Below are 72,089 nucleotides of genomic sequence, written 5' to 3'. Positions count from 1 at the left end.
TCTGAGCCTGCTGTTATTAGCCCTTACAAGGGCTGAAAGAAACTTCTATCCCTATTCTGTATAGTGCTGTGTGTAGAGCGTACACAGCAATATCGGAGACAGGAGCTGCACCTGCGGTGACTGACACCCAGGCGCAGAAGGCAGATAATGGCGTCCAGACAGGCAGATGCCCGTATTTATAATGCAGGGACATGTGACATGGACATCCTATCACACATGCCGTTGCTTCTCTGGCTAAAAGTCCACTTAGCTGTGTTTGTGTCTGGGATTGGCTGACATGCTGGCCCGCCCCACTACACGCGCACTTAGAGAAGGAAGACAAGGAAAAAAAAAAATGGCGATCGCCATTATCCCAGCAGCAGTGATCTGAACGCACTGTCCCCGCACACTATACGCTGAAATTTCATAACAGTGTGAGTCACAGAGTGACTTACACTATTACAGCGAAAAGCCAGCTAGTAATTAGCTTGGCTTTTTGCTGCTAGAACTGTTCTTGAACGTAACTAGAACTATCAAGCTTTTAGCAAAAAGCTCGAGTTCTAGTTCGATCTAGAACAGCCCCCAAAATCTCTCGAGCCGCGAACTGGAGAACCACGAACCGCGAACCGCGCTCAACTCTACTCATTGACTGAAACATTGAGAACTTTTCAATCTAACAGGATACTAAAAGTAAGTAGCAAATTTTTTTAGGTTGTTTTATTTTTTCCTTTAATAAATAATTTAAGTTATTGACAGTTCTATGTAGAGGATATGCTGTACATTTGCCAAGTTTATATTTAAATATGTCTTCAGAAAAAAATAGCAAAAAAACCCCTGATCTGTTGAATAAATGCCAGTTGCATGCAAGAGAATACCATCTATGTGTATGTTTTGACAGATCTGTTAAACATACTAGTATAAAGATATTAGTATCTGACACGTGTCACAACTAGAAAACTTGTATTTTTTATATAGAGGTGTTATGCAATGTCGGTGACATAAAATCATTCTAAATTTGTTTTTCTTATTACCATGAACTGGTTAAAAATTAATGTTTCTAATACATTATGTTTATGTGTTAATTTTTCAAGTAGAGCCAAATAAACTATTTTTTATTTTATGCATTAGTAATTATAAGCTTTATATTAATTACACAATTATGGTACAGTGTAGCTCTTGAGCCTATATTTTAGGGTATTATTATTAAAAAGAATGCATAGAAGACACCATAACTGATTGATTAGAATATTTTTTTGCATGCCTTAAACAATGTAAAGACTCAACGTTCAATCAAGATACTCAATTGAAGCCATAGAAGGGACAAACGCATGAATTAAATAGCAATTTTTATTGATCATAACTTTTTTAAAAAAATACAATAAAATAGAAAACATTGCTTCAACAATTTAAGAGGATATCTGAACACAGGGGACACAGGCATAAAGCAGAATACACTAGTATGCAACAACAGGGATTCCTAAATTGCCACCATCACTACTGTATTGTAACCAAGTAGAGCATATGACAGAATAATTTAAATATATCAAAAGTAAAAAAACACTACATATTACTGCTCATGTTAGATTAATGGGACTCATGCCAAAACGGCAAAGTGCATTAGTCACCTTTTTAAACCTGCAGATTAAGCACAACCGCAGAGGTAGTAATAAGAAGAGTATAGGTATAAACCATAATGGCTATGCCTCGCAATTACCTTGGTGCACAAAGCCTGCACAGCCCGTGCCTCCTCACCCCAACACAAGTTTTGCCCTTGCTTCGTCAATCTGCAGGTGTAAAAAGGTGACTAATGCACTTTGCCGTTTTGGCAGGTGTCCCATTAATCTAATATACGCAGTAATATATAGTTGTTTATTACTTTTGATTCATTTAAATTATTCTGTCATATGCTCTACCTGGTTGCAAAATACTAGTGATGGCGGCAATTTAGGAATCCCTGTTGTTGCATACTAGTGTATTCTGCTTTATGCCTGTGTCATCTGTGTTGAGATATCTGTCAGGGCCGGGAGGACTGGTGGGCCCAGGAGGTGGATCCACTGGACCATGCACCCCACCGGAGGGCAGGGTACACGGCAGCCGGAGCACTGGCGTGGCAGGGACAGGTATAACCAGGTCACCAGGGTCACGGAGTTCTTTAGGACAATACAGGAAACAGGCACAGGTACCAGGTAGCAAAGACAAACAGTACTCCCGGTAACAGGACACAGCACAAGGGGACCTGAGCACCTCGCTCAAAAGACAAGCTTCAGGACACGTTGATCAGGCGCCGCCCACATGGAAAGGCCAGTCTTATATACCCAGCACAGCCTCATGTCATTTCCTGCTGCAGGTGTGCTGGGCCTATAAGACCAGGAGAGTGGGCGCGGCCTGGTCCTATACAGAACCATGTGGCTAAGACTCAGAGTCAGACTCATAAGACCAGGAGCAGGACACAGGAGAGCACGAGCAGGAGCGGCAGCCATGACCGGTGGACACGTGGACTGGATCAGTGGTTAAGGAGCAGTGCAATGACTGTGAGGCCGGATCAGTGGGTACGAAGCGGTGCCGGGATGGTGCGACCGGATCAGCGGGTAAGGAGCAGTGCTGAGGCATCGGGAGCGTGACAGTACCCCCCCCTGTATGCCCCCCGCCGCCGTGCACAGTACCCCAGGGGCACCCCGGATCGAGTCACCGGACCAGGAACCAAGGCAAAGGCGGGGAAGGACCGCTGACCCCGTGCCGCCTTCTTGGCCGCATGACGCTTAGCCGACGATCTACCAGCTACCAGTAGTGGCAACGGGAAGCGGAGGACAGACAGAAGTAGGACCGGGGTCGTGGACGACCGGATCGGGCGTTTCGGACCGGGTACAGGACATTGTCTCATCCTCAGTAGCCGGGGACATCGAAATCTCAAAAGCCAGGGACGGTGGAACGACGCTAGACTGCGTCGTCTCTTCAGGACCCGGTGGTACCAAAGGCTCAAGTACCAGGAGCTGTGGTACAACACTGGACTGCGTCGTTTCGTCTTCTTCTTGCGACATGACAGGGTCAGGTGCCAGGGGCTGAGGAACGGGCTGTAGACAGTTATGGCACGGGGGACTCCAGCGAGTGATTGCGCCAGAGCGCCAACTGATGTCAGGGTCATGGAGTTGTAGCCAGGGCAGACCCAGCAGGAGCTCAGGAGTCATTCTTGGGATGACATAGAAGGCAATGGTCTCAGTATGCAAAGTGCCAACCTGGAGTCTCACGGGTTCAGTGGTATACCGGACAGGTTCGTATTATTATTATTATTATTATTTATTTATAGAGCACCATTAATTCCATGGTGCTGTACATGAGAAGGGGGTTACATACAAAATACGTATACAAGTTACAGTAGACAGACTAGTACAGAGGGAAGAGGGCCCTACCCTTGCGGGCTTACATTCTATAGGATTATGGGGAGGAGACAATAGGTGGGGTGTAGGTCAGGCGGCGGCTCCGCACGGTGGTCGGGCGGCAGCTCCGCACAGTGGTCGGGCGGCAGCTCCGCACGGTGGTCGGGCGGCAGCTCCGCACGGTGGTCGGGCGGCAGCTCCGCACGGTGGTCGGGCGGCAGCGAGTTCATTGTAGATTGTAGGCATTTCTGAACAGATGAGTTTTCAGGTTCCGTTTGAAGTTTGCAAGGGTAGGGGATAGTCTGACGTGTTGAGGCAGCGAGTTCCAGGAGACTGGGGATGCTCGGGAGAAGTCTTGGAGTCGGTTGCGTGAGGAGCGAATGAGAGAGGAGGAGAGGAGGAGATCTTGGGAGGACCGGAGGTGACGTGTTGGAGTGTAGTGGGAGAGTAGTTCGGAGATGTACGGAGGGGAAAGATTATGCACAGCTTTGTAGGTCAGTGTTAGAAGTTTGAATTGGATACGGTGGAAGATTGGAAGCCAGTGGAGGGACATGCAGAGGGGAGAAGCGGGGTGGTATTGAGGAGAGAGGTGGATAAGTCGGGCAGCAGAGTTAAGGATGGACTGGAGAGGGGTGAGCGTGTTGGCAGGGAGGCCACAGAGGAGGATGTTACAGTAGTCGAGGCGGGAGATTATGAGGGCATGCACTAGCATTTTAGTAGATTGCAAATTGAGGAAAGGGCGGATTCTGGAAATATTTTTGAGTTGAAGACGGCAGGAGGTGGTGAGGGACTGGATGTGTGGTATGAAGGATAAGGCAGAGTCAAAGGTCACTCCGAGGCAGAGAACTTTGGGTACTGGCGAGAGCGTGGTGTTATTTATTGTAATAGATAGATCAGGTGGAGAGTGTAGGTGAGACGGAGGAAAGATGATTAGTTCAGTTTTGGCCACATTGAGCTTTAGGAAGCGAGAGGAGAAGAAGGAGGATATAGCAGATAGACATTTCGGGATTTTGGACAGCAGAGATGTGGCATCTGGGCCAGAGAGGTAGATCTGGGTGTCGTCGGCATATAGGTGGTATTGGAAGCCATGGGACTTTATGAGTTGTCCTAGGCCAAATGTGTAGATAGAGAAAAGTAGGGGTCCTAGGACAGAGCCTTGAGGGACGCCAACAGAGAGATGGTGGGATGAAGAGGTTGTGTGAGAGTGGGAGACACTGAAAGTGCGATTTGAGAGGTATGAAGAGATCCAAGAGAGGGCAAGATCTCTGACACCAAGGGAAGAGAGGGTCTGTAATAGGAGGGAGTGGTCAACGGTATCGAAGGCTGAGGACAGGTCTAGGAGTAGGAGTATAGAGAAGTGTTTGTTCGCTTTGGCAGTAAGCAAGTCATTTGTGATTTTAGTCAGGGCAGTTTCGGTAGAGTGATGTGGACGGAAGCCGGACTGTAGGTTGTCAAAGAGAGCGTTAGAGGAGAGGTGGGAGGAAAGTTCAGCATGGACATGCTGTTCCAGGAGTTTTGAGGCAAGTGGGAGTAGTGATATGGGGCGATAGCTGGTAGTAGAGGTTGGATCGAGGGAAGGTTTCTTTAGGATAGGTGTGACTGTTGCATGTTTAAAGGCAGAGGGGAAGGTTCCAGTCGTTAAAGATAGGTTGAAGAGGTGGGTTAAGGCTGGAGTAAGGATGGTGGTGAGGTTGGGAAGGAGGTGGGATGGCATGGGGTCAAGTGCGCAGGTAGTGAGGTGCGCTTTTGAGAGAAGACGTGCAAGCTCTCCTTCGGTGATGGTGGGGAGGAAGTTTATGGGAGAGGGGCAGTGGTCAGCTACATGAAGGGGTTGTGGTGGCTGAGCAGAGAAGACTTGCCTTATTAGGTCGATTTTTTCTTGGAAATAGGTGGCAAAGTCTTCTGCAGAAATGAGGGAGGTTGGAGGGGGCAGTGGTGGGCGAAGGAGGGAGTTGAAAGTGTTGAATAACTGTTTGGGGTTGTGTGTTAGAGAGGATATGAGGTTTCTGAAGTAATCGTGTTTAGCGGAGGTGAGGACTGAGCGAAATGTGTGAATTGCATTTTTGAATGTGGTGAAGTCTTCCTGGGAGTGCGTTTTCTTCCACCGCCGCTCTGCAGCCCTAGACCTTTGCCGAAGTTTTTTAGTGAGGCTGTTGTGCCAGGGCTGTCTATTGATTCGTCTCACTCTGCCATGCACAAGGGGAGCGACTGAATCAATAGCTGATGTGAGGGTGGTGTTGTAGAAAGTGGTGGCGCTGTCTGTGTCGTGGAGGGACGATATGGAGGACAGTGGGAGGATAGAGTCGGCGAGGGTGTGCATGTTGAGGTGTGCAAGGTTTCTGCGGGGATGTGCTAGGTGCTGGACAGGGGGGGTAGGTGAGGAGGACAGGGCTGAAAAGGTCAGAAGATGGTGGTCAGATAGGGGGAGGGGGGAAGTTGTGAAGTCAGAAAGGGGATAGTGGTTTACCATCCACTGAGGCGAACCAGAGGGGCTTGGCAAGCGGGATCACCGGTACCTGGTATCGGTTCACTGCAGACTGGTGTATGAAATTACCCGCTGCCCCAGAATCAATGTGGGCCTCTGCTGTGAACCTGATCTTCTCCATCGTCACCTGGACAGTCTGCGTAACTGGAATGGAGGGGATTCCGGTGCCAAGGGTGGCGGTTCCCACCATCCCTTGGACTCGGGGTCTTCCTGGTCTCTCAGGGCATGAGCGGAGCAGATGTGAACCGCTTCCACAATAGAAACACAGGCCCTGGGCGAGTCGCTCTGCACGGCGTTGCTCAGCTTGGCTCAGTCGGTCAATTTGCATTGGTTCAGGAGTAGAATCGCAGAATGGCAGTGGCGGTAGACCTCTGCGGAACGGAGATGTGACGGATTTGTCGCTTTTCCCGGGATACTTCCTTGGTTCGCTCTTGGAAACGGAGGTCAATCCGGGTGGCTAGGGATATCAGAGCGTCCAAAGTACGGGGAACGTCACGACCGGCTAATTCGTCCTTAATGCGGCCCGACAGGCCCTCCCAAAAGGCTGCCGTCAATGCCTCGTTGTTCCAGCCTAGCTCGGAGGCAAGCGTGCGGAACTGGATGGCGTACTGGCCCACCGTCAGGGTTCCTTGGCGTAGCCGGAGGAGCGAGGAGGTAACCACGGTGGTGCGTCCCGGTTCATCAAAGGTATCACGGAAGGCCTGCAGGAATTCCAGGAGGTCGGTGGCCACTGGGTCCTCATTCTCCCACAAAGGATTCATCCAGGCCAATGCTTCACCTTCCAGATGGGACATTAGAAAGGCCACCTTAGCTTGGTCTGAAACAAACAAATGGGGAAGCAACTTGAAATGCAGGGAGCACTGGTTCAAGAAGCCTCTGCAGGTCTTGGGATCCCCCGCATAGCGAGGCGGAGCAGCGAGGCAGAGTTGCGACGCCAAGGGGACAACAGGTTCGGTCTTAGACGCTGACTGCTGCGTCGACGGAGACGAGGCGGCGGTCTGTAGCGTGTACAACCGGTGGTCCACAGACGTCAGGAACTTCAGTATGCGGTGTAAGGTGTCACGCTGTTGCACCAGTTCCTGGCGTAGTTCAGCCAGTTCAGACGTTTGTGCTCCAGCGGGATCCATGGCCTGATCAATCTGTCAGGGCCGGGAGGACTGGTGGGCCTAGGAGGTGGATCCACTGGACCATGCACCCCACCGGAGGGCAGGGTACACGGCAGCCGGAGCACTGGCGTGGCAGGGACAGGTATAACCAGGTCACCAGGGTCACGGAGTTCTTTAGGACAATACAGGAAACAGGCACAGGTACCAGGTAGCAAAGACAAACAGTACTCCCGGTAACAGGACACAGCACAAGGGGACCTGAGCACCTCGCTCAAAAGACAAGCTTCAGGACACGTTGATCAGGCGCCGCCCACATGGAAAGGCCAGTCTTATATACCCAGCACAGCCTCATGTCATTTCCTGCTGCAGGTGTGCTGGGCCTATAAGACCAGGAGAGTGGGCGCGGCCTGGTCCTATACAGAACCATGTGGCTAAGACTCAGAGTCAGACTCATAAGACCAGGAGCAGGACACAGGAGAGCACGAGCAGGAGCGGCAGCCATGACCGGTGGACACGTGGACTGGATCAGTGGTTAAGGAGCAGTGCAATGACGGTGAGGCCGGATCAGTGGGTACGAAGCGGTGCCGGGATGGTGCGACCGGATCAGCGGGTAAGGAGCGGTGCTGAGGCATCGGGAGCGTGACAATATCATCCTAAACTATCGAAGCACTGTTTGCTATTTTAAAGTACTTTTTAAAAAAAATTATGATTAATAATAATTGCTATTTTATTCATGCTTTTGTCACTTCTATGGCTTCAATCGAATACTTTTGATTGAACGTTGCATCTTTACATCTTTACTTTTTTTTACTGTTATGCCTTAAACAATGTACAAACACAGAGATTAAGTGTAATTTTCTGCAAGGGATTGGCTAGTCATAATTTCTGGAACTATAGGGGAAGTGGTGAATGCAGATTTATTCATCAAAATTTTTAATAGAGGGGCATTTTGTTCCTGCAGGTTAAGAGGTCACAAGGCCTTCAAGATGTCTAGCAGATCGAGAGGAGCAGCTAGTATGAAATTTGAATTTGCCAACTTTCCCAAAAATTGTAATAAATTTATGTGAGTCTCAACTTTGGAAAGCTTATAATTGCTTGAAAATTGCACATATGGGAGAGGAGACGTGGAAAAGACGCCCACTGACTATAACAGCTTACATTTTATAGGCAAAAGGGAGAGAACCTTGCTCATCAGCTTACAGTCTACAGTAAAAAGAGTATCCCATTGATCATAAGAAGCTACATTCTACAGAAAAGAGAGAGCGACAGAACCCTGTTGATCATAACAGCTTAGACTCTAGAGGAGAGAGACTTATCCAATGATTCAGGAGAAAGAAAATGACTTTCAAGTATAACTGTTCTCTGCTGGGAATTGCTGATATAAGATGGATCAGTTATTAACCAACACTGTACCAAGTGTGGTAATTAGAGATGAGTGAACCGGTCGCGGTTCGGCTCGAGGTCGGTTCGCCGAACGGAGGTCTCGTTCGAGTTCGGTTCGTCGAACATTCGACGAACCGAACTCGAACCAATAGGCTATAATGGGAGGCAATCACAAACACATAAAAATGCATGATAAATGTACACAAACAGTTAGTAAACATTGCCATAACACTTACCGGTCCCCGTGATCCCTCCTGCACTCTGTCTCCTGCAGCTATTCCATCCGATGATCGCTGAATCCTCCCGGTGACCGGCACTGCCAGCAGTGATGCAGGTCCTATCGTGACGTCAAAATAGCCATATGACCAGTCACGTGGCTATTATCTCATTGGCTACAGACTGGTCACATGACTATGACGCGTCATGTAGGACCTGTCATTGCACTCTCCGGTACACGGTGCACATATGTGTATCGCCGTGTACCGGCGACATGCTATAGCACACGGTCGACTCCCCGTTCCGTTAGGGACCGGCTGACACAGCCGGTCATTAACGGAGATCACCGTTGCCATAGCAACGCAGTTAGCGGTGACGTCACCGCTAACCGCGGCTCCGAGAGCACCGTTGCTATGGTAACGTGTCTGTCAGTGTTACCGCTGTTACCGCTGACAGCCAGCAGCACTGATCTCTCACGGAGTGAAGGCTGCACGCTGCTTCCCGATTGTAGTGAGGATTGTAGTGAGGATGAGGTGCCCCAGCTCATCAAGTGATGAGCTGGGGCACCTCATCCTCACTACAATCCTCACTACAATCCTGAAGTGCAGTTTCTTCAAATTCATTTAAAGGCACTTGGAACACTGAAATTGCTGCTTATAATTTAAGCCTCTATTAAAAACCTTTTTGCTTATGGATTGAAAAACTCTCCAGGTATCTGAAAAATCATATTGCAGTGATAGTTTCAATTGGCATTAAATATCATATGCCTTGAAGCATCACTTAATACACTATACTAGATTTAATAATTGCTCTACTACCGGCCGGGGTACTGCAACCAGACACCTGGTATCTGTTTGCTGCACTATCAATTACTTATTCTTTATTTTTACTTTTATTTTTATTTCTACCATATGTGGTTTATTCTTCTTTCTTTTTCCTTGTTCTATTGTGTGAATTGTTTTGAATAAATTTGTGTCTAAAACAAGGATAGCAATAAAAAGTATAAAATATTAATAAAAAAACCTCTTATCAGCGCTGGTTTATTGGGGATTTATTGGGCTGACAGGGGGTAATAAAGATGGAGTCTCTAATGTGTCTGTGTATTTATTTCTATTAAAGTATTTTTTCTCTGTGTGGTGTCTTTTTTTTTAACCCTTTATTGGAGATTCTTAATGGCCGGGTCAAATGTGCCTGACATTAAGAATCTCTGGCTTAATACTGGCTAGTAAAACAAAGCCAGTATTAACTCATGATTACCCAACAAGCCACCCGGCTCCAGGGCTGTTGGAAGAGTTGGATACAGCGCCAGATGATGGCGCTTCTATGAGAGTGCCATTTTCTGGGACGGCTGTGGACTGAAATTCGCAGCAGAGGCACCCAGAAACCTCGGGCTAACCTGTGCCGCGGATTCCAATCCCCAGCTGCCTAGTTGTACCTGGCTGGACACAAAAATGGGGCGAAGCCCACGTCATTTGTTTTTTAATTATTTCATGAAATAAGTGAAATATTTTAAAAAAAACGGGCTTCCCTATATTTTTGGTTCCCAGCCGGGTACAAATAGGCAACTGGGGGTTGGAGGCAGGCCGTGGCTGCCTGCTGTACCTGGCTAGCATACAAAAATATGGCGAAGCCCACGTCATTTTTTTGGTGGGCAAAAAACTTCTGCATACAGTCCTGGATGGAGTATGCTGAGCCTTGTAGTTCTGCAGCTGCTGTATGCTCTTCTCCATACAGACAGACAGCAGCTGCAGAACTACAAGGATCAGAAAATTATGTGGGCTTCGCCATATTTTTGTATGCTAGCCAGGTACAGCAGGCAGGTACGGCTGCCCCCAACCCCCAGTTGCCTATTTGTACCCGGCTGGGAACCAAAAATAAAGGGAAGCCCTTTTTTTATTATTTCATGAATTTCATGAAATAATTAGAAAACAAATGACGTAGGCTTCGCCCCATTTTTGTGTCCAGCCAGGTACAACTAGGCAGCTGGGGATTGGAATCCGCAGCACAGGTTGGCCTGAGCTTTCTGGGCCCCACTGCTGCGAATTGCAGTCTGCAGCCGCCTCAAAAAATGGCACTTTCATAGAAGCGCCATCTTCTGGCACTGTATCCAACTCTTCCAGCACCTGCCTGCTATACCTGGCTAGCATACAAAAATATGGCGAAGCTCACGTCCTTTTTTTGTAGTTTTTTGGCAAAAAAATAAAAAATGCTTCCCTGGATTTTCCATTGCCAGTGAAGGTAACACCAAGCAGCCAGCAGCTGCTTGGATTACCCTTAGCTAGCAATACAAAAAATGCAGCGGGAGCCCCTATATATTTTTTTTAATTATTTATTTAAATAACTAAAAACAAAATGGGCTTCCCTGTATTTTGATTGCTGGACATCACAGTGCTGTAAAAATAAATCTTTTAAAAAAATGACGTAGCGCTCCGTGGTATTTTTGATTCTCAGTGCAGATAAAGCAGACAGCTATGGGTTGCAACCCACATCTGCCTGCCGTTACCTTGGTTGGCAATCAAAATACAGGGAAGCCCATTAATTTTTTCTATTTAAAAAATAGTTAAAAAAAAAATGACGTTGGGTCCCCCCATTTTTGATAGCCAGCTAGGGTAAAGCAGACGGCTGTAGCCTGAAAACCACAGCTGGCAGCTTTACCGTGGTTGGGGATCCAATGTGGAGGTCCCCATAGGCTCTTTTTTTATAATTATTTTATAAATAATAATTACAAAAAAAAAGTAGGGTCCCTCCCAAATTGGATCACCAGCCAAGGTAAAGCGGACAGCTGTGGTCTGGTATTCTCAGGGTGGGAAGGTCCATAGTTATTGGGCCTTCACGGCCTAAAAATAGCAGGCCGCAGGCACCCCAGACATGGCGCATCCACTAGATACGCCAATCCTGGCGCTTCACCCCAGCTCATCCCGTGCCCTGGTGCAGTGGCAAACGGGGTAATAAATCGGGTTGATACTAGCTGTAAAGTCACCTGAGATCAAGCCCAGCAGTTTGTGATGTTATGGCTTTCTATTAGATACCCAACATCATAAACTGTCAGTACTAACAAAAAAAAAATCGACAAAAGAAATTTATTTGAAAAAACAGTCCCCAAAAACATTTCCTCTTTCACCAATTTATTGTAAGAAAAAAAATAAAGGGGTCCCACGACGACTCTGGACCATCTAGAATATGGGGGGGAGACACTCAGGGAACGTATCCCCCATTTTCTAGGAGTGCGGACCCTTCATGTGAGGAGTGTGGGTGCAATGAATCTGCACTCACTCTCCCCGGGTCCACAGCAGCAGAGTCCATGTCGTAATGGTTGCTACCAAAGCTGCAATGCCCTGCTCATGAGGTAAGGGCATGCCTAATCAGGATAACTACTGTAGAGGAAGCTCTGCTCACTGGTATATTGGTGCTCAGAGGTAATAATAGATAAAATTAGTGAGTACCTTCGGCACTCTAAATCTCCCAGACTAAGTCAGTAAGTCACAACGGATAGTAATGCAAAATCACTCTTTATTGGTCCATATTAAGAAAATTTTTTTTTTCATAAGCATATATGTTTTTGTCCAAAACAAGTTACAAATGACGTTTCGGCCTGAGCCTTCGTCAGATTGGACTTATCTGCATGTAATCATGAAAAATGACAATAATCAGTATCACATAAGAGTGAGAGAACAATAACATAAACTCGAACAATGTAGAGGTACAATTGGGATGCAGCAAAAAATTGCAACACAGCAAGAAATGAAACACATGATACAAATGTCATAATACAGTACAAGGACAATATAGTAATGACAAATATGGGGTCAGAGTAGGCTTAGACAGCTCTGGTGCGAAAGAGATGTCAATCATAAAGTAACATGTGCAGTAGGTGTAGAGCTACACTATGCATGGCAGAGCTAATGGGTAGACCGACCATAGAAAAAGAACGGAGAAAAAGTGGAGAAAAAGTGGAGAAGAAGTGGAGAAGAAGTGGAGAAAAAGTGGAGAAAAAGTGGAGAAAAAGTGGAGAAAAAATGGAGAAAAAGTGGAGAAAAAATGGAGAAAAAGTGGAGAAAAAGTGGAGAAAAAGTGGAGAAAAAGTGGAGAAAAAGTGGAGAAAAAGTGGAGAAAAAATGGAGAAAAAGTGGAGAAAAAATGGAGAAAAAGTGGAGAAAAAGTGGAGAAAAAATGGAGAAAAAGTGGAGAAAAAGTGAAGAAAAAAATGGAGAAAAAGTGGAGAAAAAGTGGAGAAAAAAATGGAGAAAAAGTGGAGAAGAAGTGGAGAAGTGGAGAAAAAATGGAGAAAAAGTGGAGAAAAAATGGAGAAAAAGTGATAAAAAGTGGAGAAAAAGTGGAGAAAAAGTGGAGAAACAGTGGAGAAAAAATGGAGAAAAAGTGGAGAAAAAATGGAGAAAAAGTGGAAAAAAAGTGGAGAAAAAGTGGAGAAAAAGTGGAGAAAAAGTGGAGAAAAAATGGAGAAAAAGTGGAGAAAAAGTGGAGAAAAAGTGGAGAAGAAGTGTTTGTTCATGCCAGATGGGAGAGAAATAATTTTTTACCGGCGCTGTCATTTACTGTAACGTGATCATCGGTGTACGGTGTATACCTGTGATCACGTGAGCGGGGAACGGAAAAACCGTCCTGAATCATGATCTCCAGGGTCTCAGCTAGCCCTGAAACCCCAGAGATTTTCTGACGCCGGGGGGCGTTATTCACTTATTTCTGCCTGCTGTCTATAAATGGCAGATCAGAACAAGGCTACATTAACACGACCGATCGATTTTTGCGGTCTGCAAGAAACAGTCCGTTTTTTTTCACGGGTGCGTCCGTGTGGCATCCGTTTCCGTTCCGTAGACGGTCCGTATGTCATCTGTTTGTCATCCGTGTGCCTTCCGGTTTTTTTGTGTACTGCAAAAAAACTGAAGGAGGGTAAATGCATAAATTTACCCAGGATCCATAGCTTCATCCTACATGAGGCGGTCACATGTTCACTCCAGTGCCATTTTCTACTGCTTTTCACAGCGTAGAGCGCTCTGGTGATTTTCTTGTGCTTGTGTACTTCATATCAGTCTTTTCTGTCATTATAATGGCAGAAAGACACATAATGTCCCACTCTCCTGCATTTTGTAATTTTGCACCCTTTGGTGCCTTTCATGTGGCACTAAGGGGTGCTTAGCTTTGTATTTAGCCAAAAAAATGAAAAAAAAAAAATGACGTAGGGTTCCCCCTAGTTTTGTAGCCAGCTAGGGTAAAGCAGACGGCTGCAGCCTGCAGACCACAGCTGGCAACCTCACCTTGGCTGGTAATCCAAAACTGAGGGCACCCCACGCTGTTATTTTAAATTAAATAAATAATTAAAAAAAAAAACACGTAGGGGTCCCCCCAAAATTGGATCACCAGCCAAGGTAAAGCAGACAGCTGGGGTCTGATATTCTCAGACTAGGGAGGTCCATGGTTATTGGACTCTCCCCAGCCTAAAAATAGCAGGCCGCAGCCGCCCCAGAAGTGGCGCATCCATTAGATGCGCCAATCCTGGTGCTTTGCCCCAGCTCATCCCGCGCCCTGGTGCGGTGGCAAACGAGGTAATATATGGGGTTAATACCAGATGTGTAATGTCACCTGGCATCAAGCCCTGGGGTTGGTGAGGTCAGGCGTCTATCAGATACCTGACATCACCAACCCAGTCAGTAATAAAAAAAATAGACGACAAACACATTTTTATTTGAAAAAACACTCCCCAAAACATTCCCTCTTTAACCAATTTATTAGAAAGAAAAACAAATCCAGGTCTGGTGTAATCCAAGGGGTTGCCATGACGATCCACACTGTCCCAGTCAATGAAGAGCAGGATGTTCCCCATTGGCTGGGAGAGCAATGCAGTGACCTGAGCTAACATCAATGGGTCAGCCCAGGTCACTGCAGGGCATGACAAGTGCTGCTGTCAGCGAGGTACATTACCTGCACTGATCTCCTGCACACTGACAGCACCTTTCACTGAGTTCAATGACCGCCGCCTTCACAGCCAAGTATCACGAGAGGCCCGTGACGTCACCGCTAGTCAGTCTCGGGTCGGAAGCGAGAGAAGGTGATGTGACAAGCGGCGGCCATGGAGGACAGTGACAGCGCTGAGGTCGGGATGGCCGGACTTCATCACCGCAGGTAAGCCGAGCGGGGCCATGTATGCAGAGTGTGTGTGTGTGTGTGTACGTGTGTACATGCCGCGGGCAGGAGGGGGCGGAGCGAGCTGAGCGGGGAAGTGTGGGCTTCCTGCACGTAACTAGGATAAACATCGGGTTACTAACCAAAGCGCTTTGGTTGGATACCCGATGTTTATCTTGGTTACCAGCTTCTGGCATGCTGCCAGCGATGGCTCCTGCACACTGTAGCTGTAAGAAGCCCTGCTTTTTGCTGCTATAACCGTTCTCGATCGTATCTAGAACTATCGAGCTTTTGCAAAAAAGCTCGAGTTCTAGTTCGATCTAGAACAGCCCCCAAAATCACTCGAGCCGCGAACTGGAGAACCACGAACCGCGAACCGCGCTCAACTCTAGTGGTAATCTGTAAAATGTCATAGCTTGCATTATGGCAAGGCTTGTTCAGCAATGCAAAATGACATTAGCCTGCTCTCTGATGCTTCACCAGTGTGAGAAGTGGTGCCGGGAAAGTTTATTTTTGCAAATTGTGAACTGAATCTCAAATTGTTTGAATACATGTGAAACTGAAAATTTCAGGAAATTTGATGCAAACTCAGTCTGGGGTTCATCCACTCATCTGTACTAGCAGGTTACTGTTACAACACCAGGGGCATAACAATTGTAGCCACACAAAGGGTGACCGCGACCAGACCTGAGGATGCACGATCAGCTTAAATGTATTGCAGCACAAATACCTGTTGGGTCCCTGGACTGCAATACATGACGCTGGTCCATCAGAGACCATCTGTGTGCCAGTCTCACGTGGTGCATGGCAGTGACATCATGCACACTGAAGACATTTGCTGTCTATAGAAGAGGACACCACACATTGTTGGAATTGAGGAAAGTGAAAACAATCATTTGGATTTTGTTCACAATTTTTAAAGAGCCACAGAGTAGTGATATTATTACTAGAAGGGGCCCAGGATAGATGACATTACACTAGGATGGGGGAAATTGTACCTGGAAAGGGAGACATTATAGTTGGAAGGGGCCCAGAATGGAGGACATTACACTACAAAAAGGTAACCATTATTACAGTTGGGGGCCAGGATGGGGAACATTATGTCAGAAAAAAGAGACATTATACCAGGAAGGGGCACAAGAAGGAAGACGTTATAACAGGATGGGAAACATTATTACTGGAACATTACAACTTACAACAGATTTCACCATTGAAAAACTAATACAGAATAACAAAATTTTTATTACTGGAATGGGCCCAGTATGAGGTCCACGGTATAGGACGTTATACAAGACTGGGGAATATTGTTACTGAAAGTGGCCCAGAATGGGAAACATTATTACTGGAGGGGGTCCAGGATGAGGGATTTTATTAATGAAAAGGGCCCAGGATGAAGGAAATTATAGCATTATTCGACGAAGCCATCAGGGTGAAACATGCGTTGAGCTACTCAGTGCACCCTCTCCATTATGTGTCCCTGCTAACCTCATTAAGCTTATCATGGACTAAGATAATTGTTGCTCATACAATAAACTTTGTCTGTAGTTATACTATTTCTATTTACATGTGCCACTCAGGCTTTCTTTATGTTATAGTAACTTCTACAGTACTATCTGGAATTTATATTTTTACTTTATATTTCTTTTCATTCATATCTTAAGATGGGTGAATAATCAAATATTCAGATATGAATTATTCATGCCAAATAATTTCTATTATTTGTGTATTTGTACAAAATAACAAACCTAATGCAAGACTATAAAAAAATGGAATAATTTTCTGGAGAACCTCGAAAGTTAGACTGGGAGGGCTGTAACCGTGCTGCAATGGATGGAAAAGTGCTGAAACTGATTAAGAACAGCACGGGGAACATGGCTGAATGCATTTGTGGCTCACAGTTGGTTTCTTTGACTAATGTCAGTATATTGGAGATTAAAGCATCAGAATTCTACTCACTGAGCTTCTCTGCAGCTGTCACATTGCTTCTTGGTCTGATGACTAAAGCTCATGAATTTGCAATGCATTGCCCACCCACCTTCTGTGACAGTGTCTGTGATTGGTTGTAGTCTTGCTTCCCCGGCCTAAACTTTGAGCCGGCATCTGTGATTGGTTGCCCTCACATTACCTTTCTAGGTCCCCAAAGTGGAGTGTAAAAATAAATAAATAATTTAAAAAATGGCTCAAGATCCCCATTTTGATACACAGCACAAATAAAGCAGACAGCAATGGGCTGCCACCCCCAGCTATGTACCTTATTTTGGCTCTGTATCAAAATACAGGAACTCCATGCATTTTTAAAAAAACTATTTAAATAAATAATTTAACAAAACATTGTGAGGGCCCCCTCAAATTTTTATAAGCAGCCAAGATAAAGCGGACAGCTGGTAGCTGATACTCTCAGTCTGGGGAAACTCATGGTGATTGGGTGCTCAACAGCCTAAAAATAGCAGCCTGCAGCTGCCCCAAAATTCCAGCGCTTTACTCGACTAATCTCAATTACTCTGAATTGGTGGGAATTTGGGTAATATAAGGGATTAATGACAGCTGTGCATTGTCAAAAAAATCCCTGCTGTAATCAAGCCTGAGTAATGATGAGGGGTCTATGAGACCACATTACTAATTTTGTAAATCTTTATCAAAAAAAACAGTTCAATTGAATTGAGTTTTAAAGACAATAATATAAAGAACCTCAATTACCAGAACAAAATGTAACCTTTATTAATATCTAGATTTAGTTAAAATACACCCAGTGACTGTGAGCACACATAGGGGCATACAAGCAAAAAAAAGGGGCATTACCAAATGGAATCCCTCTAAATCAAGAAGGAAGGGACTGCCCTTAACTATGGGGAATTATATGCTGGCGTGTGTGTAGCATACACCCCCTTTTTTTAGAAAATTATTTTTTTCTTGATGCCCCCCAGATATCAAAAAGCATTCATTACACCATAGGTGCACAAAAAGGTAGAAGGGGTGGACAGTCTCTATGGAGTCCCTATCTCACCCTATACATGCTTGCTCCTACCTACCGACGGGGGGTTTGACGCCGTAGCTTTTTGGGCGCCCCCGTTCCACGTCGGCTTACCCTTATGCACCCTACCTCAAGGTGAATGATTACTAAACAATTTTTAGAAATTCAAAAACATTTTTTAAAACATTCATGGATCAGATCAAATGCAATTATTGTACAATCTGTATGAAAAATATGCAAAGGGGCCTAAATGACTAATCCTCAATGCATTCTGATCATCACATAATAATTGAAACCATGGGGGCAGAGTAAGGTGGAAGGGGAGACACTCTCTATGGGGTCCCTATCTCACCCTATACACACTAACTCCTACCTACCAACGGAGGGTTTGACGCCGTAACTGTTTTGGGCGCCCCCGTTCCACGTCGGCTTTCCCTTGATACACCCTGCCTCAAAGGTGAACACTCTCTAAACAGTTTTTCAAAAATCACACATGATTCTACAAAGAAAAAAGAAACTGTACATATACATCCTACAGTTCAGATAAGATTTTCACTGATATATTACAGAGTGTTTACTGAAAATCAAGATGTCACCCCTTGAAACAGGTGATAGGGTAAATTTCTGATTACCATAACTTATCGTACAGATTGCACAAAACTATATATAAAAGAAAGAAAAAGGGAATATAGATGCAGTTACTTCCCTTCAGATGATCATTTCTATATGGCCTCGACGCGTTTCCCCTTTCTTATGGATATAAGGATCATCAGGAGGCAAAGGTTCCAGCTGTCAGATATGGTGATCCATGGCTGTGCGCCCTGGTCACAGGAAGTGCAGGGTTTAAAAATCGGCACCAATAGATCACATGGAGCCACCAACCAATAGCAGCCCCTGGCTATCTCATCTCCTACATTTGTCACTGCACATGTCACTCATGCTCTAGCCAATGAGTGACTTGATTACATGAGTGCACGCAAGTACAAGGAAGTTGCGTGCACCTTCAAAGAAACCGGCAGCTAAAATTAAAACCGCCCCTGTTTCTAGGTCACCACTCCCGTCATCCATCCATCTCTCAGAACCTCCCACCATCACAGTCATAGTGAGGTAACGCCTCCAGGGCATATACCTCCTACTCACAGATGTCCGATTCAAGACCGGAAGCAAAGGGGGCGTGTCCGTGTGCAAGTCTGCCGGCCCCACAGATATTACTTACAAGGGCATCGCAGCGCGGCGCCCAGTCAAATCCCTCGGGCACCATGACGTAATCGCGCCTGCGTACTGATCTGTTAGTATAACAAACCACGCCCCATTTAGTCTCCTATCCTACTGATGGCATAACAATGCGGCGCCCGGTTAAATTCTCCGGGCAAAGTGACATAACAGCGCATGCGTACTTGTCTGATGATGCGTGCTCCATTCAGTCTCCTGTCCCACCACCGGCATCCCAATGCGGAGCTCAGTTAGATTTCCCGGGGCAAGATGACACCCCGCTCATATGCATTGATCTATCGGTCTTATATTATAAGATACGCTTAATAAGACCTCCTAACATGGGACAGGATTAATTTACATGCGGGGCGTGTAAAAAATCATCATCCCCTTCTCAGAGATGATTATTAGCCGCACAATTAAATTAAAACAAATCTGCCGGCATTATTAACCACGCCCACATCTAACTCTTCCCACAGTCAATCAATCCAGGACGGTGGAGAGCACATGTGTATATTTTATGTTATTTTAATCCATTCATACATATTACCCATAATAATGGCTCATCTCTGTCCCAAAAAGATCATAAAGGAGTACCACCACACATGCATATTTAGCACTTAATGTCAAAGACGCATCATGCTACGTCATCTAAATGAGTTAAATAAAGCCAAGGGGAGGGGGGTGGGGGGGGGGAAGGAGGGGGAGGAGCTAAGGGAGAGAGGGAGAAAGATGATGAAGGGAGAAAGCATAGGTGAAATAAATTAACACCTGCAGAAACAACCGCAGAGACAAAATATTATAACCAGGAGAACAAACACCTAAAGATAAAGGTGTATAGACAAATGCCCGTGAATCCCCATTCGCGGGGCAATGACGGGTGGGGTATAAAAATCGGGACAATATCTTATTATGTTTTTTATGTTTTTATATATATAAATTTATTGAATCAATGACCAATTGAAGACAAAGAGAAAATAAAGGTATAAATTTTTGAACTACAAAAATGGGGCGTATGTCAATCTGTCATTAAGGCCCAATGGAGCTTGCGTTTTCAAGGAATAAATCCACCTGCATTCTCTCTGCAGGATGATCTTATCAAGGTTGCCACCCCTGGGGCTAGGTTTAACCACTTCAATCACAATGAAGGAGATAGATCTACTGTCACCCTGATGGAATTCCCAAACATGTCGGGCCAGGGGGGTGTCTCTTTTATGTTTTATATCCCCTAGATGTTCCCCAATACGTCTACGTAGTTCCCTTGTAGTCTTACCTACATAGTTTAAGGGGCAATTACAAGTGGCCATATAGACCACCCCGCTTGTTTTACAATTCGAGAAGTCCCTGATACAATATCTTTTCCTGGTGCTAGCACTGCAAAAGCTTTTTGACGTACCAATCCAATTACAATATTTACAGTCACCACATCGGAAACAACCTATAGGTCTTCTATCTAACCAAGTACCAGGGGGGTAGGTCTTTGGTAATGGCTGTGAACCAATTGGTCCCTAAGGGAGATTCCACGCCTATAAGTGATCGAGGGACGAAGAGAGACGTTGTCACAGATATCCGGATCGGCACGGAGGATTCCCCAGTATTTTCGAAGTATGCCATAGATTTTATCTGATTGACAATCGTAGGTGCCAATAACTCTAATGACGTCATCCTCCATCGTTCTCACCCGTGGTCGTAATAGTGAATCTCTATCACAATTTAAGGCATGCTTGAAAGCTCCCTTCAAAACCTCAACCGGGTAACCCCTTCGCTTAAAGCGGTTCTGCAAATCATTAGATTGCTCAAAAAAATCTCTTTTATTAGAGCAATTTCTCCTCATCCGGAGGTACTGTCCTTTCGGTATGCCACGCTTAAGAGGGACTGGATGAAAACTATCCCATCTTAACAGATTATTTGTTGACGTCGGCTTCCTATACGTCCGTGAAGAAAGATGACCACCATTGTCAACCGTAAAGACAATATCCAAAAAAGACAGTGATGATGTTTCAATTTCACTTGTAAATGACAACCCAAAGTCATTGATGTTTATCTCTCTAATAAACCTGTGGAAATCAATTTTGCTACCTGACCAAATCAAAAAAATATCATCAATGAACCTCCCCCAAAAGTGGATAAAATTCATCCACCAGGGGGAGTCATCGGAAAAAATGACGGTTTCCTCCCACCAGCCCAGGAGCAAGTTGGCATACGATGGGGCACAAGAGCTCCCCATCGCAGTGCCCCTGCGCTGGTGGAAGTACTTACCGTCAAAAAGAAAAAAATTATGCATCAAAGTATATGTCAGGAGCTCTAATACAAGTTCATTATGGGGTTGTAAATACACCGCTCTAGACCGAAGAAAGTGACGTACTGCATCAATGCCCTTGGAGTGTGGTATAGAACTATACAGGGCTTCCACATCAATTGATGCTAGGAACATCCCTGGTTCAACAGAAACTCCATCCATTTTTGAGAGCAAATCAGAGGTATCGCGAATATAGGATGGTAAAGCAAGAACAAAAGGTTTGAGAATCACATCAATATAAATACCAATGTTTTGGGTTATTGATCCTACTCCCGAAACAATAGGGCGTCCCCTCAATGGGGGATACCCCTTGTGGATTTTCGGGAGTGTATAGAAGGTGGCTATTGAAGGTTTAGTTGGCAGCATAAATTCATACTCCTTTTTGGAGATCAAATGTGTCTCAAGAGCCTCATCTAGGATCACTGTAAGCTCTGATAGATACTTACCTGTGGGGTCGGTTTCAAGGACCCCATAGGTAGCTCTATCATCTAAAAGATTTTTACACATACTTCTATACAGATCATGATCCATTATAACCAGGTTTCCACCTTTGTCCGATGGTTTTACTATGACCATCTGATTGTCTTTAAGTAGTCTCAGGGCATCTCTCTCACCCTCGGTGAGATTACAAGAATCAAAACCACCTCGTAATTTTGCAATATCCTCTTCTACTAGTTTCAAAAAAATGTCAATACTTGATAACTCACTTACTGGTGGCAACCTTTGACTCTTATTGCTCAGTTCCGTAAAGGGTCCCCAACCCCTATTCCGTTCACCCTCCTCAAGGAGCTCTGCCAAGATATTAACCCCCTCCAAATCTGAAACCTCAATCCCCAATTGTTTGCATCTCTCGTTATCATTGTTTTTGAAGAATTTTTTCCACTTTAGTTTCCTACAAAAGAGGTTGATGTCCTTAGTCCAAGAAAACCTATCAAATTACTGTGTTGGAACGAAGGACAACCCCCTTCTGAGGACAGATAGCATATCCTTTGTGAGAGCAAACGGGGAGAGGTTTATTATTTGGGTATCATTTAGATCTTTACGTTTGGCTGGTCCCGACTCCTCAGATTGTAAGAGTTGGGGATTCCCTTCTCTAAAAAAGAGGGGGTACCAGATGATGAAGGTAAGTGAGGCAAGGAAGAACCAGAGGGAGGCTGCAGTGGACCTCGAATTGGTCTTGTTTCTATATTTGGACCATGGGAAAAATAATTTCCTCTCTGGTTGCGCCATCGCTGTCTCCGTGGTGGTCTATTCGTGTATCCCCTACCTCTATAATAGTCTCCTGAATGTGAAGGACCTACTTTTTCGGAGTCTGAATATTCTTGGTCAGACGAGGAAATATCCGTATATAATTTAGATTCACTTGATGTAGTAAAGTTATATGCTCTCTTATCCTTAAAATCGTTGTAATCACGTAAAAATTGTTTATGTTTACGTTTCTTTAATGTTGCTTGATATTTTTCTATACTATTCTGCAACGACGTTTCTTTCCTCCCAAAATCAGGATCACTTTTTAGTTCCAAGGCCTTTTTTCTCAATGAGTCCAATTTGGTCAAAGATTCGTTATAATTCAATTTTTCTTTTTCAAGGAGCAATTGCATAAACCTCAGCGAGGAGCCTATTGATTCCTTCTCCCAGTTGGACAGAAACTCAGGGTCCTGTAATCTCGGAGCCGGATTTATATTTATTCGTAATCCCCTCGGGACAATACTTTGCTTAATGTAGTTCTCAAGGGCTTTAACCTCCCACCAGGACCTCAGGTTCTCTGAATAGAGATCCTGTAGGTCCCTAAAGGTACTTTTCAAAGATGGAGAATTTGACCCTAAATTACTGTCCTCAGTGGAGAATGCCTGGACCGCATCCTCTAGCCAGTCATCTGCCCCAATAGGTCCCGATAAGAAACCCGCCATAGAACCTTGAAATCTTTATCAAAAAAAACAGTTCAATTGAATTGAGTTTTAAAGACAATAATATAAAGAACCTCAATTACCAGAATAAAATGTAACCTTTATTAATATCTAGATTTAGTTAAAATACACCCAGTGACTGTGAGCACACATAGGGGCATACAAGCAAAAAAAAGGGGCATTACCAAATGGAATCCCTCTAAATCAAGAAGGAAGGGACTGCCCTTAACTATGGGGAATTATATGCTGGCGTGTGTGTAGCATACACCCCCTTTTTTTAGAAAATTAATTTTTTCTTGATGCCCCCCAGATATCAAAAAGCATTCATTACACCATAGGTGCACAAAAAGGTAGAAGGGGTGGACAGTCTCTATGGAGTCCCTATCTCACCCTATACATGCTTGCTCCTACCTACCGACGGGGGGTTTGACGCCGTAGCTTTTTGGGCGCCCCCGTTCCACGTCGGCTTACCCTTATGCACCCTACCTCAAGGTGAATGATTACTAAACAATTTTTAGAAATTCAAAAACATTTTTTAAAACATTCATGGATCAGATCAAATGCAATTATTGTACAATCTGTATGAAAAATATGCAAAGGGGCCTAAATGACTAATCCTCAATGCATTCTGATCATCACATAATAATTGAAACCATGGGGGCAGAGTAAGGTGGAAGGGGAGACACTCTCTATGGGGTCCCTATCTCACCCTATACACACTAACTCCTACCTACCAACGGAGGGTTTGACGCCGTAACTGTTTTGGGCGCCCCCGTTCCACGTCGGCTTTCCCTTGATACACCCTGCCTCAAAGGTGAACACTCTCTAAACAGTTTTTCAAAAATCACACATGATTCTACAAAGAAAAAAGAAACTGTACATATACATCCTACAGTTCAGATAAGATTTTCACTGATATATTACAGAGTGTTTACTGAAAATCAAGATGTCACCCCTTGAAACAGGTGATAGGGTAAATTTCTGATTACCATAACTTATCGTACAGATTGCACAAAACTATATATAAAAGAAAGAAAAAGGGAATATAGATGCAGTTACTTCCCTTCAGATGATCATTTCTATATGGCCTCGACGCGTTTCCCCTTTCTTATGGATATAAGGATCATCAGGAGGCAAAGGTTCCAGCTGTCAGATATGGTGATCCATGGCTGTGCGCCCTGGTCACAGGAAGTGCAGGGTTTAAAAATCGGCACCAATAGATCACATGGAGCCACCAACCAATAGCAGCCCCTGGCTATCTCATCTCCTACATTTGTCACTGCACATGTCACTCATGCTCTAGCCAATGAGTGACTTGATTACATGAGTGCACGCAAGTACAAGGAAGTTGCGTGCACCTTCAAAGAAACCGGCAGCTAAAATTAAAACCGCCCCTGTTTCTAGGTCACCACTCCCGTCATCCATCCATCTCTCAGAACCTCCCACCATCACAGTCATAGTGAGGTAACGCCTCCAGGGCATATACCTCCTACTCACAGATGTCCGATTCAAGACCGGAAGCAAAGGGGGCGTGTCCGTGTGCAAGTCTGCCGGCCCCACAGATATTACTTACAAGGGCATCGCAGCGCGGCGCCCAGTCAAATCCCTCGGGCACCATGACGTAATCGCGCCTGCGTACTGATCTGTTAGTATAACAAACCACGCCCCATTTAGTCTCCTATCCTACTGATGGCATAACAATGCGGCGCCCGGTTAAATTCTCCGGGCAAAGTGACATAACAGCGCATGCGTACTTGTCTGATGATGCGTGCTCCATTCAGTCTCCTGTCCCACCACCGGCATCCCAATGCGGAGCTCAGTTAGATTTCCCGGGGCAAGATGACACCCCGCTCATATGCATTGATCTATCGGTCTTATATTATAAGATACGCTTAATAAGACCTCCTAACATGGGACAGGATTAATTTACATGCGGGGCGTGTAAAAAATCATCATCCCCTTCTCAGAGATGATTATTAGCCGCACAATTAAATTAAAACAAATCTGCCGGCATTATTAACCACGCCCACATCTAACTCTTCCCACAGTCAATCAATCCAGGACGGTGGAGAGCACATGTGTATATTTTATGTTATTTTAATCCATTCATACATATTACCCATAATAATGGCTCATCTCTGTCCCAAAAAGATCATAAAGGAGTACCACCACACATGCATATTTAGCACTTAATGTCAAAGACGCATCATGCTACGTCATCTAATTGTGCGGCTAATAATCATCTCTGAGAAGGGGATGATGATTTTTTACACGCCCCGCATGTAAATTAATCCTGTCCCATGTTAGGAGGTCTTATTAAGCGTATCTTATAATATAAGACCGATAGATCAATGCATATGAGCGGGGTGTCATCTTGCCCCGGGAAATCTAACTGAGCTCCGCATTGGGATGCCGGTGGTGGGACAGGAGACTGAATGGAGCACGCATCATCAGACAAGTACGCATGCGCTGTTATGTCACTTTGCCCGGAGAATTTAACCGGGCGCCGCATTGTTATGCCATCAGTAGGATAGGAGACTAAATGGGGCGTGGTTTGTTATACTAACAGATCAGTACGCAGGCGCGATTACGTCATGGTGCCCGAGGGATTTGACTGGGCGCCGCGCTGCGATGCCCTTGTAAGTAATATCTGTGGGGCCGGCAGACTTGCACACGGACACGCCCCCTTTGCTTCCGGTCTTGAATCGGACATCTGTGAGTAGGAGGTATATGCCCTGGAGGCGTTACCTCACTATGACTGTGATGGTGGGAGGTTCTGAGAGATGGATGGATGACGGGAGTGGTGACCTAGAAACAGGGGCGGTTTTAATTTTAGCTGCCGGTTTCTTTGAAGGTGCACGCAACTTCCTTGTACTTGCGTGCACTCATGTAATCAAGTCACTCATTGGCTAGAGCATGAGTGACATGTGCAGTGACAAATGTAGGAGATGAGATAGCCAGGGGCTGCTATTGGTTGGTGGCTCCATGTGATCTATTGGTGCCGATTTTTAAACCCTGCACTTCCTGTGACCAGGGCGCACAGCCATGGATCACCATATCTGACAGCTGGAACCTTTGCCTCCTGATGATCCTTATATCCATAAGAAAGGGGAAACGCGTCGAGGCCATATAGAAATGATCATCTGAAGGGAAGTAACTGCATCTATATTCCCTTTTTCTTTCTTTTATATATAGTTTTGTGCAATCTGTACGATAAGTTATGGTAATCAGAAATTTACCCTATCACCTGTTTCAAGGGGTGACATCTTGATTTTCAGTAAACACTCTGTAATATATCAGTGAAAATCTTATCTGAACTGTAGGATGTATATGTACAGTTTCTTTTTTCTTTGTAGAATCATGTGTGATTTTTGAAAAACTGTTTAGAGAGTGTTCACCTTTGAGGCAGGGTGTATCAAGGGAAAGCCGACGTGGAACGGGGGCGCCCAAAACAGTTACGGCGTCAAACCCTCCGTTGGTAGGTAGGAGTTAGTGTGTATAGGGTGAGATAGGGACCCCATAGAGAGTGTCTCCCCTTCCACCTTACTCTGCCCCCATGGTTTCAATTATTATGTGATGATCAGAATGCATTGAGGATTAGTCATTTAGGCCCCTTTGCATATTTTTCATACAGATTGTACAATAATTGCATTTGATCTGATCCATGAATGTTTTAAAAAATGTTTTTGAATTTCTAAAAATTGTTTAGTAATCATTCACCTTGAGGTAGGGTGCATAAGGGTAAGCCGACGTGGAACGGGGGCGCCCAAAAAGCTACGGCGTCAAACCCCCCGTCGGTAGGTAGGAGCAAGCATGTATAGGGTGAGATAGGGACTCCATAGAGACTGTCCACCCCTTCTACCTTTTTGTGCACCTATGGTGTAATGAATGCTTTTTGATATCTGGGGGGCATCAAGAAAAAATTAATTTTCTAAAAAAAGGGGGTGTATGCTACACACACGCCAGCATATAATTCCCCATAGTTAAGGGCAGTCCCTTCCTTCTTGATTTAGAGGGATTCCATTTGGTAATGCCCCTTTTTTTTGCTTGTATGCCCCTATGTGTGCTCACAGTCACTGGGTGTATTTTAACTAAATCTAGATATTAATAAAGGTTACATTTTATTCTGGTAATTGAGGTTCTTTATATTATTGTCTTTAAAACTCAATTCAATTGAACTGTTTTTTTTGATAAAGATTTCAAGGTTCTATGGCGGGTTTCTTATCGGGACCTATTGGGGCAGATGACTGGCTAGAGGATGCGGTCCAGGCATTCTCCACTGAGGACAGTAATTTAGGGTCAAATTCTCCATCTTTGAAAAGTACCTTTAGGGACCTACAGGATCTCTATTCAGAGAACCTGAGGTCCTGGTGGGAGGTTAAAGCCCTTGAGAACTACATTAAGCAAAGTATTGTCCCGAGGGGATTACGAATAAATATAAATCCGGCTCCGAGATTACAGGACCCTGAGTTTCTGTCCAACTGGGAGAAGGAATCAATAGGCTCCTCGCTGAGGTTTATGCAATTGCTCCTTGAAAAAGAAAAATTGAATTATAACGAATCTTTGACCAAATTGGACTCATTGAGAAAAAAGGCCTTGGAACTAAAAAGTGATCCTGATTTTGGGAGGAAAGAAACGTCGTTGCAGAATAGTATAGAAAAATATCAAGCAACATTAAAGAAACGTAAACATAAACAATTTTTACGTGATTACAACGATTTTAAGGATAAGAGAGCATATAACTTTACTACATCAAGTGAATCTAAATTATATACGGATATTTCCTCGTCTGACCAAGAATATTCAGACTCCGAAAAAGTAGGTCCTTCACATTCAGGAGACTATTATAGAGGTAGGGGATACACGAATAGACCACCACGGAGACAGCGATGGCGCAACCAGAGAGGAAATTATTTTTCCCATGGTCCAAATATAGAAACAAGACCAATTCGAGGTCCACTGCAGTCTCCCTCTGGTTCTTCCTTGCCTCACTTACCTTCATCATCTGGTACCCCCTCTTTTTTAGAGAAGGGAATCCCCAACTCTTACAATCTGAGGAGTCGGGACCAGCCAAACGTAAAGATCTAAATGATACCCAAATAATAAACCTCTCCCCGTTTGCTCTCACAAAGGATATGCTATCTGTCCTCAGAAGGGGGTTGTCCTTCGTTCCAACACAGTCATTTGATAGGTTTTCTTGGACTAAGGACATCAACCTCTTTTGTAGGAAACTAAAGTGGAAAAAATTCTTCAAAAACAATGATAACGAGAGATGCAAACAATTGGGGATTGAGGTTTCAGATTTGGAGGGGGTTAATATCTTGGCAGAGCTCCTTGAGGAGGGTGAACGGAATAGGGGTTGGGGACCCTTTACGGAACTGAGCAATAAGAGTCAAAGGTTGCCACCAGTAAGTGAGTTATCAAGTATTGACATTTTTTTGAAACTAGTAGAAGAGGATATTGCAAAATTACGAGGTGGTTTTGATTCTTGTAATCTCACCGAGGGTGAGAGAGATGCCCTGAGACTACTTAAAGACAATCAGATGGTCATAGTAAAACCATCGGACAAAGGTGGAAACCTGGTTATAATGGATCATGATCTGTATAGAAGTATGTGTAAAAATCTTTTAGATGATAGAGCTACCTATGGGGTCCTTGAAACCGACCCCACAGGTAAGTATCTATCAGAGCTTACAGTGATCCTAGATGAGGCTCTTGAGACACATTTGATCTCCAAAAAGGAGTATGAATTTATGCTGCCAACTAAACCTTCAATAGCCACCTTCTATACACTCCCGAAAATCCACAAGGGGTATCCCCCATTGAGGGGACGCCCTATTGTTTCGGGAGTAGGATCAATAACCCAAAACATTGGTATTTATATTGATGTGATTCTCAAACCTTTTGTTCTTGCTTTACCATCCTATATTCGCGATACCTCTGATTTGCTCTCAAAAATGGATGGAGTTTCTGTTGAACCAGGGATGTTCCTAGCATCAATTGATGTGGAAGCCCTGTATAGTTCTATACCACACTCCAAGGGCATTGATGCAGTACGTCACTTTCTTCGGTCTAGAGCGGTGTATTTACAACCCCATAATGAACTTGTATTAGAGCTCCTGACATATACTTTGATGCATAATTTTTTTCTTTTTGACGGTAAGTACTTCCACCAGCGCAGGGGCACTGCGATGGGGAGCTCTTGTGCCCCATCGTATGCCAACTTGCTCCTGGGCTGGTGGGAGGAAACCGTCATTTTTTCCGATGACTCCCCCTGGTGGATGAATTTTATCCACTTTTGGGGGAGGTTCATTGATGATATTTTTTTGATTTGGTCAGGTAGCAAAATTGATTTCCACAGGTTTATTAGAGAGATAAACATCAATGACTTTGGGTTGTCATTTACAAGTGAAATTGAAACATCATCACTGTCTTTTTTGGATATTGTCTTTACGGTTGACAATGGTGGTCATCTTTCTTCACGGACGTATAGGAAGCCGACGTCAACAAATAATCTGTTAAGATGGGATAGTTTTCATCCAGTCCCTCTTAAGCGTGGCATACCGAAAGGACAGTACCTCCGGATGAGGAGAAATTGCTCTAATAAAAGAGATTTTTTTGAGCAATCTAATGATTTGCAGAACCGCTTTAAGCGAAGGGGTTACCCGGTTGAGGTTTTGAAGGGAGCTTTCAAGCATGCCTTAAATTGTGATAGAGATTCACTATTACGACCACGGGTGAGAACGATGGAGGATGACGTCATTAGAGTTATTGGCACCTACGATTGTCAATCAGATAAAATCTATGGCATACTTCGAAAATACTGGGGAATCCTCCGTGCCGATCCGGATATCTGTGACAACGTCTCTCTTCGTCCCTCGATCACTTATAGGCGTGGAATCTCCCTTAGGGACCAATTGGTTCACAGCCATTACCAAAGACCTACCCCCCTGGTACTTGGTTAGATAGAAGACCTATAGGTTGTTTCCGATGTGGTGACTGTAAATATTGTAATTGGATTGGTACGTCAAAAAGCTTTTGCAGTGCTAGCACCAGGAAAAGATATTGTATCAGGGACTTCTCGAATTGTAAAACAAGCGGGGTGGTCTATATGGCCACTTGTAATTGCCCCTTAAACTATGTAGGTAAGACTACAAGGGAACTACGTAGACGTATTGGGGAACATCTAGGGGATATAAAACATAAAAGAGACACCCCCCTGGCCCGACATGTTTGGGAATTCCATCAGGGTGACAGTAGATCTATCTCCTTCATTGTGATTGAAGTGGTTAAACCTAGCCCCAGGGGTGGCAACCTTGATAAGATCATCCTGCAGAGAGAATGCAGGTGGATTTATTCCTTGAAAACGCAAGCTCCATTGGGCCTTAATGACAGATTGACATACGCCCCATTTTTGTAGTTCAAAAATTTATACCTTTATTTTCTCTTTGTCTTCAATTGGTCATTGATTCAATAAATTTATATATATAAAAACATAAAAAACATAATAAGATATTGTCCCGATTTTTATACCCCACCCGTCATTGCCCCGCGAATGGGGATTCACGGGCATTTGTCTATACACCTTTATCTTTAGGTGTTTGTTCTCCTGGTTATAATATTTTGTCTCTGCGGTTGTTTCTGCAGGTGTTAATTTATTTCACCTATGCTTTCTCCCTTCATCATCTTTCTCCCTCTCTCCCTTAGCTCCTCCCCCTCCTTCCCCCCCCCACCCCCCTCCCCTTGGCTTTATTTAACTCATTTAGATGACGTAGCATGATGCGTCTTTGACATTAAGTGCTAAATATGCATGTGTGGTGGTACTCCTTTATGATCTTTTTGGGACAGAGATGAGCCATTATTATGGGTAATATGTATGAATGGATTAAAATAACATAAAATATACACATGTGCTCTCCACCGTCCTGGATTGATTGACTGTGGGAAGAGTTAGATGTGGGCGTGGTTAATAATGCCGGCAGATTTGTTTTAATTTAATTGTGCGGCTAATAATCATCACTGAGAAGGGGATGATGATTTTTTACACGCCCCGCATGTAAATTAATCCTGTCCCATGTTAGGAGGTCTTATTAAGCGTATCTTATAATATAAGACCGATAGATCAATGCATATGAGCGGGGTGTCATCTTGCCCCGGGAAATCTAACTGAGCTCCGCATTGGGATGCCGGTGGTGGGACAGGAGACTGAATGGAGCACGCATCATCAGACAAGTACGCATGCGCTGTTATGTCACTTTGCCCGGAGAATTTAACCGGGCGCCGCATTGTTATGCCATCAGTAGGATAGGAGACTAAATGGGGCGTGGTTTGTTATACTAACAGATCAGTACGCAGGCGCGATTACGTCATGGTGCCCGAGGGATTTGACTGGGCGCCGCGCTGCGATGCCCTTGTAAGTAATATCTGTGGGGCCGGCAGACTTGCACACGGACACGCCCCCTTTGCTTCCGGTCTTGAATCGGACATCTGTGAGTAGGAGGTATATGCCCTGGAGGCGTTACCTCACTATGACTGTGATGGTGGGAGGTTCTGAGAGATGGATGGATGACGGGAGTGGTGACCTAGAAACAGGGGCGGTTTTAATTTTAGCTGCCGGTTTCTTTGAAGGTGCACGCAACTTCCTTGTACTTGCGTGCACTCATGTAATCAAGTCACTCATTGGCTAGAGCATGAGTGACATGTGCAGTGACAAATGTAGGAGATGAGATAGCCAGGGGCTGCTATTGGTTGGTGGCTCCATGTGATCTATTGGTGCCGATTTTTAAACCCTGCACTTCCTGTGACCAGGGCGCACAGCCATGGATCACCATATCTGACAGCTGGAACCTTTGCCTCCTGATGATCCTTATATCCATAAGAAAGGGGAAACGCGTCGAGGCCATATAGAAATGATCATCTGAAGGGAAGTAACTGCATCTATATTCCCTTTTTCTTTCTTTTATATATAGTTTTGTGCAATCTGTACGATAAGTTATGGTAATCAGAAATTTACCCTATCACCTGTTTCAAGGGGTGACATCTTGATTTTCAGTAAACACTCTGTAATATATCAGTGAAAATCTTATCTGAACTGTAGGATGTATATGTACAGTTTCTTTTTTCTTTGTAGAATCATGTGTGATTTTTGAAAAACTGTTTAGAGAGTGTTCACCTTTGAGGCAGGGTGTATCAAGGGAAAGCCGACGTGGAACGGGGGCGCCCAAAACAGTTACGGCGTCAAACCCTCCGTTGGTAGGTAGGAGTTAGTGTGTATAGGGTGAGATAGGGACCCCATAGAGAGTGTCTCCCCTTCCACCTTACTCTGCCCCCATGGTTTCAATTATTATGTGATGATCAGAATGCATTGAGGATTAGTCATTTAGGCCCCTTTGCATATTTTTCATACAGATTGTACAATAATTGCATTTGATCTGATCCATGAATGTTTTAAAAAATGTTTTTGAATTTCTAAAAATTGTTTAGTAATCATTCACCTTGAGGTAGGGTGCATAAGGGTAAGCCGACGTGGAACGGGGGCGCCCAAAAAGCTACGGCGTCAAACCCCCCGTCGGTAGGTAGGAGCAAGCATGTATAGGGTGAGATAGGGACTCCATAGAGACTGTCCACCCCTTCTACCTTTTTGTGCACCTATGGTGTAATGAATGCTTTTTGATATCTGGGGGGCATCAAGAAAAAATTAATTTTCTAAAAAAAGGGGGTGTATGCTACACACACGCCAGCATATAATTCCCCATAGTTAAGGGCAGTCCCTTCCTTCTTGATTTAGAGGGATTCCATTTGGTAATGCCCCTTTTTTTTGCTTGTATGCCCCTATGTGTGCTCACAGTCACTGGGTGTATTTTAACTAAATCTAGATATTAATAAAGGTTACATTTTATTCTGGTAATTGAGGTTCTTTATATTATTGTCTTTAAAACTCAATTCAATTGAACTGTTTTTTTTGATAAAGATTTCAAGGTTCTATGGCGGGTTTCTTATCGGGACCTATTGGGGCAGATGACTGGCTAGAGGATGCGGTCCAGGCATTCTCCACTGAGGACAGTAATTTAGGGTCAAATTCTCCATCTTTGAAAAGTACCTTTAGGGACCTACAGGATCTCTATTCAGAGAACCTGAGGTCCTGGTGGGAGGTTAAAGCCCTTGAGAACTACATTAAGCAAAGTATTGTCCCGAGGGGATTACGAATAAATATAAATCCGGCTCCGAGATTACAGGACCCTGAGTTTCTGTCCAACTGGGAGAAGGAATCAATAGGCTCCTCGCTGAGGTTTATGCAATTGCTCCTTGAAAAAGAAAAATTGAATTATAACGAATCTTTGACCAAATTGGACTCATTGAGAAAAAAGGCCTTGGAACTAAAAAGTGATCCTGATTTTGGGAGGAAAGAAACGTCGTTGCAGAATAGTATAGAAAAATATCAAGCAACATTAAAGAAACGTAAACATAAACAATTTTTACGTGATTACAACGATTTTAAGGATAAGAGAGCATATAACTTTACTACATCAAGTGAATCTAAATTATATACGGATATTTCCTCGTCTGACCAAGAATATTCAGACTCCGAAAAAGTAGGTCCTTCACATTCAGGAGACTATTATAGAGGTAGGGGATACACGAATAGACCACCACGGAGACAGCGATGGCGCAACCAGAGAGGAAATTATTTTTCCCATGGTCCAAATATAGAAACAAGACCAATTCGAGGTCCACTGCAGTCTCCCTCTGGTTCTTCCTTGCCTCACTTACCTTCATCATCTGGTACCCCCTCTTTTTTAGAGAAGGGAATCCCCAACTCTTACAATCTGAGGAGTCGGGACCAGCCAAACGTAAAGATCTAAATGATACCCAAATAATAAACCTCTCCCCGTTTGCTCTCACAAAGGATATGCTATCTGTCCTCAGAAGGGGGTTGTCCTTCGTTCCAACACAGTCATTTGATAGGTTTTCTTGGACTAAGGACATCAACCTCTTTTGTAGGAAACTAAAGTGGAAAAAATTCTTCAAAAACAATGATAACGAGAGATGCAAACAATTGGGGATTGAGGTTTCAGATTTGGAGGGGGTTAATATCTTGGCAGAGCTCCTTGAGGAGGGTGAACGGAATAGGGGTTGGGGACCCTTTACGGAACTGAGCAATAAGAGTCAAAGGTTGCCACCAGTAAGTGAGTTATCAAGTATTGACATTTTTTTGAAACTAGTAGAAGAGGATATTGCAAAATTACGAGGTGGTTTTGATTCTTGTAATCTCACCGAGGGTGAGAGAGATGCCCTGAGACTACTTAAAGACAATCAGATGGTCATAGTAAAACCATCGGACAAAGGTGGAAACCTGGTTATAATGGATCATGATCTGTATAGAAGTATGTGTAAAAATCTTTTAGATGATAGAGCTACCTATGGGGTCCTTGAAACCGACCCCACAGGTAAGTATCTATCAGAGCTTACAGTGATCCTAGATGAGGCTCTTGAGACACATTTGATCTCCAAAAAGGAGTATGAATTTATGCTGCCAACTAAACCTTCAATAGCCACCTTCTATACACTCCCGAAAATCCACAAGGGGTATCCCCCATTGAGGGGACGCCCTATTGTTTCGGGAGTAGGATCAATAACCCAAAACATTGGTATTTATATTGATGTGATTCTCAAACCTTTTGTTCTTGCTTTACCATCCTATATTCGCGATACCTCTGATTTGCTCTCAAAAATGGATGGAGTTTCTGTTGAACCAGGGATGTTCCTAGCATCAATTGATGTGGAAGCCCTGTATAGTTCTATACCACACTCCAAGGGCATTGATGCAGTACGTCACTTTCTTCGGTCTAGAGCGGTGTATTTACAACCCCATAATGAACTTGTATTAGAGCTCCTGACATATACTTTGATGCATAATTTTTTTCTTTTTGACGGTAAGTACTTCCACCAGCGCAGGGGCACTGCGATGGGGAGCTCTTGTGCCCCATCGTATGCCAACTTGCTCCTGGGCTGGTGGGAGGAAACCGTCATTTTTTCCGATGACTCCCCCTGGTGGATGAATTTTATCCACTTTTGGGGGAGGTTCATTGATGATATTTTTTTGATTTGGTCAGGTAGCAAAATTGATTTCCACAGGTTTATTAGAGAGATAAACATCAATGACTTTGGGTTGTCATTTACAAGTGAAATTGAAACATCATCACTGTCTTTTTTGGATATTGTCTTTACGGTTGACAATGGTGGTCATCTTTCTTCACGGACGTATAGGAAGCCGACGTCAACAAATAATCTGTTAAGATGGGATAGTTTTCATCCAGTCCCTCTTAAGCGTGGCATACCGAAAGGACAGTACCTCCGGATGAGGAGAAATTGCTCTAATAAAAGAGATTTTTTTGAGCAATCTAATGATTTGCAGAACCGCTTTAAGCGAAGGGGTTACCCGGTTGAGGTTTTGAAGGGAGCTTTCAAGCATGCCTTAAATTGTGATAGAGATTCACTATTACGACCACGGGTGAGAACGATGGAGGATGACGTCATTAGAGTTATTGGCACCTACGATTGTCAATCAGATAAAATCTATGGCATACTTCGAAAATACTGGGGAATCCTCCGTGCCGATCCGGATATCTGTGACAACGTCTCTCTTCGTCCCTCGATCACTTATAGGCGTGGAATCTCCCTTAGGGACCAATTGGTTCACAGCCATTACCAAAGACCTACCCCCCTGGTACTTGGTTAGATAGAAGACCTATAGGTTGTTTCCGATGTGGTGACTGTAAATATTGTAATTGGATTGGTACGTCAAAAAGCTTTTGCAGTGCTAGCACCAGGAAAAGATATTGTATCAGGGACTTCTCGAATTGTAAAACAAGCGGGGTGGTCTATATGGCCACTTGTAATTGCCCCTTAAACTATGTAGGTAAGACTACAAGGGAACTACGTAGACGTATTGGGGAACATCTAGGGGATATAAAACATAAAAGAGACACCCCCCTGGCCCGACATGTTTGGGAATTCCATCAGGGTGACAGTAGATCTATCTCCTTCATTGTGATTGAAGTGGTTAAACCTAGCCCCAGGGGTGGCAACCTTGATAAGATCATCCTGCAGAGAGAATGCAGGTGGATTTATTCCTTGAAAACGCAAGCTCCATTGGGCCTTAATGACAGATTGACATACGCCCCATTTTTGTAGTTCAAAAATTTATACCTTTATTTTCTCTTTGTCTTCAATTGGTCATTGATTCAATAAATTTATATATATAAAAACATAAAAAACATAATAAGATATTGTCCCGATTTTTATACCCCACCCGTCATTGCCCCGCGAATGGGGATTCACGGGCATTTGTCTATACACCTTTATCTTTAGGTGTTTGTTCTCCTGGTTATAATATTTTGTCTCTGCGGTTGTTTCTGCAGGTGTTAATTTATTTCACCTATGCTTTCTCCCTTCATCATCTTTCTCCCTCTCTCCCTTAGCTCCTCCCCCTCCTTCCCCCCCCCACCCCCCTCCCCTTGGCTTTATTTAACTCATTTAGATGACGTAGCATGATGCGTCTTTGACATTAAGTGCTAAATATGCATGTGTGGTGGTACTCCTTTATGATCTTTTTGGGACAGAGATGAGCCATTATTATGGGTAATATGTATGAATGGATTAAAATAACATAAAATATACACATGTGCTCTCCACCGTCCTGGATTGATTGACTGTGGGAAGAGTTAGATGTGGGCGTGGTTAATAATGCCGGCAGATTTGTTTTAATTTAATTGTGCGGCTAATAATCATCACTGAGAAGGGGATGATGATTTTTTACACGCCCCGCATGTAAATTAATCCTGTCCCATGTTAGGAGGTCTTATTAAGCGTATCTTATAATATAAGACCGATAGATCAATGCATATGAGCGGGGTGTCATCTTGCCCCGGGAAATCTAACTGAGCTCCGCATTGGGATGCCGGTGGTGGGACAGGAGACTGAATGGAGCACGCATCATCAGACAAGTACGCATGCGCTGTTATGTCACTTTGCCCGGAGAATTTAACCGGGCGCCGCATTGTTATGCCATCAGTAGGATAGGAGACTAAATGGGGCGTGGTTTGTTATACTAACAGATCAGTACGCAGGCGCGATTACGTCATGGTGCCCGAGGGATTTGACTGGGCGCCGCGCTGCGATGCCCTTGTAAGTAATATCTGTGGGGCCGGCAGACTTGCACACGGACACGCCCCCTTTGCTTCCGGTCTTGAATCGGACATCTGTGAGTAGGAGGTATATGCCCTGGAGGCGTTACCTCACTATGACTGTGATGGTGGGAGGTTCTGAGAGATGGATGGATGACGGGAGTGGTGACCTAGAAACAGGGGCGGTTTTAATTTTAGCTGCCGGTTTCTTTGAAGGTGCACGCAACTTCCTTGTACTTGCGTGCACTCATGTAATCAAGTCACTCATTGGCTAGAGCATGAGTGACATGTGCAGTGACAAATGTAGGAGATGAGATAGCCAGGGGCTGCTATTGGTTGGTGGCTCCATGTGATCTATTGGTGCCGATTTTTAAACCCTGCACTTCCTGTGACCAGGGCGCACAGCCATGGATCACCATATCTGACAGCTGGAACCTTTGCCTCCTGATGATCCTTATATCCATAAGAAAGGGGAAACGCGTCGAGGCCATATAGAAATGATCATCTGAAGGGAAGTAACTGCATCTATATTCCCTTTTTCTTTCTTTTATATATAGTTTTGTGCAATCTGTACGATAAGTTATGGTAATCAGAAATTTACCCTATCACCTGTTTCAAGGGGTGACATCTTGATTTTCAGTAAACACTCTGTAATATATCAGTGAAAATCTTATCTGAACTGTAGGATGTATATGTACAGTTTCTTTTTTCTTTGTAGAATCATGTGTGATTTTTGAAAAACTGTTTAGAGAGTGTTCACCTTTGAGGCAGGGTGTATCAAGGGAAAGCCGACGTGGAACGGGGGCGCCCAAAACAGTTACGGCGTCAAACCCTCCGTTGGTAGGTAGGAGTTAGTGTGTATAGGGTGAGATAGGGACCCCATAGAGAGTGTCTCCCCTTCCACCTTACTCTGCCCCCATGGTTTCAATTATTATGTGATGATCAGAATGCATTGAGGATTAGTCATTTAGGCCCCTTTGCATATTTTTCATACAGATTGTACAATAATTGCATTTGATCTGATCCATGAATGTTTTAAAAAATGTTTTTGAATTTCTAAAAATTGTTTAGTAATCATTCACCTTGAGGTAGGGTGCATAAGGGTAAGCCGACGTGGAACGGGGGCGCCCAAAAAGCTACGGCGTCAAACCCCCCGTCGGTAGGTAGGAGCAAGCATGTATAGGGTGAGATAGGGACTCCATAGAGACTGTCCACCCCTTCTACCTTTTTGTGCACCTATGGTGTAATGAATGCTTTTTGATATCTGGGGGGCATCAAGAAAAAATTAATTTTCTAAAAAAAGGGGGTGTATGCTACACACACGCCAGCATATAATTCCCCATAGTTAAGGGCAGTCCCTTCCTTCTTGATTTAGAGGGATTCCATTTGGTAATGCCCCTTTTTTTTGCTTGTATGCCCCTATGTGTGCTCACAGTCACTGGGTGTATTTTAACTAAATCTAGATATTAATAAAGGTTACATTTTATTCTGGTAATTGAGGTTCTTTATATTATTGTCTTTAAAACTCAATTCAATTGAACTGTTTTTTTTGATAAAGATTTCAAGGTTCTATGGCGGGTTTCTTATCGGGACCTATTGGGGCAGATGACTGGCTAGAGGATGCGGTCCAGGCATTCTCCACTGAGGACAGTAATTTAGGGTCAAATTCTCCATCTTTGAAAAGTACCTTTAGGGACCTACAGGATCTCTATTCAGAGAACCTGAGGTCCTGGTGGGAGGTTAAAGCCCTTGAGAACTACATTAAGCAAAGTATTGTCCCGAGGGGATTACGAATAAATATAAATCCGGCTCCGAGATTACAGGACCCTGAGTTTCTGTCCAACTGGGAGAAGGAATCAATAGGCTCCTCGCTGAGGTTTATGCAATTGCTCCTTGAAAAAGAAAAATTGAATTATAACGAATCTTTGACCAAATTGGACTCATTGAGAAAAAAGGCCTTGGAACTAAAAAGTGATCCTGATTTTGGGAGGAAAGAAACGTCGTTGCAGAATAGTATAGAAAAATATCAAGCAACATTAAAGAAACGTAAACATAAACAATTTTTACGTGATTACAACGATTTTAAGGATAAGAGAGCATATAACTTTACTACATCAAGTGAATCTAAATTATATACGGATATTTCCTCGTCTGACCAAGAATATTCAGACTCCGAAAAAGTAGGTCCTTCACATTCAGGAGACTATTATAGAGGTAGGGGATACACGAATAGACCACCACGGAGACAGCGATGGCGCAACCAGAGAGGAAATTATTTTTCCCATGGTCCAAATATAGAAACAAGACCAATTCGAGGTCCACTGCAGTCTCCCTCTGGTTCTTCCTTGCCTCACTTACCTTCATCATCTGGTACCCCCTCTTTTTTAGAGAAGGGAATCCCCAACTCTTACAATCTGAGGAGTCGGGACCAGCCAAACGTAAAGATCTAAATGATACCCAAATAATAAACCTCTCCCCGTTTGCTCTCACAAAGGATATGCTATCTGTCCTCAGAAGGGGGTTGTCCTTCGTTCCAACACAGTCATTTGATAGGTTTTCTTGGACTAAGGACATCAACCTCTTTTGTAGGAAACTAAAGTGGAAAAAATTCTTCAAAAACAATGATAACGAGAGATGCAAACAATTGGGGATTGAGGTTTCAGATTTGGAGGGGGTTAATATCTTGGCAGAGCTCCTTGAGGAGGGTGAACGGAATAGGGGTTGGGGACCCTTTACGGAACTGAGCAATAAGAGTCAAAGGTTGCCACCAGTAAGTGAGTTATCAAGTATTGACATTTTTTTGAAACTAGTAGAAGAGGATATTGCAAAATTACGAGGTGGTTTTGATTCTTGTAATCTCACCGAGGGTGAGAGAGATGCCCTGAGACTACTTAAAGACAATCAGATGGTCATAGTAAAACCATCGGACAAAGGTGGAAACCTGGTTATAATGGATCATGATCTGTATAGAAGTATGTGTAAAAATCTTTTAGATGATAGAGCTACCTATGGGGTCCTTGAAACCGACCCCACAGGTAAGTATCTATCAGAGCTTACAGTGATCCTAGATGAGGCTCTTGAGACACATTTGATCTCCAAAAAGGAGTATGAATTTATGCTGCCAACTAAACCTTCAATAGCCACCTTCTATACACTCCCGAAAATCCACAAGGGGTATCCCCCATTGAGGGGACGCCCTATTGTTTCGGGAGTAGGATCAATAACCCAAAACATTGGTATTTATATTGATGTGATTCTCAAACCTTTTGTTCTTGCTTTACCATCCTATATTCGCGATACCTCTGATTTGCTCTCAAAAATGGATGGAGTTTCTGTTGAACCAGGGATGTTCCTAGCATCAATTGATGTGGAAGCCCTGTATAGTTCTATACCACACTCCAAGGGCATTGATGCAGTACGTCACTTTCTTCGGTCTAGAGCGGTGTATTTACAACCCCATAATGAACTTGTATTAGAGCTCCTGACATATACTTTGATGCATAATTTTTTTCTTTTTGACGGTAAGTACTTCCACCAGCGCAGGGGCACTGCGATGGGGAGCTCTTGTGCCCCATCGTATGCCAACTTGCTCCTGGGCTGGTGGGAGGAAACCGTCATTTTTTCCGATGACTCCCCCTGGTGGATGAATTTTATCCACTTTTGGGGGAGGTTCATTGATGATATTTTTTTGATTTGGTCAGGTAGCAAAATTGATTTCCACAGGTTTATTAGAGAGATAAACATCAATGACTTTGGGTTGTCATTTACAAGTGAAATTGAAACATCATCACTGTCTTTTTTGGATATTGTCTTTACGGTTGACAATGGTGGTCATCTTTCTTCACGGACGTATAGGAAGCCGACGTCAACAAATAATCTGTTAAGATGGGATAGTTTTCATCCAGTCCCTCTTAAGCGTGGCATACCGAAAGGACAGTACCTCCGGATGAGGAGAAATTGCTCTAATAAAAGAGATTTTTTTGAGCAATCTAATGATTTGCAGAACCGCTTTAAGCGAAGGGGTTACCCGGTTGAGGTTTTGAAGGGAGCTTTCAAGCATGCCTTAAATTGTGATAGAGATTCACTATTACGACCACGGGTGAGAACGATGGAGGATGACGTCATTAGAGTTATTGGCACCTACGATTGTCAATCAGATAAAATCTATGGCATACTTCGAAAATACTGGGGAATCCTCCGTGCCGATCCGGATATCTGTGACAACGTCTCTCTTCGTCCCTCGATCACTTATAGGCGTGGAATCTCCCTTAGGGACCAATTGGTTCACAGCCATTACCAAAGACCTACCCCCCTGGTACTTGGTTAGATAGAAGACCTATAGGTTGTTTCCGATGTGGTGACTGTAAATATTGTAATTGGATTGGTACGTCAAAAAGCTTTTGCAGTGCTAGCACCAGGAAAAGATATTGTATCAGGGACTTCTCGAATTGTAAAACAAGCGGGGTGGTCTATATGGCCACTTGTAATTGCCCCTTAAACTATGTAGGTAAGACTACAAGGGAACTACGTAGACGTATTGGGGAACATCTAGGGGATATAAAACATAAAAGAGACACCCCCCTGGCCCGACATGTTTGGGAATTCCATCAGGGTGACAGTAGATCTATCTCCTTCATTGTGATTGAAGTGGTTAAACCTAGCCCCAGGGGTGGCAACCTTGATAAGATCATCCTGCAGAGAGAATGCAGGTGGATTTATTCCTTGAAAACGCAAGCTCCATTGGGCCTTAATGACAGATTGACATACGCCCCATTTTTGTAGTTCAAAAATTTATACCTTTATTTTCTCTTTGTCTTCAATTGGTCATTGATTCAATAAATTTATATATATAAAAACATAAAAAACATAATAAGATATTGTCCCGATTTTTATACCCCACCCGTCATTGCCCCGCGAATGGGGATTCACGGGCATTTGTCTATACACCTTTATCTTTAGGTGTTTGTTCTCCTGGTTATAATATTTTGTCTCTGCGGTTGTTTCTGCAGGTGTTAATTTATTTCACCTATGCTTTCTCCCTTCATCATCTTTCTCCCTCTCTCCCTTAGCTCCTCCCCCTCCTTCCCCCCCCCCACCCCCCTCCCCTTGGCTTTATTTAACTCATTTAGATGACGTAGCATGATGCGTCTTTGACATTAAGTGCTAAATATGCATGTGTAGTGGTACTCCTTTATGATCTTTTTGGGACAGAGATGAGCCATTATTATGGGTAATATGTATGAATGGATTAAAATAACATAAAATATACACATGTGCTCTCCACCGTCCTGGATTGATTGACTGTGGGAAGAGTTAGATGTGGGCGTGGTTAATAATGCCGGCAGATTTGTTTTAATTTAATTGTGCGGCTAATAATCATCACTGAGAAGGGGATGATGATTTTTTACACGCCCCGCATGTAAATTAATCCTGTCCCATGTTAGGAGGTCTTATTAAGCGTATCTTATAATATAAGACCGATAGATCAATGCATATGAGCGGGGTGTCATCTTGCCCCGGGAAATCTAACTGAGCTCCGCATTGGGATGCCGGTGGTGGGACAGGAGACTGAATGGAGCACGCATCATCAGACAAGTACGCATGCGCTGTTATGTCACTTTGCCCGGAGAATTTAACCGGGCGCCGCATTGTTATGCCATCAGTAGGATAGGAGACTAAATGGGGCGTGGTTTGTTATACTAACAGATCAGTACGCAGGCGCGATTACGTCATGGTGCCCGAGGGATTTGACTGGGCGCCGCGCTGCGATGCCCTTGTAAGTAATATCTGTGGGGCCGGCAGACTTGCACACGGACACGCCCCCTTTGCTTCCGGTCTTGAATCGGACATCTGTGAGTAGGAGGTATATGCCCTGGAGGCGTTACCTCACTATGACTGTGATGGTGGGAGGTTCTGAGAGATGGATGGATGACGGGAGTGGTGACCTAGAAACAGGGGCGGTTTTAATTTTAGCTGCCGGTTTCTTTGAAGGTGCACGCAACTTCCTTGTACTTGCGTGCACTCATGTAATCAAGTCACTCATTGGCTAGAGCATGAGTGACATGTGCAGTGACAAATGTAGGAGATGAGATAGCCAGGGGCTGCTATTGGTTGGTGGCTCCATGTGATCTATTGGTGCCGATTTTTAAACCCTGCACTTCCTGTGACCAGGGCGCACAGCCATGGATCACCATATCTGACAGCTGGAACCTTTGCCTCCTGATGATCCTTATATCCATAAGAAAGGGGAAACGCGTCGAGGCCATATAGAAATGATCATCTGAAGGGAAGTAACTGCATCTATATTCCCTTTTTCTTTCTTTTATATATAGTTTTGTGCAATCTGTACGATAAGTTATGGTAATCAGAAATTTACCCTATCACCTGTTTCAAGGGGTGACATCTTGATTTTCAGTAAACACTCTGTAATATATCAGTGAAAATCTTATCTGAACTGTAGGATGTATATGTACAGTTTCTTTTTTCTTTGTAGAATCATGTGTGATTTTTGAAAAACTGTTTAGAGAGTGTTCACCTTTGAGGCAGGGTGTATCAAGGGAAAGCCGACGTGGAACGGGGGCGCCCAAAACAGTTACGGCGTCAAACCCTCCGTTGGTAGGTAGGAGTTAGTGTGTATAGGGTGAGATAGGGACCCCATAGAGAGTGTCTCCCCTTCCACCTTACTCTGCCCCCATGGTTTCAATTATTATGTGATGATCAGAATGCATTGAGGATTAGTCATTTAGGCCCCTTTGCATATTTTTCATACAGATTGTACAATAATTGCATTTGATCTGATCCATGAATGTTTTAAAAAATGTTTTTGAATTTCTAAAAATTGTTTAGTAATCATTCACCTTGAGGTAGGGTGCATAAGGGTAAGCCGACGTGGAACGGGGGCGCCCAAAAAGCTACGGCGTCAAACCCCCCGTCGGTAGGTAGGAGCAAGCATGTATAGGGTGAGATAGGGACTCCATAGAGACTGTCCACCCCTTCTACCTTTTTGTGCACCTATGGTGTAATGAATGCTTTTTGATATCTGGGGGGCATCAAGAAAAAATTAATTTTCTAAAAAAAGGGGGTGTATGCTACACACACGCCAGCATATAATTCCCCATAGTTAAGGGCAGTCCCTTCCTTCTTGATTTAGAGGGATTCCATTTGGTAATGCCCCTTTTTTTTGCTTGTATGCCCCTATGTGTGCTCACAGTCACTGGGTGTATTTTAACTAAATCTAGATATTAATAAAGATTAATTTTGTAAATCAAAAGAAATAAACACAAAACACAGAGAAAAATCCTTTATTTAAAAAAAAAAAGAAAAACATCCTCTTTCTCCAATTTATAAAACCCGAAAACATCCCTGCAGGTCTGATATAATCCCCAGACATAATGTCCCATGATGATCTGGGCTTTGTTACATCTGAAGTTGCAGTGTGTTGTCACATTAGAAAACATAACTGCAGACTGCAGCATCAGGGACACACTGATGGAGCAGTGGCATCAATGAGTTCACCGGATGTCACAACTGGGGTTAACACGATACCTCAGTTGTGACCTCAAGTGAAATGACCTAAGGTGAACTCATTGAACTCAATGACCTCACCTCAGGTGAAGTAATTGAAGTCATTACCACATTACCAGATTTGGCGATATGTGCAGATTGAGTATTTGGTTGCAGGCATTTCTCCAGGAAGGGGCCCAGGATGGAGGACACTATATCAGGAAGAGGCTCAGGATGGGGGATATTATAGCAGGGAGGGGCCAGGATTAGGAACATTATTTCAGATAGGGGCAAGGATTGTGGACATTATTACAGGATGAAGGATATTATTATATGTGGGGCTAACGTATCTCTTCAAACAAACTGAAATGCTACAAGGGCACATATATCTGATGTACATGCAGATCAGGACAAAGTACAAATTTTGCACCGGGGCCCATCGGGCTCCAATTACGTCATTGTACAACAGGATTTAAATGATGGGAAAACAGACTTGGTGAAAAATATTATTAACAAATGTGCTGCTCTTGTGGCATACAATATGACATGTATACAACTTGGCTAGTAAAATTACATTTTTTATAAGTTGCATTCTAATAGTTTTTCACATTATTGGTTTACAATATGTATCTTACTATAGAAAATTCAGGTTGCTTCTCTACATAGTTTCTGATGTATTGAGCAATAATAAAGGGTGCCCTCTGTTACTTTAATAACTAAAATATTTCCTGTAAAGATGAATCTGTGTATTTATATAGTCTAGCAGTACTTTTATATGAAGTCAGTTTGAAAATTATAAGTCCTGAAGTTATATAATATGTAAGAACATGTTAAATATTTGAAGATTCCATGCAATAAATATTTGACTTTACATAAATATTAAAGACTACAGTAACCTTGAGTAATATTATATTTTAGTTTCTGGTTAATTGTAGAAATAAGCTTAAAAAACATATCTTAGATATTAATCATTTAGTATTCCAATGATTTTCTTCCCTGGGAATTAAAGAAAAAAGCCGAACAGACAAAAATGGATTAGGATTTTAGTAGAAAATCTTCTTCTCAGACTCATTAAACACTTACAACTTTACTACAAATCCTGGTTTTAACTTGTGTTGCTTATGTATGATATAAAGCACATTTATAATTGTAATCCATGGGAAATTGCTGTGTACTCATTTATTTCTATGGTATTGCTACGTCAAACAGTATGAAAAAGTTGACTGATTTAAATAACTAGTTGATTCTCTGATTTATATTATACATGACTAAATTTATGGACAACTATGATTAGATTTATATGCCTGTGTGGATTGGATAGGTTGTTACCAACATCTGGTAAGAAATCCATATCAATAGCACCTTTAGAAACATGTATACTTTGAAAACTGGGGACTTGTTCAATACTTATTTTACCCGTTGTATATAAAGTACATGCATATATACACATTGCTCACATATACAGGAAAAACACACAATGCATACATACATTTATAGTGCATACACACATTGTAGACCTCTACATGAAGTACATATACACAATGCAAACATGCTTATACAGTACATGCACATACTGCATACACATATACAGTACTAACTGACTGGAACACATGCATGTACTTCATTGTATATTATATATTCATTTATATATAACACTGGTGAACAAAAGGGTAACAATGTTTGGAACTTTTGACTTTCAGGCTCCATATCTTCCCATCTACTACAGACTTTCATTTTAAAGACAGTTTTTTTGGCTGTCTCATACATAAATTTGATTTGCAACTATTTAGCATATGATTAGTTATGCAGATTTTTATCATGTCACTGCATTGTTACTACTTGTATTTTGCACCCCAAAATCCAAATTTTAATTTTTCTTATATTGTAAATACACATTTGGCTTTCAATACTGCCTGAATCCTTCTGGGCATGCTGTCGATCAGATTCAAGTGCATCTCAACTACAATTTGAAAACAGGTCTCTTCTACACATTCATAATGTTGGTACATACTGGTTGACTCACAGCTCTTCCCTCAAGTCAACCGACAAGTGTTTGATTGGGTTGATGTCTGGGGACTGTGAACACTATGTTGTCCTTTTCATACCCATAGTACTAGAGTGTACAAAGTATCTCATCTTGTAGGATACTCACATATAGCTCAGCATTGAGACCACCATCGATCCTGTTCAAGTATCCAATGTTTGGTAGTGAAACACCCCCATATCATCAGACTTCCTTCACTGAACTTGACAGGTACTTCAATTTCTTCATCCATTAGCCCCTTTTCCCCTTGCTTCTTTCCGACCCCTTCGTGCTCTTCAGAGACTACTCTATTGACATTCATCTCATCACTCCAAATCACCCGTTTCCAGTCTACTACTCCACTTTTCAGAAAATTCAAGTCAACGCTTCTTATGGGGATACTGAAGTTAAGGCTTCTTCCCTGTTTTTAGGACCACTATTCCAGACTTGTGTAATGTGCACCACATGGTGCTTGCATGAAGGTCTGTGATCTCATTATACAAAGCATAAGGGCCATCTCTGATTTCCTTTCAGAATAACCATTTTCTGAGATACCATACTACAAAATGCTTCCACAAACATATCACCCTGATTGTAAACAAAATTATTTTTTATGCACATCTAGAAAAGTAATTTTACCAGCAAAAATAAGTTTAACCCAATTAAAATCTTAGGAGCAAAACTGAAGTTTAGAATACAAAATTCTAATCAACAAAAGTTCAACCATAGGTATTGCATTTTTCGGACTATGAGGTGCATCAGATCATAAGTCACACCTAGGTTTTAGAGGAATATAAAAGGAAAAAAAATTGAAGCACAAAATGTGGTAATGACAGACTGTTATGGGGGTTGGTCTGTTGCTGACACTGTTATGGGGGTAATGTTTCCCAATTCTCTACTAATATCCCCCATTTTAGAATGATAGAATGATTGAAAGGGACCTCCTGGGTCATCTAGTCCAACCCCTTGGTGACAGCAGGATTCACTATATAATCCCACAAAAATGTCTAGCCAGTCTCTTTTTGAAGACTTCGATTGAAGGGCAACTTATTAACTCTTGTGGGAGCCTGTTCCACTTGTTGATCAGCTTCACTGTTAAAATGTTTTTCTAATATCTGTTAGGACCAGGTGGACGGGCAGACCCAGGAGGTGGATACACTGGGCCGAACACCTCACTGAAGGCAAGGGGTCCGGTAGCCGGAGCACTACAAGTAGCAGGACAGTCCGTTCAAAAGAGTGGAGTGGAGAAGTCCCTGGGACCACGGAGTCACCGAAGGTAGTCCGGGTGACGGAGCTCAGGTTCGGAGGCCGAGATGTTGTCAGGCAGAGTCCGGAACCGACGGAGCGAGAAGACGGGTCACCACAGGGATCAGAGATGGTATGGACTGACGGGATGGCGGACAGTCACCGTTCGGGGTTCGGGAATCGTCAGGACCGGATGGCGAGGCAGGAGCGGCTCTAGGAGAGAGATAGGTAAGTATACCGCAAGACACAAGGAGACCTGACTCCTAGCTTAGGAAAACACGAAGAACAGGCCCCGCCCACTTGGACATTAAACCCCTTTATACCCTGTACCTGTGTGTTCAATATCCTGTCAGTGGACGCTGGCCCTTTAAGAGAGGGTCAATGACCGCGCGCGCGCCCTAATGCGCATGTGCGAGGCCCGGGTGCCAGAAGCCAGAGCAGGGAGCGGTGAACAGGAGGCAGGAGAGCCGGGCTGGGGCCGAGCCGCCGACGGGTGCCGGGAGCGGGGACCGGGCTGCCCGGGGACCGCAGGCGATGGAGCAGGAAGGCTGTGGAGCGGGGGACCAGGAAGCCTGGCACGGGAGCGGCGGAGCGCGACCTGAGAGCGGGGAAGCGTGGCAGGGGAGCCGGTAAGCAAGGCAGGGGAGCCGGGGAGCAAGGCAGGGGAGCCGGGGAGCCTAGCAGGGGAGCCGGGGAGCGTGACAATATCTAATCTGTGTCTCCTCTTAATAAATTTCATCCCAATGCATCTAGTCTTTCCTTGCGCAAAAAAGAAAAGCGCTGATCCCTCTAGAGTGTAACAGCCCTTGAAATATTTGTAGACAGCTATTAAGTCTCCTATCACTCTTCTTTTTTGCAAACAAAGCATTCCAAAATCCAGTAACCATTCAACATAGGACATTGTTTGTAGATTGGTCACCATTCTGGTTGCTCTCCTCTGAACGTGCTCCAGTTTGTTGATGTCTTTTTTAAAATGTGGTCGCCAGAACTGGAAACAGTATTCTAAATGAGGTGGGACCAAAGAAGTGTATGGGGCAATAATTACTTCACGTTATCTAGACTGCATACTTTTGTTAATACATCCCATCATTGTGTTTGCCTTTTTTGCTGCTTCTCCCTATCGTGGTGTTAAACTAAATACATTAAAAAAAATTGGCATAGAGTCCCTCCATATTATGAAAGCCAGCCCAGATAAAGCATACAAGTACTGGCTGCAGCCCGCAGCCGTGCTCTTATCTTGGTTGTGTATCAAAATAAGAGGAACCGCAAGCTGCTTTTTTAAATTATTTAAATAAATATCTTTTAAAAAGGCATGTGGTCCCCCCAATTTTGATACCCAGCCATGATAAAGCCCAACAGTGGGATGATATTCTCAAGCTGGTAAGACCCATACTTATTGAGTCCCCCATCCTAAAAATAGCAGCCTGCAGCCATCCAAGATTGCCGAATCCATTAGATGTGACAATTCCGGTACTTTACCTGGCCCATCCTGAGTGCCCTGGTGCAATAGCAATCGGGGTATTATCGGGTTAATGACAACTCACAGCTGCCACTAAGCCCTAGATTAATATACAGTCATATGAAAAAGTTTGGGCACCCCTATTAATGTTAACCTTTTTTCTTCATAACAATTTGGGTTTTTGCAACAGCTATTTCAGTTTTATATATCCAATGAATGTTGGACTCAGTAATATTTCTGGATTGAAATGAGGTTTATTGTACTAACAGAAAATGTGCCATCCTCATTTAAACAAAATTTGACCGGTGCAAAAGTATGGGCACCTCAACATAAAAGTGACATTAATATTTTGTAGATTCTCCTTTTGCAAAAATAACAGCCTCTAGTCATTTCCTGTAGCTTTTAATGAGTTCCTGGATCCTGGTTGAAGGTATATTTGACCATTCCTGTTTACAAAATAATTTCAGTTCAGTTAAGTTTGATGGTCGCCGAGCATGGACAGCCGCTTCACATCATCCCACAGATGTTCAATGATATTCAGGTCTGGGGACTGGGATGGCCATTCCAGAACATTATAATTGTTCCTCTGCATGAATGCCCGAGTAGATTTGGAGCGGTGTTTTGGATCATTGTCTTGCTGAAATATCCATCCCCTGCGTAACTTCAACTTCGTCACTGATTCTTGCACATTATTGTCTGAGATGAATCCATGCGACCCTCAACTTTAACAAGATTCCCGGTGCTGGCATTGGCCACACAGCCCCAAAGCATGATGGAACCTCCACCAAATTTTACTGTGGGTAGCAAGTGCTTTTCTTGGAATGCCGTGTTTTTTTGCCTCCATGCATAACGCCTTTTTGTATGACCAAACAACTCAATATTTGTTTCATCAGTCCACAGGACCTTCTTCCAAAATGTAACTGGCTTGTCCAAATGTGCTTTTGCATACCTCAGGCGACTCTGTTTGTGGCGTGCTTGCAGAAACTGCTTCTTTCGCATCACTCTCCCATACAGCTTCTCCTTGTGCAACGTGCGCTGTATTGTTGACCGATGCACATTGACACCATCTGCAGCAAGATGATGCTGCAGGTCTTTGGAGGTGGTCTGTGGATTGTCCTTGACTGTTCTCACCATTCTTCTTCTCTTCCTTTCTGATATTTTTCTTGGCCTGCCACTTCTGGGCGTAACAAGAACTGTACCTGTGTTCTTCCATTTCCTTACTATGTTCCTCACAATGGAAACTGACAGTTTAAATCTCTAAGACAACTTTTTGTATCCTTCCCCTGAACAACTATGTTGACTAATCTTTGTTTTCAGATCATTTGAGAGATGTTTTGAGGAGCCCATAATGCCACTCTTCATAGCAGATTCAAATAGGAGAACAACTTGCAAGTGGCCACCTTAAATACCTTTTCTCATGATTGGATACACCTGCCTATGAAGTTCAAAGCTCAATGAGGTTACAAAACCAATTTAGTGCTTTAGTAAGTCAGTAAAAAGTAGTTAGGAGTGTTCAAATCAAGAAATTGATAAGGGTGCCCATACTTTTGCATCAGTCTAATTTTGTTTAAATGCAGATTGCACATTTTCTGTTAATACAATAAACCCCATTTCTCATTTCAATCCAGAAATATTACTGAGTCCATCAGTTATTAGATATATGAAACTGAAATAGCTGTTGCAAAAACCCAAATTGTTATAAAGAAAAACGGTTAACATAAATAGGGGTGCCCAAACATTTTCATATAACTGTATAAATATCCAAAATTGAAAAGTAGGGAAAAGAGACCATTTTATCCCTACATTGCACACTCTGAACATACGAGGAAAAAAGGAGAACAAAGCAAGAGTATAATGCAAAATAAGTTTAACGCAAAAAGAACTGGCACAGAAAAAGGATCAGCAACACATTCCATGGACCATTACAGTGCCTACAAGTAGTATTCAACCCCCTGCAGATTTAGCAGGTTTACACATTCGGAATTAACTTGTGACATTTGGACTGTAGATCAGCCTGGAAGTGTGAAATGCACTGCAGCAAAAAAGAATGTTATTTCTTTTTTATTTTTTTTTTTAAATTGAGAAAAGTTTATTCAGAGGGTCATTTATTATTCAACCCCTCAAACCACCAGAATTCTTTTTGGTTCCCCTAAAGTATTAAGAAGTATTTCAGGCACAAAGAACAATGAGCTTCACATGTTTGGATTAATTATCTCTTTTTCCAGCCTTTTCTGACTAATTAAGACCCTCCCCAAACTTGTGAACAGCACTCATACATGGTCAACATGGGAAAGACAAAGGAGCATTCCAAGGCCATCAGAGACAAGATCGTGGAGGGTCACAAGGCTGGCAAGGGGTACAAAACCCTTTCCAAGGAGTTGGGCCTACCTGTCTCCACTGTTGGGAGCATCATCCGGAAGTGGAAGGCTTATGGAACTACTGTTAGCCTTCCACGGCCTGGACAGCCTTTGAAAGTTTCCTCCAGTGCCGCGGCCAGGCTTGTCAGAAGAGTCAAGGCTAACCCAAGGACAACAAGGAAGGAGCTCTGGGAAGATCTCATGGCAGTGGGGACATTGGTTTCAGTCAATACCATAAGTAACGTACTCCACCGCAATGGTCTCCGTTCCAGACGAGCCCGTAAGGTACCTTTACTTTCGAAGTGTCATGTCAAGGCTCATCTACAAATTGCTCATGATCACTTGGAGGACTCTGAGACAGACTGGTTCAAGGTTCTCTGGTCTGATGAGACCAAGATCGAGATCTTTGGTGCCAACCACACACATGACGTTTGGAGACTGGATGGCACTGCATATGACCCCAAGAATACCATCCCTACAGTCAAGCATGGTGGTGGCAGCATCATGCTGTGGGGCTGTTTCTCAGCCAAGGGGCCTGGCCATCTGGTCCGCATCCATGGGAAGATGGATAGCACGGCCTACCTGGAGATTTTGGCCAAGAACCTCCGCTCCTCCATCAAGGATCTTAAGATGGGTCGTCATTTCATCTTCCAACAAGACAACGACCCAAAGCACACAGCCAAGAAAACCAAGGCCTGGTTCAAAAGGGAAAAAATCAAGGTGTTGCAGTGGCCTAGTCAGTCTCCTGACCTTAACCCAATTGAAAACTTGTGGAAGGAGCTCAAGATTAAAGTCCACATGAGACACCCAAAGAACCTAGATAACTTGGAGAAGATCTGCATGGAGGAGTGGGCCAAGATAACTCCAGAGACCTCTGCCGGCCTGATCAGGTCTTATAAAAGACGATTATTAGCTGTAATTGCAAACAAGGGTTATTCCACAAAATATTAAACCTAGGGGTTGAATAATAATTGACCCACACTTTTATGTTGAAAATGTATTAAAATTTAACTGAGCAACATAACTTGTTGGTTTGTAAGATTTATGCATCTGTTCATAAATCCTGCTCTTGTTTGAAGTTTGCTGGCTCTAACTTATTTGCATCTTATCAAACCTGCTAAATCTGCAGGGGGTTGAAGACTACTTGTAGGCACTGTAAGTAACAGCTATTGCATTTGATTACAGAGCATAAGGGTAAAAAACAGCACAATAACGCCAGTAGATCTGAACGCAGTCAGAGCAGAGGGAACATCACAAAATAGAGTAAAACATGAACAATTGACAAGGAATTATTACTGATACTCAATATTGCAAGGTGCCCAATATAACATGTTAGGTAAATACCAATTATATAGCCCTGATACTGCACATCAACCTAGCAGCAGAAAAAGGTTTTGATCGGTCAAACAATAAACCCATCATGCATAACACTGTAACAAAAAAGCTCCGACCGATTAAGGCTAGAGAAAAATAGAAAAAAGACCACGAGTAGCGTAATAACGTGTTGATCACCGTGACATACTCATGGTCAGTAGAAACAACACAAAGAAGACAGCAGAGTGGTCCCCCGGAGACAAAGGACCCCGACGTACGTTTCACGATCTTTCAAAAAATTAAGATAATTTCAGCAGCCTTTTTTGCTGCTGCTCCCTATCATGGTGTAAAACTAAAGGCCCTGTCCCACACAGAGATAAATCTGAGGCAGATCTGTGGTTGCAGTGAAATTGTGGACAATCAGTGCCAGGTTTGTGGCTGTGTACAAACGGAATAATATGTCCATGATTTCACTGCAACCACAGATCTGCCAAAGATTTAGCTCTGTGTGTGACGGGGCCTTAAATAAATAAAAAAAAAAATTTGGCATAGAGTCCCTCCATATTATGATAACCGTACAGGCTGCAGCCCACAGCCGTGCTCTTATCTTGGTTGTGTATCAAAATAAGAGGAACCGCAAGCTGCTTTTTTTAATTATTTAAATAAATATTTTATTAAAATGGCATGCGGTCCCCCCCAATTTTGATACCCAGCCATGATAAGGCCCAAGAGTGGGATGATATTCTCAAGCTGGTAAGGCCCATACTTATTGGGCCCCCCAGCCTAAAAATAGTAGCCTGCAGCCATCCAGAATTGTCGAATCCCTTAGATGTGACAATCCCGGTACTTTACCAGGCCCATCCTGAGTGCCCTGGTGCAATGGCAATCAGGGTATTAATGGGTTATGACAACTCACAGCCACCACTAAGCCCTAAATTAGTAATGGGAGGCATCTATGTGACCACTCTCCATTACTAATCTGTAAGTGAAAAGAACTAAACACATACACCAAAAAAATGCTTTTTTTAAAATAAAATACAAACACAACACCCTATTTATTTAATTTTTTGACCTCAAAACAGCCAGGTTTAATGTAATCCTCACGAAGTCCCATGACGATTCCAGCGTATAGTGTGCGGGGGCGACGCGTTTAGATCAGTGCTGCTGGGATAATGGTGATCGCCATTTTTTTTTTTTTCCTAAGCGCACGTGCAGTGGGGCGGGCCAGCATGTCAGCCAATCACAGACACACACACAGCTAAGTGGTCTTTTTTGACAGACAAGCAATGGCATGTGTCCTAGGCTGTGAATGTCACATGTCCTTGCATTATAAATACGGCCATTTTACCTCACAGCGCCATTATCTGCTTTCTGCATGTAGATGACAGTCACAGCTCACGGAGCACCTGTAGCCGCTCAGGCTGTGTACGCTATACACACAGCGCTCTACAGATTAGGGACAGAAGTTTATTTCAGCCCTTTTCAGGGCTCATTTCCTCGGGCTCAGAGCCATAGGTGACAGTCAGGTCCGTGGAAATGCTGTATACAGCATCAGATAACAGCGTCTGAGTACCTAAGCTCAGTGAAATCCTTGCTGCATTTCACCATTAGGAGGGATAGAGAGTGAGGCTTCCTTTCCTGTCCACTGACCCAGAGAACCCGGCCACTGTACCCACCTGCCCACTTTTGCCATGCTATTTTTATAGCAAACAGTGCTGAAACTTAGTGGCATCCAAAAAGTGGCTGCAATACTCCATTGTTGTCCCACTAGTGCCAAGCATATTCCAGCACCTCTGCATTCAACGCTCATGCACATTTTGCTACGCTATTTTTATAGCAAACAGTGCTGAAACTTAGTGGCATCCAAAAAGTGGTTGCTATACTCCATTGTTGTCCCACTTGTGCCAAGCAAGTCCCAGCACCTCTGCATTCAACCCTCATGCACATTTTGCTATGCTATTTTTATAGAAAACAGTGCTGAAACTTAGTGGCATCCAAAAAGTGTCTGCTGTACTCCATTATTGTCCCACTGGTGCCAAGCAATTTCCAGCAAATCTGCATTCTACCCTCATGCACATTTTGCTACGCTATTTTTATAGCAAACACTGCTAAAAATTAGTGGCATCCAAAAAGTGGCTACTATACTCCATTGTTGTCCCACTTATGCCAAGCAAGTCCCAGCACCTCTGCATTCAACCCTCATGCACATTTTGCTACGCTATTTTTTATAGCAAACAGTGCTGAAACTTAGTGGCATTCAAAAAGTGGCTACTATACTCCATTGTTGTCCTACTTGTGCCAAGCAAGTCCCAGCACCTCTGTATTCAACCCTCATGCACATTTTGCTACGCTATTTTTATAGCAAACGGTGCTGAAACTTAGTGGCAGCCAAAAAGTGGCTGCTATAATCCATTGTTGTCCCACTAGTGTCAAGCAATTTCCAGCACCTCTGCATTCAACCCTCATGCACATTTTGCTATGCTACGCTGTTGGTGGAGACAATGAGGAACATACTGATGACGATGAGACGCAAATACCAGATTGGGATGACAACTTAAATATTCGGTCAGGGCAGGAAGAGGCTAGGTCTGAGGGCGAGGGAAGTGCAAACACAATGCTTGATGATGAACTTCTAGATCACACTTACTGTCAACCCACAGTCAGGCACTTGAGGAGGTCAACAGAGGTGGTGGAGGAGGATGCAACTGACGACGAAGTTACCTTGCGCCTTCCTGGACAGAGTCGGAGAACTGGTAGCATGTCTACAACTGCATCCTCAGCCACCACTCTGCCTCGGAGTAAAAGTCGGGGTGGCTCTGCAGGTCGCATGTCCTCTAAGCCTTGCCTAGCCTGGTCCTTTTTTGACCTTGCAAAGGATCTCCCAAATCATGTGGTCTGTAAAATTTGTTGGGAATCTATAAGTAGAGGCAAAAAGCTCACCAGTTTGACAACTTCTTTCATGAATCGTCACATGAATACCAAGCATAATTCCCAGTGGGAAGCTCACTGTGCTGCAATGCGGCCTAGCGGAGCAAGCCAACCCCCGCCTGCTTCTTCCAGTGCATCCACGCGCTCTTCATCTTCTATGACTGTGGGGACAGCTGTCACACTTGGTTTTCCACACACACCTTCGACCACTGTAACCGCAACAGGCAGTTTGCTTGGTAGGTCGTCAGTTGGTTTGGAAGGGGAAACAAGTGCGGGTGTACAGCTCTCTCATACATCGATAGCACCAACATTGGATAAAGGCAACATCATGTCTACGCCTGCACTTTCCTCACAAACCTGCATTTTTCCAGGGACACCCTACTCAACACCGTCTACACACAACAGATAAATCTCTGTCCCTCAGATGTGGACAAAAGCTAAGAGGTTGACTTTATCCCTCTGTAAGCTCTTGGCTGCCGAAATACTGCCTTTTCGCCTGGTGGACACGCAGGATTTTAGAGACCTTATGTCTGTCGCTGTGCCCCAGTACCAGATGCCCAGTCACCAATACTACTCTAAGAAAGGTGTGCCTGCGCTACACCAGGATGTCGCACACAACATCACCGCTTCCTTGAGAAACTCTGTGTGTGAACGCGTACATTTCACCACCGATACTTGGACCAGTAAGCATGGACAAGGGCATTACATGTCGCTGACTGGGCACTGGGTAGCTATGGTGATAGATGGAGAAGGATCTGCTGAACAAGTCTTTCCATCCCCACAACTTGTGCGTCAATCCTCTCTATGTATAAGTTCCTCCAATGCTTCTGCCTCCTCAACCTCGTCTGGGTCCTCCACCTCCGCCCCAAGCCTGCCTGGTCAGGCCACCAGCGTTGTAACTGCGCAAAAGGAATCATGCAAACCTCCTTACTATGCTGGCAGCAGAGCGCAACAGCATCAAGCGGTATTTAGCTTGAAATGTCTTGGAAATAAGAGTCCCACAGTGGCTGAGTTGTGGGCATCTCTGGTGTGCGAGTTTCATAAATGGTTGTCTCCACTCAGCCTGCAGCCAGGTAAGGCCGTGTGCGACAATGGTGCAAACCTGGGTGCGGCCCTTTGCCTGGGCAAGGTGACACATGTGCCTTGTATGGCTCACGTGTTGAACCTTGTTGTCTAGCAATTTTTAACACACTATCCCGGCCTAGATGGACTTCTGAACAGGGCAAGAAAACTGTCTGCTCACTTCCGCCGTTCAACCGCCGCAGCAGAGCGACTTGCATCGCTCCAGAAGTCTTTCGGCCTGCCGGTTCATCGCCTGAAATGCGATGTGCCGACACGATGGAATTCGACTCTCCACAAGTTACAGCGACATTGGCAGCACCGCTGAGCACTGGTGCAATACGTCATGATGTATAGCCTGGTCCAACGAGATGCAGAGGTGGGGCAGATCACCCTGATGGAGTTGTCTCTGATCAAGGACCTATGCAACCTTCTGCACAGTTTCGACATGGCGAGGAATATGTTTAGCGCTGACAATGCCATTATCAGCATGACAATTCCAGTCATTTACATGCTGGAGCACACGCTAAACACTATTCGGAGTCAGGGGGTGGGACAACAGGAAGGGGAGGAAGTACAGGAGGATTCATATGCGCAAGGGATAACAACATCACCAAGGTCCAGACGTTCATCATCACCAAGGCGGCAGGCATGGGACGATGGGGGAGAGGGATTAACAAGGGCTCATGGTAGCAGACAAAATGTTGAGGAAGGTGCAGGAGAACATGAAGAAATGGAGGACAAACTGTCCATGGACATGGAAGACTCAGCAGATGAGGGAGACCTTGGCCACATTTCAGTTGAAAGAGGTTGGGGGGGAGATGTCAGAGGAAGAAAGAATGGTTAGCAGCACCTCTATGCCACAAACACAGCAAGGACTTGGGACTTGGTCCACATGGATGCGCAGGACATATGAGCGCCTTCTTGCTGCACTACCTACAACATGACCCTCGGATTGTCAAAATTAGAAGCAATGATGACTACTGGCTTGCCACACTATTAGATCCCCGATACAAGTCCAAATTTTGTGAAATAAATCCAGCCATAGAAAGGGACGCACGTATGCAGGAGTAAAAGCAGAAGCTGTTACTCAATCTTGCTCAGCCTTTCCACCAAACACCAGTGGTGCATGGAGTGAATCTCCCAGTTGTAACTTGACAAACATGGGACGGTCTCGTCATCAACAGTCTACCTGCACCAGCAGCACTGTATCTGTTGCTGGTAACAGCAATTTTATTGAATCGTTTCATAATTTTTTTAGATCATCCTTTGCAAGTCCAACAGGGACAAGAAGTCTGACACATTGTCAATGGCTGCAGAGGATAATACAGGAGTATCTCCAAATGAACATCGATGCCATGACTTTGCAACTGGAGCCTTGCTCATTTTGGGCTTCATATCTTGAAAAATGGCCAGAGCTCTCCACTTATGCCTTGGAGATCTTGTCGTGTCCAGCTGCCAGTGTTGTCTCAGAACGTGTCTTCAGTGCTGCTGGGTGTGTGCTGACAGATAGGCGCATGCGTCTGTCCAGTGATAATGTGGACAGCCTAACGTACATCAAGATAACCAAGTCATGGATCCGCAAAGACTTTACTACCCATGTGTCATCCTGAGGGGGGGAGAGAAAAGGCTTTTGAACTTGGGGGCGACTCTGCTTGGAGTCCCTCTGTTGTGTTTTTAAAAACGAGCCAAGATGAACAAAGTCATGGTTCAGCAAAGACTTTGCTACCTACCCCGGTGTCATCCTGGGGACAGTTAAGGCTGGCGTATTTTTGAATGTGCTTGATGGAAATCTACCTGTGAAGTGTACAACAGGGGCACAAGTGATGCCACTGAAGTGGTGTCTGTGGGGCCCAATTTTTGGAAAAAAGGGATACTCTGCTTGGAGTCCCCTTGTGGTGTTTTTAAAAATGATCCAAGATGAACAGATCTGGGATCAGCAAAGACTTTGCTAGACCTTCCCCGGTGTCATCCTGGGGACAGTTAAGGCTGTCATATTTTTGAATGTGCTTGATGCAAATGTACCTGTGAAGTGTATAAAAGGGGCACAAGTGCTGCCACTGAAGTGGTATGTGTGGCCCAATTTTTGGAAAAAAGGGCGACTCTGCTTGGAGTCCCCCTGCTATGTTTTTAAAAACAAGCCAAAATGAACAAGTCATGGTTCAGCAAAGACTTTGCTACCTTCCCCGGTGTCATCCAGGGGAGAGTTAAGGCTGGTGTATTTTTGAATGTGCTTGATGCAAATCTACCTGTGAAGTGTACAACAGGGGCACAAGTGATGCCACTGAAGTGGTGTCAGTGGGGCCCAATTTTTGGAAAAAGGGAGACTCTGCTTGGAGTCCCCCTGCTGTATTTTTAAAAACGAGCCAAGATGAACAAGTCATGGTTCAGCAAAGATTTTGCTACCTACCCCGGTGTCATCCTGGGGAGAGTTAAGGCTGGCGTATTTTTGAATGTGCTTGATGCAAATCTACCTGTGAAGTGTACAACAGGGGCACAAGTGATGCCACTGAAGTAGTGTCAGTGGGGCCCAATTTTTGGAAAAAAGGGAGACTCTGCTTGGAGTCCCCTTGCGGTGTTTTTTAAAATCATCCAAGATTAACAGATCTGGGATCAGCAAAGAGTTTGCTAGACATTCCCCGGTGTCATCCTGGGGAGAGTTAAGGCTGGCGTATTTTTGAATGTGCTTGATGAAAATTTACGTGTGAAGTGTACAAAAGGGGCACAAGTGCTGCCACTGAAGTGGTATGTGTGGCCCATTTTTTGGAAAAAAGGGCGAATGTGCTTGGAGTCCCCATGCTATGTTTTTAAAAACAAGCCAAAATGAACAAGTCATGATTCAGCAAAGACTTTGCTACTTACCCCGGTGTCATCCTGGGGAGAGTTAAGGCTGGCGTATTTTTGAATGTGCTTGATGCAAATCTACCTGTGAAGTGAACAACAGGGGCACAAGTGATGCCACTGAAGTGGTGTCAGTGGGGCCCAATTTTTGGAAAAAAGGGAGACTCTGCTTGGAGTCCCCTTGCGGTGTTTTTGAAAATCATCCAAGATGAACAGATCTGGGATCAGCAAAGAGTTTGCCAGTCATTCCCCGGTGTCATCCTGGGGAGAGTTAAGGCTGGCGTATTTTTGAATGTGCTTGATGCAAATGTACCTGTGAGGTGTACAACAGGGGCACAAGTGCTGCCACTGAAGTGGTGTGTGTGGCCCAATTTTTGGAAAAAAGGGCGACTTTGCTTGGAGTCCCCCTGCTGAGTTTTTAAAAACTAGCCAAGATGAACAAGTCATGGTTCAGGAAAAACTTTGCTACCTACCCCGGTGTCATCCTGGGGACAGTTAAGGCTGGCGTATTTTTGAATGTGCTTGATGCAAATCTATCTGCGAAGTGTACAACAGTGGCACAAGTGATGCCACTGAAATGGTGTCAGTGGGGCCCAATTTATGGAAAAAAGGGAGACTCTGCTTGGAGTCCCCCTGCTGTATTTTTAAAAATGAGACAAGATGAACAAGTCATGGTTCAGCAAAGACTTTGCTAGACCTTCCCCGGTGTCATCCTGGGGACAGTTAAGGCTGGCGTATTTTTGAATGTGCTTGATGCAAATCTATCTGTGAAGTGTACAACAGGGGCAAAAGTGATGCCACTGAAGTGGTGTCAGTGGGGCCCAATTTTTGGAAAAAAGGGAGACTCTGCTTGGAGTCCCCTTGCAGTGTTTTTAAAATTGATCCAAGATGAACAGATCTGGGATCAGAAAAGACTTTGCTAGACCTTCCCCGGTGTCATCCTGGTGACAGTAATGCTGGCGTATTTTTGAATGTGCTTGATGCAAATCTACCTATGAAGTGTACAACAGGGGCACAAGTGATGCCACTGAAGTGGTGTCAGTGGGGCCCAATTTATGGAAAAAAGGGAGACTCTGCTTGGAGTCCCCCTGCTGTATTTTTAAAAATGAGACAAGATGAACAAGTCATGGTTCAGCAAAGACTTTGCTAGACCTTCCCCGGTGTCATCCTGGGGACAGTTAAGGCTGGCGTATTTTTGAATGTGCTTGATGCAAATCTATCTGTGAAGTGTACAACAGGGGCAAAAGTGATGCCACTGAAGTGGTGTCAGTGGGGCCCAATTTTTGGAAAAAAGGGAGACTCTGCTTGGAGTCCCCTTGCGGTGTTTTTGAAAATCATCCAAGATGAACAGATCTGGGATCAGCAAAGAGTTTGCTAGAAAGTCCCCGGTGTCATCCTGGGGAGAGTTAAGGCTGGCGTATTTTTGAATGTGCTTGATGTAAACGTACCTGTGAAGTGTACAACAGGGGAACAAGTGCTGCCACTGAAGTGGTGTGTGTGGCCCAATTTTTGGAAAAAAGGGCGACTCTAATTGGAGTCCCCTGCTGTGTTTTTAAAAACGAGCCAAGATGAACAAGTCATGGTTCAGCAAAAACTTTGCTACCTACCCCGGTGTCATCCTGGGCACAGTTAAGGCTGTCATATTTTTGAATGTGCTTGATGCAAATCTACCTGTGAAGTGTACAACAGGGGCACAAGTGATGCCACTGAAGTGGTGTCAGTGGGGCCAAATTTTTTGGAAAAAAGGGAGACTCTGCTTGGAGTCCCCTTGCGGTGTTTTTGAAAATCATCCAAGATGAACAGATCTGGGATCAGCAAAGAGTTTGCTAGACATTCCCCGGTGTCATCCTGGGGAGAGTTAAGGCTGGCGTATTTTTGAATGTGCTTGATGCAAATGTACCTGTGAAGTGTACAACAGGGGCACAAGTGCTGCCACTGAAGTGGTGTGTGTGGCCCAATTTTTGAAAAAAAGGGTGACTCTGCTTGTAGTCCCCCTGCTGTATTTTTAAAAAACGAGCCAAGATGAACAAGTCATGGTTCAGCAAAGATTTTGCTACCTTTACCGGTGTCATCCTAAGGACAGTTAAGGCTGGCGTACTTTGAATGTGCTTGATGCAAATCTACCTGTGAGGTGAACAACAGGGGCACAAGTGATGCCACTGAAGTAGTGTCAGTGGGGCCCAATTTTTGGAAAAAAGGGAGACTCTGCTTAGACTCCCCTTGCGGTGTTTTTGAAAATCATCCAACATGAACAGATCTGGGATCAGCAAAGAGTTTGCTAGACATTCCCCGGTGTCATCCTGGGGAGAGTTAAGGCTGGCGTATTTTTGAATGTGCTTGATGCAAATGTACCTGTGAAGTGTACAACAGGGGCACAAGTGCTGCCACTGAAGTGGTGTTTGTGGCCCAATTTTTGGAAAAAAGGGCGACTCTGCTTGGAGTCCCCCTACTGTAATTTTAAAAACGAGCCAAGATGAACAAGTCATGGTTCAGCAAAGATTTTGCTACCTATACCGGTGTCATCCTAAGGACAGTTAAGGCTAGCGTACTTTGAATGTGCTTGATGCAAATCTACCTGTGAAGTTTCCAACAGGGGCACAAGTGATGCCACTGAAGTAGTGTCAGTGGGGCCAAATTTTTGGAAAAAAGGGAGACACTGCTTGAAGTCCCCTTGCGGTGTTTTTAAAAATGATCCAAGATGAACAGATCTGGGATCAGCAAAGAGTTTGCTAGACATTCCCCGGTGTCATCCTGGGGAGAGTTAAGGCTGGCGTATTTTTGAATGTGCTTGATATAAACGTACCTGTGAAGTGTACAACAGGGGAACAAGTGCTGGCACTGAAGTGGTGTGTGTGGCCCAATTTTTGGAAAAAAGGGCGACTCTAATTGGAGTCCCCTGCTGTGTTTTTAAAAACGAGCCAAGATGAACAAGTCATGGTTCAGCAAAAACTTTGCTACATACCCCGGTGTCATCCTGGGGAGAGTTAAGGCTGGCATATTTTTGAATGTGCTTGATGCAAATCTACCTGTGAAGTGTACAACAGGGGCACAAGTGATGCCACTGAAGTGGTGTCAGTGGGGCCAAATTTTTTGGAAAAAAGGGAGACTCTGCTTGGAGTCCCCTTGCGATGTTTTTAAAAATGATGCAAGATGAACAGATCTGGGATCAGCAAAGACTTTGATAGACATTCCCCGATGTCATCCTGGGGACAGTTAAGGCTGGTGTATATTTGATTGTGCTTGATGCAAATGTACCTGAGAAGTGTAAAACAGGGGCACAAGTGATGCCACTGAAGTGCTGTCAGTGGTGCCCAATTTTTGGAAAAAAGGGAGACTCTGCTTGTAGTCCCCCTGCTGTATTTTTAAAAACGAGAGAAGATGAACAAGTCATAGTTCAGCAAAGACTTTGCTAGACCTTCCCCGGTGTCATCCTGGGGACAGTTAAGGCTGGCGTATTTTTGAATGTGCTTGATGCAAATCTACCTGTGAAGTGTACAACAGGGGCACAAGTGATGCCACTGAAGTAGTGTCAGTGGGGCCTAATTTTTGGAAAAAGGGAGACTCTGCTTGGAGTCCCCTTGCGGTGTTTTTGAAAATCATCCAAGATGAATAGATCTGGGATCAGAAAAGACTTTGCTAGACATTCCCCGGTGTCATCCTGGGGAGAGTTAAGGCTGGCGTATTTTTGAATGTGCTTGATGCAAATGTACCTGTGAAGTGTACAACAGGGACACAAGTGCTGCCACTGAAGTGGTGTGTGTGGCCCAATTTTTGGAAAAAAGGGCGACTCTGCTTGGAGTCCCCCTGCTGTAATTTTTAAAAACGAGCCAAGATGAACAAGCCATGGTTCAGCAAAGATTTTGCTACCTACCCCGGTGTCATCCTAAGGAGAGTTAAGGCTGGCTTACTTTGAATGTGATTGATACAAATCTACCTGTGAAGTGTACAACAGGGGCACAAGTGATTCCACTGAAGTAGTGTAAGTGGGCCCAATTTTTGGAAAAAAGGGAGACTCTGCTTGGAGTCCCCTTGCGTTGTTTTTGAAAATCATCCAAGATGAACAGATCTGGGATCAGCAAAGAGTTTGCTAGACATTCCCCGGTGTCATCCTGGGGAGAGTTAAGGCTGGCGTATTTTTGAATGTGCTTGATATAAACGTACCTGTGAAGTGTACAACAGGGGAACAAGTGCTGGCACTGAAGTGGTGTGTGTGGCCCAATTTTTGGAAAAAAGGGCGACTCTAATTGGAGTCCCCTGCTGTGTTTTTAAAAACGAGCCAAGATGAACAAGTCATGGTTCAGCAAAAACATTGCTACCTACCCCGGTGTCATCCTGGGCACAGTTAAGGCTGGCATATTTTTGAATGAGCTTGATGCAAATCTACCTGTGAAGTGTACAACAGGGGCACAAGTGATGCCACTGAAGTGGTGTCAGTGGGGCCAAATTTTTTGGAAAAAAGGGAGACTCTGCTTGGAGTTCCCTTGCGATGTTTTTAAAAATGATGCAAGATGAACAGATCTGGGATCAGCAAAGACTTTGATAGACATTCCCCGGTGTCATCCTGGGGACAGTTAAGGCTGGTGTATATTTGATTGTGCTTCATGCAAATGGACCTGTGAAGTGTAAAACAGGGGCACAAGTGATGCCACTGAAGTGCTGTCAGTGGTGCCCAATTTTTGGAAAAAAGGGAGACTCTGCTTGGAGTCCCCCTGCTGTAATTTTTAAAAACGAGCCAAGATGAACAAGCCATGGTTCAGCAAAGATTTTGCTACCTACCCCGGTGTCATCCTAAGGAGAGTTAAGGCTGGCTTACTTTGAATGTGATTGATACAAATCTACCTGTGAAGTGTACAACAGGGGCACAAGTGATTCCACTGAAGTAGTGTAAGTGGGCCCAATTTTTGGAAAAAAGGGAGACTCTGCTTGGAGTCCCCTTGCGTTGTTTTTGAAAATCATCCAAGATGAACAGATCTGGGATCAGCAAAGAGTTTGCTAGACATTCCCCGGTGTCATCCTGGGGAGAGTTAAGGCTGGCGTATTTTTGAATGTGCTTGATATAAACGTACCTGTGAAGTGTACAACAGGGGAACAAGTGCTGGCACTGAAGTGGTGTGTGTGGCCCAATTTTTGGAAAAAAGGGCGACTCTAATTGGAGTCCCCTGCTGTGTTTTTAAAAACGAGCCAAGATGAACAAGTCATGGTTCAGCAAAAACATTGCTACCTACCCCGGTGTCATCCTGGGCACAGTTAAGGCTGGCATATTTTTGAATGAGCTTGATGCAAATCTACCTGTGAAGTGTACAACAGGGGCACAAGTGATGCCACTGAAGTGGTGTCAGTGGGGCCAAATTTTTTGGAAAAAAGTGAGACTCTGCTTGGAGTCCCCTTGCGATGTTTTTAAAAATGATGCAAGATGAACAGATCTGGGATCAGCAAAGACTTTGATAGACATTCCCCGGTGTCATCCTGGGGACAGTTAAGGCTGGTGTATATTTGATTGTGCTTCATGCAAATGGACCTGTGAAGTGTAAAACAGGGGCACAAGTGATGCCACTGAAGTGCTGTCAGTGGTGCCCAATTTTTGGAAAAAAGGGAGACTCTGCTTGTAGTCCCCCTGCTGTATTTTTAAAAACGAGACAAGATGAACAAGTCATAGTTCAGCAAAGACTTTGCTAGACCTTCCCCGGTGTCATCCTGGGGACAGTTAAGGCTGGCGTATTTTTGAATGTGCTTGATGCAAATCTACCTGTGAAGTGTACAACAGGGGCACAAGTGATGCCACTGAAGTAGTGTCAGTGGGGCCTAATTTTTGGAAAAAGGGAGACTCTGCTTGGAGTCCCCTTGCGGTGTTTTTGAAAATCATCCAAGATGAATAGATCTGGGATCAGAGAAGAGTTTGCTAGACATTCCCCGGTGTCATCCTGGGGAGAGTTAAGGCTGGCGTATTTTTGAATGTGCTTGATGAAAATGTACCTGTGAAGTGTACAACAGGGACACAAGTGCTGCCACTGAAGTGGTGTGTGTGGCCCAATTTTTGGAAAAAAGGGCGACTCTGCTTGGAGTCCCCCTGCTGTAATTTTTAAAAACGAGCCAAGATGAACAAGCCATGGTTCAGCAAAGATTTTGCTACCTACCCCGGTGTCATCCTAAGGAGAGTTAAGGCTGGCTTACTTTGAATGTGATTGATACAAATCTACCTGTGAAGTGTACAACAGGGGCACAAGTGATTCCACTGAAGTAGTGTAAGTGGGCCCAATTTTTGGAAAAAAGGGAGACTCTGCTTGGAGTCCCCTTGCGTTGTTTTTGAAAATCATCCAAGATGAACAGATCTGGGATCAGCAAAGAGTTTGCTAGACATTCCCCGGTGTCATCCTGGGGAGAGTTAAGGCTGGCGTATTTTTGAATGTGCTTGATATAAACGTACCTGTGAAGTGTACAACAGGGGCACAAGTGCTGCCACTGAAGTGGTGTGTGTGGCCCAATTTTTGGAAAAAAGGGCGACTCTAATTGGAGTCCCCTGCTGTGTTTTTAAAAACGAGCCAAGATGAACAAGTCATGGTTCAGCAAAGACTTTGCTACCTACCCCTGTGTCATCCTGGAGACATTTAAGGCTGGTGTATTTTTGAATGTGCTTGATGCAAATCTACCTGTGAAGTGTACAACAGGGGCACAAGTGATGCCACTAAAGTGGTGTGAGTGGGGCCCAATTTTTGGAAAAAAAGGAGACTCTGCTTGGAGTCTCCTTGCGGTGTTTTTAAAAATGATCCAAGATGAACAGATCTGGGATCAGCAAAGACTTTGCTAGATCTTCCCTGGTGTCATTCTGGGGACAGTTAAGGCTGGCGGATTTTTGAATGTGCTTGATGCAAATGTTCCTGTGAAGTGTACAACAGGGGCACAAGTGCTGCCACTGAAGTGATGTCTGTGGCCAAATTTTTGGAAAAAAGGGCGACTTTGCTTGGAGTCCCCCTGCTGTGTTTTTAAAAACGAGCCAAAATGAACAAGTCATGGTTCAGCAAAGACTATGCTACCTACCCCGGTGTCATCCTGGGGAGAGTTAAGGCTGGCGTATTTTTGAATGTGCTTGATGCAAATCTATCTGTGAAGTGTACAACAGGGGCACAAGTGATGCCACTGAAGTTGTGTCAGTGGGGCCCAATTTTTGGAAAAAAGGGAGACTCTGCTTGGAGTCCCCTTGCAGTGTTTTTAAAAATGATCCAAGATGAACAGATCTGGAATCAGCAAAGACTTTGCTAGACCTTCCCCGGTGTCATCCTGGTGACAGTTAAGGCTGGCGTATTTTTGAATGTGCTTGATGCAAATGTACCTGTGATGTGTAAAACAGGGGCACAAGTGATGCCACTGAAATAATGTCTGTGGGGCCCAATTTTTGAAAAAAGGGAGACTCTGTTTTGAGTCCCCCTGCGGTGTTTTTAAAAATGATCCAAGATGAACAGATCTGGGATCAGCAAAGACTTTGCTAGACCTTCCCCAGGGTCATCCTGGGGTTAGTTAAGACTGGCGTATTTTTGAATGTGCTTGATGTAAACGTACCTGTGAAGTGTACAACAGGGGCACAAGTGCTGCCATTGAAGTGGTGTGTGTGGCCCAATTTTTGGAAAAAAGGGCGACTCTGCTTGGAGTCTCTCTGCTGTGTTTTTAAAAACGAGCCAAGATGAACAAGTCATGGTTAAGCAAAGACTTTGCTACCTACCCTGGTGTCATCCTGGGCACAGTTAAGGCTGGCGTATTTCTGAATGTGCTTGATGCAAATCTACCTGTGAAGTGTACAACAGGGGCACAAGTGATTCCACTGAAGTAGTGTCAGTGGGCCCAATTTTTGGAAAAAAGGGAGACTCTGCTTGGAGTCCCCTTGCGTTGTTTTTGAAAATCATCCAAGATGAACAGATCTGGGATCAGCAAAGACTTTGCTAGACCTTCCCCGGTGTCATTCTGGGGACAGTTAAGGCTGGCGGATTTTTGAATGTGCTTGATGCAAATGTACCTGTGAAGTGTACCACAGGGGCACAAGTGCTGCCACTGAAGTGATGTGTGTGGCCCAATTTTTGGAAAAAAGGGAGACTCTGCTTGGAGTCCCCCTGCTGTTTTTTTAAAAACGAGACAAAATGAACAAGTCATGGTTCAGCAAAGACTTTGCTAGACCTTCCCCGGAGTCATCCTGGTGACAGTTAAGGCTGGCGTATTTTTGAATGTGCTTGATGCAAATCTATCTTTGAAGTGTACAACAGTGGCACAAGTGATGCCACTGAAGTGGTGTCAGTGGGGCCCAATTTTTGGAAAAAAGGGAGACTCTGCTTGGAGTCCCCCTGCTGTTTTTTTAAAAACGAGACAAAATGAACAATTCATGGTTCAGCAAAGACTTTGCTAGACCTTCCCCGGTGTCATCCTGGTGACAGTTAAGGCTGGCGTATTTTTGAATGTGCTTGATGCAAATGTACCTGTGATGTGTAAAACAGGGGCACAAGTGATGCCACTGAAATAATATCTGTGGGGCCCAATTTTTGAAAAAAGGGAGACTCTGCTTTGAGTCCCCCTGCGGTGTTTTTAAAAATGATCCAAGATGAACAGATCTGGGTTCAGCAAAGACTTTGCTAGACCTTCATCAGGGTCATCCTGGGGTTAGTTAAGACTGGCGTATTTTTGAATGTGCTTGATGTAAACGTACCTGTGAAGTGTACAACAGGTGCACAAGTGCTGCCACTGAAGTGGTGTGTGTGGCCCAATTTTTGGAAAAAAGGGCGACTCTGCTTGGAGTCTCCCTGCTGTGTTTTTAAAAACGAGCCAAGATGAACAAGTCATGGTTCAGCAAAGACTTTGCTACCTACCCCGGTGTCATCCTGGGCACAGTTAAGGCTGGCGTATTTCTGAATGTGCTTGATGCAAATCTACCTGTGAAGTGTACAACAGGGGCACAAGTGATGCCACTGAAGAGGTGTCATTGGGGCCCAATTTTTGGAAAAAAGGGAGACTCTGCTTGGAGTCCCCTTGCGGTGTTTTTAAAAACTGATGCAAGATGAACAGATCTGGGATCAACAAAGACTTTGCTAGACCTTCCCCGGTGTCATCCTGGTGACAGTTAAGGCTGCTGTATTTTTGAATGTGCTTGATGCAAATGTACCTGTGAAGTGTAAAACAGGGGCACAAGTGATGCCACTGAAGTGCAGTCAGTGGGGCCCAATTTCTGGAAAAAAGGGAGACTCTGCTTGGAGTCCTCCTGCTGTATTTTTAAAAACGAGACAAGATGAACAAGTCATAGTTCAGCAAAGACTTTGCTAGACCTTCCCCGGTGTCATCCTGGGGACAGTTAAGGCTGGTGTATTTTTGAATGTGCTTGATGCAAATCTATCTGTGAAGTGTACAACAGGGGCACAGGTGATGCCACTGAAGTGGTGTCAGTGGGGCCCAATTTTTGAAAAAAAGGGAGACTCTGCTTGAAGTCCCCTTGCAGTGTTTTTAAAAATGATGCAATTGTACCTGTGAGGTGTACAACAGGGGCACAAGTGCTGCCACTGAAGTGGTGTGTGTGGCCCAATTTTTGGAAAAAAGGGCGACTTTGCTTGGAGTCCCCCTGCTGAGTTTTTAAAAATGAGCCAAGATGAACAAGTCATAGTTCAGGAAAATCTTTGCTACCTACCCCGGTGTCATCCTGGGGACAGATAAGGCTGGCGTATTTTTGAATGTGCTTGATGCAAATCTATCTGCGAAGTGTACAACAGTGGCACAAGTGATGCCACTGAAGTGGTGTCAGTGGGGCCCAATTTTTGGAAAAAATGGAGACTCTGCTTGGAGTCCCCCTGCTGTATTTTTAAAAATGAGACAAGATGAACAAGTCATGGTTCAGCAAAGACTTTGCTAGACCTTCCCCGGTGTCATCCTGGGGACAGTTAAGGCTGGCGTATTTTTGAATGTGCTTGATGCAAATCTATCTGTGAAGTGTACAACAGGGGCACAAGTGATGCCACTGAAAGGGTGTCAGTGGGGCCCAATTTTTGGAAAAAAGGGAGACTCTGCTTGGAGTCCCCTTGCAGTGTTTTTAAAAATGATCCAAGATGAACAGATCTGGGATCAGAAAAGACTTTGCTAGACCTTCCCCGGTGTCATCCTGGTGACAGTAATGCTGGCGTATTTTTGAATGTGCTTGATGCAAATCTACCTGTGAAGTGTACAACAGGGGCACAAGTGATGCCACTGAAGTGGTGTCAGTGGGGCCCAATTTTTGGAAAAAAGGGAGACTCTGCTTGGAGTCCCCTTGCGGTGTTTTTGAAAATCATCCAAGATGAACAGATCTGGGAATAGCAAAGAGTTTGCTAGACATTCCCCGGTGTCATCCTGGGGAGAGTTAAGGCTGGCGTATTTTTGAATGTGCTTGATGTAAACGTACCTGTGAAGTGTACAACAGGGGAACAAGTGCTGCCACTGAAGTGGTGTGTGTGGCCCAATTTTTGGAAAAAAGGGCGACTCTAATTGGAGTCCCCTGCTGTGTTTTTAAAAACGAGCCAAGATGAACAAGTCATGGTTCAGCAAAAACTTTGCTACCTACCCCGGTGTCATCCTGGGCACAGTTAAGGCTGGCATATTTTTGAATGTGCTTGATGCAAATCTACCAGTGAAGTGTACAACAGGGGCACAAGTAATGCCACTGAAGTGGTGTCAGTGGGGCCAAATTTTTTGGAAAAAAGGGAGACTCTGCTTGGAGTCCCCTTGCGGTGTTTTTAAAAATGATGCAAGGTGAACAGATCTGGGATCAGCAAAGACTTTGCTAGACCTTCCCCGGTGTCATCCTGGGGACAGTTAAGGCTGGTGTATTTTTGATTGTGCTTGAGGCAAATGTACCTGTGAAGTGTAAAACAGGGGCACAAGTGATGCCACTGAAGTGCTGTCAGTGGTGCCCAATTTTTGGAAAAAATGGAGACTCTGCTTGTAGTCCCCCTGCTGTATTTTTAAAAACAAGACAAGATGAACAAGTCATAGTTCAGCAAAGACTTTGCTAGACCTTCCCCGGTGTCATCCTGGGGACAGTTAAGGCTGGCGTATTTTTGAATGTGCTTGATGCAAATCTATCTGTGAAGTGTACAACAGGGGCAGAAGTGATGCCACTAAAGTGGTGTCAGTGGGGCCCAATTTTTGGAAAAAAAAGGGAGATTCTGCTTGGAGTCCCCCTGCGGTGTTTTTGAAAATGATCCAAGATGAACAGATCTGGGATCAGCAAAGACTTTGCCAGACCTTCCCAGGTGTCATCCTGGGGTTAGTTAAGGCTGGATTTTTTTTGAATGTGCTTGATGTAAACGTACCTGTGAAGTGTACAACATGGGCACAAGTGCTGCCACTGAAGTGGTGTGTGTGGCCCAATTTGTGGAAAAAAGGGCGACTCTGCTTGGAGTTCCCCTGCTGTATTTTTAAAAACGAGCCAAGATGAACAAGTCATGGTTCAGCAAAGATTTTGCTACCTACCCCGGTGTCATCCTGGGGACAGTTAAGGCTGGCGTATTTTTGAATGTGCTTGATGCAAATCTACCTGTAAAGTGTACAATAGGGGCACAAGTGATGCCACTGAAGTAGTGTCAGTGGGGCCTAATTTTTGGAAAAACGGAGACTCTGCTTGGAGTCCCCTTGCGGTGTTTTTGAAAATCATCCAAGATGAATAGATCTGGGATCAGCAAAGAGTTTGCTAGACGTTCCCCGGTATCATCCTGGGGAGAGTTAAAGCTGGCGTATTTTTGAATGTGCTTGATGCAAATGTACCTGTGAAGTGTACAACAGGGACACAAGTGCTGCCACTGAAGTGGTGTGTGTGGCCCAATTTTTGGAAAAAAGGGCGACTGTGCTTGTAGTCCCCCTGCTGTAATTTATAAAAACGAGCCAAGATGAACAAGCCATGGTTCAGCAAAGATTTTGCTACCTACCCCGGTGTCATCCTAAGGACAGTTAAGGCTGGCTTACTTTGAATGTGATTGATACAAATCTACCTGTGAAGTGTACAACAGGGGCACAAGTGATTCCACTGAAGTAGTGTCAGTGGGCCCAATTTTTTGAAAAAATGGAGACTCTGCTTGGAGTCCCCTTGCGTTGTTTTTGAAAATCAT

Source organism: Anomaloglossus baeobatrachus, chromosome 6 (genome assembly GCF_048569485.1).
Source record: "Anomaloglossus baeobatrachus isolate aAnoBae1 chromosome 6, aAnoBae1.hap1, whole genome shotgun sequence".
NCBI classification, from domain to species: domain Eukaryota; kingdom Metazoa; phylum Chordata; class Amphibia; order Anura; family Aromobatidae; genus Anomaloglossus; species Anomaloglossus baeobatrachus.
Note: the sequence above shows the minus strand (reverse complement) of the source record.